At 46.3% G+C, this 72,089-nt stretch overlaps 2 protein-coding genes and 1 pseudogene across 2 annotated transcripts; all 3 read right to left on the bottom strand.

Moving 5' to 3' along the window:
• Positions 1–39,456: 39,456 nt before the first annotated feature.
• LOC119301689 (UBP1-associated proteins 1C-like) lies at positions 39,457–42,600 on the bottom strand. The gene is made up of 3 exons (XM_037578679.1): positions 42,168–42,600; positions 41,382–41,620; positions 39,457–40,852 (listed from the first exon to the last, which is right to left on the bottom strand). The coding sequence occupies exons 1-3, from the start codon at positions 42,223–42,225 to the stop codon at positions 39,737–39,739; spliced, it is 1,413 nt and encodes a 470-aa protein (XP_037434576.1). The 5' UTR covers positions 42,226–42,600; the 3' UTR covers positions 39,457–39,736.
• A 489-nt stretch (positions 42,601–43,089) lies between these two features.
• LOC119301688 lies at positions 43,090–46,948 on the bottom strand. Its single transcript, XM_037578678.1, has 3 exons — positions 46,855–46,948; positions 44,390–45,900; positions 43,090–43,813 (listed from the first exon to the last, which is right to left on the bottom strand). The coding sequence occupies exons 1-3, from the start codon at positions 46,946–46,948 to the stop codon at positions 43,286–43,288; spliced, it is 2,133 nt and encodes a 710-aa protein (XP_037434575.1). The 3' UTR covers positions 43,090–43,285.
• A 344-nt stretch (positions 46,949–47,292) lies between these two features.
• LOC119297390 lies at positions 47,293–49,022 on the bottom strand (annotated as a pseudogene).
• Between the last annotated feature and the right edge of the window lie 23,067 nt (positions 49,023–72,089).

Here is a 72,089-nt window from a genome sequence, read left to right as displayed (position 1 = left end):
CGCTCGATGATCCGCCAGGACGACATCGATGACCTGGTCGAGGGGGGACTGATCCCCCATGAATCGGTGCGACTCTCGGGGAACGAGACCGAGCCGCAGCCAAAGGAGGGTGAGCGCGTTCTCCTCGCTACTCACGTCGACCGCGGGTTTTCCTTGCCTCCCCACCCATTCTTTTGAGGTTTTTTGAACTTCTTTGGGGCACAACTCAACCACTTTACTCTGAATACCATCGTGTACCTCGCTGCTTTTGTGTCCATGTGTGAGAGCTTCCTGGGCTGTCGGCCACACTAGGGGCTCTTCAAGCACATATTCACATGCCGTTCTCAGTCAGTCAAGAAGGCCAACCCGAGTGATGAGAGGACGCAAGTGATTCAGATGTGCGGGGGTCTTGGGATTCAGATGAGGAGTAAAAGTACTTTCCCAGCCATGATCCTTCGTGAGTCGGTCCGAGGGTGGCAGTCGACCTGGTTCTACTGCAAGGACCAGCTGACTCCGGGTCAATCGACTGGACTTCCACCCTTTTCCATGGCCCGAGTGGAGAAGCCCTCTGCTTTGAAAGTGATCCCAAAGGAGAAGGTGCAAGTGAAAGTTCTGGTTGAGTGAGTAGTCCAGCTTGTCCGTGACGGGGTAGCCGGTATGGATCTGTTGGAGGTCTTCCTCAGGAGACGCATCCAACCCCTTCAAGCTTGTGACCATCCGATGTGGATGTATTCGGGCACCGATGACACCACTCGGATCCATCCAGAGGAAGTCGACGATGCTACATCGGAAAGGTGGCTGAAGAGCATCACTCGCAACAAGGACAACCCCAGGGGATCTCGGAGGATTCCTCGTACGAAACCGACAAGGTATGAATCCAAATGGTCGAGTGTATTCTTGATTTATCAATTAGTTGTTTGCTGCCAGCCGACTGTCTCCTATCTTGGTTGTTGTCTTCTAGGCCCTGACTTAGATGTACTCGATGCCCAACGGGGAGCAGGAGCAGGACCCAGAGGGAGAAGCGAGTGGAGGTGACAGCGGCGAGTGGCACCCTGACGACGAAGAGGAGGAGGACAGCGACGACCCGAGTGATGAAGAAGAGGTCGACTCTCCTCCTCGTAGGGACAAATGATCCAAGCTTTCTCATGACCCAGCAAGTGCCCACGGCAAAGCGGCCGTGCAAACTAGGCAGTCATCGAAGCGCCCTCGAACGTCTTCTCCAGCGCCGACTGAAAAGGCGTCGAAGCAACCGAAAGCTACGCCGTCCAAACCTCCAAAGGCCTTGCCGAAGATCAAAGTGGCCATCCCCATTGCTTCCGGGTATTAGTTGGACTTGATTTCTTGTTTTAGTATGAATCTGGATTTGAGTCGACTCATTTCGGCAAACATGACCGACTGAATTCTGAAATTTGTAGTGCTGCTACTTCTGGGACCTCCACCCGTCAGTATGAAGATGAGGACATGGAAGATGCGGTCACCTCCAACCCAGGTACAATCCTCGTGATCTTGCTCTCGATTGTTTGGTCGATTAAATTCTGGTGACTCATCTGGGGTCGACTGATTTCTTTGCAGCCCCTTCCAATGTCATTGAGCTTCCGGATGATGACGAGGACGTGCCGCTGAGGCCCAGGAAGAAGAAGGCAACAGCTAACAAGACATCCCAGTCGGAGCCGGCGGCGGAGCGAGTAGTTCAACTGCTCGAAGATGCGAGTAAGGTTTCTGTAACCTTTGCTGACCCAGTGTCGAGTGCACGTCCTGCATTGTCGACTGCTCCAGAGCTTGTTTCAACCATCCAACTTCATGCCTCGGATCTCCAAGCCGCTGCGTCTGGACTGTCCGTCCCCTTCTTTGACACTCATCATGTTCCAGAAAGCCAGTCGGACGCCGCTGCGGAGGCTATTCATCAGGCTGGCATAATGATGGAGCGGGTGAAGGCGGTGCATGAAAACAGTCAGGCTACTTATGACGCCAGCGCGGCTCTTCGAGCCAATGTCTAGGTAAGTCAATCTTCTGACTGAACTTGTTCCTTTTAGGATATGATACCCGAATATTTTCCTTTGCGCAATCTTTCATTGTCTTGCACTTCGAGATTGTACACCCATTGGGTGCAGTCGAGTGGAATCCGAACCAGTGGGGGCACGCCAAGTGCACCCACTGGCTGTAGTCCCCGAGACCGCAGTCGACTGGTGGCAGTCGGTTGGGGTCTGAGCACTTCCCCCTCTTTTTTTTACTCGGCCTGGGCGGACCGACTGAGTGGAATCCAAACCAGTGGGGGCACGCTAAGTGCACCCACTGGGTGTAGTCCCCGAGACCACAGTCGACTGTTGGAAGTCGGTTGAGGTCTGAGTAGTCTTGAAGTTTTATTCACTCGGAAGTAGATAATCTTTGATCTTGTCGATTGATATGTCCTTTACTCACTGTATAAATCTTGTTCACTTATCTCCAAGTTTGCCGAATTTGAGGAAAAGCAAAGGCAACTCAACCTTGACCTGGAGTTGGCTCAGCAGAATCTGAAGAAGGCTTAGGATGAAGTCGCTGGTACACAAGGTAACGGCATGTCGACTGCTTATCTTGACCATCCTTCAAGTTATCTCTTAATTCTTTTGTTTGATCTAAATGTGTATTTTGCAGAGAAAATGGGGCTGGCCCTGGAGAAGAAGGACTTGGACCTTGCATCTGCGTAGAAGGAAGCTCAGGAGAAGACTGCCCTTGTTGACCAGAAACTGGCTTCGGTCGGAGCGCTGGAGGAAGAAATCAACAAGCTGAAGTCGTCTCTCACTGAATCCAATTAGGAGGCGACTCGTCTGAAAAAATATAAAGTGGCTCTGAACGACCAGTTGGAAAGCATGACTCGCAGGAGGAACGATCCGGAGGCTTATCTGGAAGCTCTCGCCAAGAAACTCTTTCTTATGCTCGAAGGTACCCCTTTTTTATCCGACTGTTTTACTGTTTGCAAGTTTGACCTGACCAGTCGACTCATTAACTCCTTGACTCTGCAGAATTTTGCCAAAACTTTGAAGAGGAGACTGGACGGATCGAGACGGGCTTGGACCCTATCCTTTCTCCAGTCGGCGACAAGGCCGCCATGAATGTGCTTTGACTGGAATCCCGCATCGCCAGTGTTACAAGTTATCTTGCCCGTCTGAAGGTTGCAGTTTCACGCATCGACTCATCGCTCTGGCCAAGGGCAACGCTTCAGAATGATCTCGAGTCTCCGATGGCTCGACTCAATGTGGTCCCTGGTCGAGTGCAGGAATGGAAGAAGTCCTCTGCTCGATGCGGTGCTGACGTGGCTCTGTCACTGGTCAGGGTCCACTGCAGAGAAGCTCGAGAAGAGAAGCTGGCGGCGATCAAAGTCGCCAACACAAAAAGGCACGACTTCCAGTCCTTCATGGAGACTTATATTGTTGCTGCCACTCGGATTGCTGGCGGGATTGATTTGGACGAGTTCGTCAAGCCTGCAAGTCCTCCTCCTGCCGAGTGAACAAACTTGATACTTAAACTTGCTTTAAATTTTCCTCGGAATGCCGAGTGGTTTTTGTAACCGTTAAACTCCTTCGGGCCTGATGCCCGAGTATTTTTATCTTCGTCCCGAAACTCTTGAGACTTTATATGATCTTGGTTTATCCTCTGCATGTGCTTGCGTTTGCCTTTGAGTGGAATTTATTCTTCACTCGGAATATTTTTGAGATGCAACTCTGAGGGAAATATCTTAGTCGACCTGTGCCTTGTCGTCCTTGCGGATAGGGATGGAATGGACATTGTATTTGTGGCACAGCTCGGAGGAGAGGTTTGCAGTCGACCTGCACCTCGTCGTCCTTGCGGATAGGGATGGGGCGCACATTGCACTTGTGGCGAGCTCTGAGGAGAGGTTTGCAGTCGACCTGCACTTCGTCATCCTTGCGGATAGGGATGGAGCGCACATTGTACTTAGGGCGTAGCTCCGAGGAGAGGTTTGCAGTCGACCTGCACCTCGTCATCCTTGCGGATAGGGATGGAGCGGACATTATACTTGTGGCGCAACTCTGAGGAGAAGTTTGCAGTCGACCTGCACCTCGTCGTCCTTGTGGATAGGGATGGTTTTTCAACTTAGGCGAGTACTAGACTGCAGCTAAGCCTCCGAGTGTGAGGTTTGCTCATCGCTCGGTAGGATTTTTGAAACTTAGGTGAGCACTGGGCTGCAGCTAAGCCCCTGAGTGTGAGGTTTGCTCATCACTCTGTAGGATTTTTGAAACTTAGGCGTGCACTGGGCTGCTGCTAAGCCCCCGAGTGTGAGGTTTGCTCATCACTCGGTAGGATTTTTGAAACTTAGGCGAGCATTGGGCTGCAGCTAAGCCTCCGAGTGTGAGGTTTGCTCAACACTCGGTAGGATTTTTGAAACTTAGGCGAGCCTTGGGCTGCAGCTAAGCCCTCGAGTGTGAGGTTTGCTCAACACTCGGTAGGATTTTTGGAACTTTAGGTGAGTGCTAGACTGCAGTTAAGCCCCCGAGTGAGAGGTTTGTTCACCACTCGATAGGATTTCAACTTAGGGGAGTACCGGACTGCAGCTAAGCCCCCGAGTGAGAGTGTTGCTCATCACTCGGTAGGATTTTTTCAACTTAGGCGAGTACTGGACTGCAGCTAAGCCTCCGAGTGAGAGACTTGCTCACCACTCGGTGGGATTTTTTCAACTTAGGCGAGTACTGGACTACAGCTAAGCCTCCGAGTGAGAGACTTGTTCACCACTCGGTAGGATTTTTTCAACTTAGGCGAGTACTGGACTGCAGCTAAGCCTCCGAGTGAGAGACTTGCTCACCACTCGGTAGGATTTTTTCAACTTAGGCGAGTATTGGACAAGCCCCCGAGTGAGAGACTTGCTCACCACTCGGTAGGATTTTTTTTCAACTTAGGTGAGTATTGGACTGCAGCTAAGCCCCTGAGTGAGAGACTTGCTCACCACTTAGTAGGATTTTTTTCAACTTAGGCGAAACAGATTCGCAGCTAAGCCACCCATTGGGGGATTTCAGAAACAAACGTAAGCAATCGACAATCATTTTCAGAAGACTATAAAAACTCTTGTCTTTGATAAACAAACTACAAAGGTGTTTCTTATTACATCTCAACAGACTGAGTGCTTAAGTATAAAAGGGGCAGAGCAGCTCCGCATTCCTGGCACGCGGCTCATCTTTCTTGTGATCAATGTCATAGAGGTGGTACGCTCCATTGTGGAGCACTCTGGTGACAACGAAGGGGCTTTCCCAAGAGGGAGCAAGCTTGTGTGGCTTCTGCTGACCCACTCTGAGAACCAAGTCTCCCTCTTGAAATGCTCGACCCCTCACGTTTTTGGCATGGAATCGACGTAGGTCTTGCTGATAGATGGTTGATCGGGTCAAGGCCATCTCTCTTTCTTCTTCCAGGAGATCAACTACATCTTGCCGTTCTTGTTCTGCTTCTTCCTCTAAGAAAAGCTTGACTCAGGGCGCATTGTGGAGCAAGTCACTCGGAAGTACAGCTTGGCTCCATAAACCAAGAAAAATGGGGTTCTGCCAGTCGACCGATTGGGAGTTGTCCTCAATCCCCACAATACTGATGGTAGTTCATCGACCCAGGCTCCTACTACGTGTTTGAGGTCACGCATCAGTCGGGGTTTTAGTCCTTTGAGAATCAATCCATTTGCTCTTTCAGCTTTCCCATTCGACTGGGGGTGGGCGACTGAGGCATAGTCGACTCGAGTACCTTGTGAAGCACAGAAAGTTCTGAACTCATCAGAATCGAAGTTTGATCTGTTGTCAATGATGATGCTGTGTGGAACACCATATCTGAATGTTAACTCTCTGATGAAGCTGACAGCAGTACTGGCATCAAGGTTCTTGATAGACTTGGCCTTTGGTGAACTTGTCGGCTGCTACAAGCACATGAGTGAATCCACTCCTACCAGTCCTCAGAGGTCCAACCATGTCCAATCGCCAAACAGCAAAGGGCCAGACGAGTGGAATGGTCTTCAAGGCCGACGCAGGCTTGTGAGACATGTTGGAGTAAAACTGGCAACCTTCACACTTGTCGACTATTTCTTGTGCCATCTCATTTGCCCATGGCCAGTAAAATCCTGCTCGGTATGCTTTGGCTACAATGGTCCGAGAGAACGCATGGTGACCACAGGTCCTCGAGTGGATGTCATTGAGGATCACTCGACCTTCTTCAGGTGTTATGCATTTCTGGCAAACTCCAGTCAGACTTTCTCTGAACAATTGTCCTCTTATCACAGTAAAGGCTTTAGATCGACGGACGATCTGTCGAGCCTCTTCTTCATCTTCTGGGAGTTCCCTTCTAAGAATGTATGCGATATATGGTACTGTCCAATCGGGGGTGATGACCAAAACCTCCATAATCAAATCGACCACGGATGGAACATCGATTTTAGTCGGATCGGTGGCACTCTTCGGCTGCGGGGGCTCTTCGGTGAAGGGATCTTCTTGAACTGAAGGTGTATGAATGTGCTCCAAGAACACATTGCTGGGAATGGCTTCTCTCTTGGGGCCTATCTTTGCCAGATCATTGGCTGCTCGATTTTTTAGTCGGGGGATGTGATGGAGCTCTAATCCCTCGAATCTCTTTTCTAACTTTCTCTCACTGCATTGCAATAACCAGTCATAGCTGGGCTTTTGATGTCCCATTCCTTCATCACCTGATTGACCACTAAATCTGAGTCGCCATAGACCATGAGGCGACGGACGCCAAGTGAAATGGCCATACGCAACCCGTACAAAAGTGCCTCATATTCAGCTTCATTGTTGGAGGAGTCAAAGTGAATCTGGAGGACATAGCTGAGTTTGTCACCACGGGGGGATACCAACACCACCCTAGCACCGGAACCATTTAGCATCTTGGACCCATCGAAGAACATGGTCCAATGCTCCAAGTGAATTTGGGCCGGAAGTTGCTCTTCGATCCACTCAGCGAGGAAATCAGCTATTGCTTGGGACTTGATAGATTTCTTTGCCTCAAATTTGATGTCCAAGGGAAGGAGTTCAATCGCCCACTTTGCCACTCGACCAGTTGCATCTCTGTTGTTCAGAATCTCTGATAATGGAGCGTCGCTGACGACTGTAATGCAATGATCAGAGAAATAGTGTGCAACCTTCTTCGTGGTCATGTAAATCCCATAAACAAGCTTCTGATAGTGTGGGTATCTTTGCTTCGACGGAGTCAGAACTTCAGAAACATAATACACTGGGCGCTGAATTTTATAGGCTTTTCCTTCTTCCTCCCGCTCGACCGTGAGTACTGTACTGACAACTTGTCCAGTGGATGCAATATAAAGCAGTAAAGGCTCTTTGCTGATTGGTGCAGCAAGCACCGGCTGGGTGGAAAGCAGGGCTTTGAGCTCTGCAAACGCTGGATCAGCTTCGGGAGTCCACTCGAACTTATCAGACTTCTTCATCAGTCGGTAAAGAGGCAATGCCTTTTCACCGAGGCGAGAAATGAATCGACTCAAGGCGGCCAAACAACCAGTAAGCTTCTGAACATCGTGCACACGCACAGGGCGTTTCATCCAAAGTATAGCACCAACTTTCTCTGGGTTAGCGTCGATCCCTCGTTCGGAAACGAGGAAACCGAGCAACTTTCCGCCAGGAACTCCAAATGTGCACTTTGATGGATTAAGCTTGATATCATACCTTCTGAGATTAGCAAAGGTTTCGGCAAGGTCAGCCAGCAGGTCGGAACCTTTACGTGACTTGACCACAATGTCATCCATGTATGCTTCCACATTTCGACTAATTTGAGTGAGCAGACACTTCTGGATTATCCTCATGAATGTGGCTCCGGCGTTCTTCAAGCCGAATGGCATAGTGACATAATAGAAGCATCTGAATGGAGTGATGAAAGCCGTTTTTATCTCATCGGGTCCATACAGTCAGATCTGATGGTACCCGGAATAGGCGTCCAAAAAGGACAAACGCTCACATCGCGCAGTCGAGTCGACAATTTGGTCGATGCGGGCAAGAGGAAAATGATCTTTCGGGCATGCCCGATTGATATGCTTGAAGTCAATGCACATGCGAAGTGAATCATCCTTCTTGGGGACCATGACAACATTGGCAAGCCACTCGGAGTGGTAAATCTCAGATGAACTCAGCTGCCAAGAGCCGAGCCACTTCCTCGCCAATTGCTTTTCTCTTCTGAATGGCGGACCGTCGGAGATGTTCCTTGACTGGTTTTACTTTTGGGTCGACTCGCAAACGATGCTCAGCCAGTCCCCTGGGTACACCCGGCATGTCAGAAGGTTTCCATGCAAAGATGTCCCAATTCTCACAGAGGAACTGGATGAGCGCTTCTTCCTATTTGCTGTCGAGCGTTGTTGACATATGGGTCGGAGCGGCATTGGGGTCGACCGGGTGAATATTAATCGGCTTCGTTTCACCGGACGACTGAAATGCAGAATCTGTGGCAGGCTTCTTGGCTCGCAGCAAATCACTCGGATTTGCGTTCTTCTGATACTCTTGCAGTTCTACTACTGTCATCTGTGCATCGGCAATTTTTGAGCCCTTTTGGAAGCATTCTTCCACCTTCTGCCGATTGCCAGTGACAGTGATTACTCCTCTAGGACCAGACATCTTCAATTTGAGATACACGTACCTACCCAGAATAGCATGGTAAGCACTCTTGAAATCCACTACTTCAAATGTCAACTTTTCCTTGCGGTAATTCTTGGAATCACCCAAAACCACATCAAGGGCGATCTGGCTGAGTGACTGAGCTTTCTTGCCAGGTATAACGCCATGGAAACTCATGTTGCTTTCACTAAGCTTGGACATCGGAATGCCCATTCCCTTCAAAGTTTCAGCATAAAGGATATTCAGGCCACTGCCACCATCCATCAGCACATTAGTCAGTCGAGTGCCTTCAACTACTGGGTCGACCACCAGTGCTTGCCTCCCAGGGGTGGCTATATGAGCTGGATGGTCCGACTGGTCGAATGTGATGGTAGTCTGGGACCACTTCAGATAATTGGGTGTTGCAGGAGCAACCATGTTTACTTCTCTGTTAATAACTTTCAACCGACTTTCGCTTTCAACATCAGCAAAAATCATCAGAGTGGAATTGACATTGGGAAAACCATCATCATCTTCTTCTCTATCCTCACCTCCGTCCGACTCCTTTTCCTTTTCCTTGGGTTGTTTCTCTCAGAACTGCTGGATCAGGAAACGACACTGTCGAGTGGCGTGTTTAGGGTAAATGATGTTCCCATCTTCATCTTTTTTGGTATGAATATGGCATGGTAAATCCAACACATCATTCCCATCTTTATCCTTAACTTTCTTGGGAGTCCAGGGCCCTTTGGGCTTCCCTTTGAACTTTCCTTGGGCAACAGCTAAAGCTTCACCAGGAGCAGCTGGTTCGGCCTTTCGCTTCTGTTTCCGACTAGAATTCCCTCCTTCGGTTTCTTGGGCGATTGTTTTGTGTTCGCCGCTCCAGAGTCGGTCTTCCTCTTCACCATTGGCATATTTGGTGGCAATCTCCATCATCTGAGTCAAAGTCATATCTCCTGTCCGACCGAATTTCAGATTCAACTCCCGATACTTAATGCCTTCCTTGAAGGCACAAAGTGCTTGGTGATCTGACACATTCTTCATTGTGTGGTGCAACATGATCCGTCTCTGGATATAATCCCTCAAGGTTTCATTCAGTTTCTGGACACAACACTGCAATTCTGTCAACCCTGTCGGCCTTTTGCAAGTGCCTTCAAAGGTCCTAACAAACACTCGAGCAAGTTCCTCCCAACTGTATATGCTGCCAGGAGCCAACTGATTCAACCACGCTCTGGCTGAGCCCTCCAACATCAAGGGGAGGTGCTTCATAGCCACATCATCATTGCCGCCACCAATCTGCACAGCCACTCGGTAGTCCTCAAGCCAAGTGTCTAGCTTGGACTCGCCGGTGAACTTGCTGACACCAGTCGCCAACCTGAAGTTGGGAGGGATCACTGCTGCTCTGATGGTTCTGTTGAAACACTCGGGTCCTGAAACATGCACCCTGCTTCCAGTCGGATGATCTCTATCATGGCCTTCTCTGTGAGCCCTGTTCCTATCGACCAGACCTTGGACGAGGATAGATCTTGCATCAAAACCTGGCTCTCTGGGGTCGACCAGAATTCTTCGTTCGCCGCTGTGGGGGCGCCTGTCATCTTGCCACCAAGGCACGTATGACCCACTGCTCGGAGGAGGCGTGGGCACTCGACGACGGTCATCGTGGTCGAGTCGATGATCATACTGCTCGCCGTTCCTATACTGATCATGCCGGTGCCCACGTTCCTCAAGCCGCGGAGGCGATCTTGGGCTGTGAGCAGACTGGACATTATATGCCACCATAGATCTGCTATGAATCCTATTCCGCGACTGAGATACCACTCGGTTCTGCTCTCCCGCTGCCCGGAGTAAAGCCCGGATTTGCATCAAACCTCGGCCAGCTTCTGACTGGGAAGGTTGAATTGACTCTGCTATTCGAGCTGCAGCTGTAAGATTATGGATCGGAGTTTGGTATACCTGAGTCCGAGGCGGAAAAAGTTGTCGTCGACTGGACTCTGGAATCCGCTGCCGAGCACGCTCGTCGAGTGCGCGCTGGAGGTTCTCCAGACAAGTGCGCTCAGCCAAGTTGGCCAGGCGCTCCTCCTCCAAGGCATGCGCCTCGGGGGTTTCTCCAACGATAGGAGTGTGAAGGCCATCCATATTACGGCGGCAAAGATCTTCCCTCCGCTGCGAAGAGAGGGGTTCGGGGCGGTACTCCTCGTGGACATGTGATGGGTCGCCGACGCCATCGCCACCGTCTTCACGGGTGAAGCCAGGAGGCCTGCATGGTCCATTGACCATCAAGACTTCTGTCGCGGGGTCGCTGTTGTCGCACTCGGACGCAGTCTCAACGGAGTCGGTCGACAGATCGAATAGGCCGTAGAGAGTTTCATCGGGCTCGATTGCCGCGATTTGTGGGGTGGCCGATTGGCGGGCCACCACATGCCTCACCCACCGCTGAAGCCGCGATCGACCGGATCGCTGGCGCCGGCGAACAATGGAAAGCGAGGTTGCCGTAGGAGCCAACTGATACTGAGTCGACGGCTGCCGAAGAAGGACGCTGCGGACGCATGCACGGAAGTGCGTCGCCCCACGGACGGGGAGCTCCTCGACGTTGAGTGGAGCCTCATGGAGCCAAGCGGAGTCGTCAGCGGTGAAGACAAGTGCGCTGAGACGGATCTCGCGGCCTTCAGCCAATCCCCCGCCGGAAACCATGATGACGGAAATCAAAAAAATTGCAACTTCTCCAACAAACTGCTAATACACGTGCCCCAAGGTGGGCGCCAACTGTCGTGGATCTAAGACTGACAGTAGAATAGGGGGGTAGGTATGAGGAGGCAAGATCCTAGCTGTGGAGTAGTTGTACACACGAGTTTACGAGTTCAGGCCCTTCTCGGAGGAAGTAACAGCCCTACGTCTCGGTGCCTTGAGGCGGTCGACTAGATTATATGCGTGTGCGAGTTTACAAAAGATGCGAGCCCCCGTCCTGGAGGAGGGGTGGCTTATATAGAGTGTGCCAGGACCCCAGCTCCCCTTCGTTATGTGGGGTTCAATGTACATAAGAAGGAGTGTTACAGGAAACGTCCGTATTAAAGTGCTATAAATGATAGTTAAGTCTATGAGTAAACATCCGACCGTTGCTGTGCAGAGTGGCTTCAGATCTTCTATTTGTCGAGTGACTTCTGTGACAGTCGAGTGACATTGACTCTTCCGAGTGGAATGTCTCTGGTCGAGTGGATGATGGTACCCTTTGAATGCTGCTGGCTTTGGGGTGATGTCCTTGGGGGGCAGTCTAGGTCAGGCCTATGACCCTACCCTAGTTACATAGCTTCATCAGGCACCTCGTGTGTTCTCCGGACTCTGTTTTCTTGCACAATACTTCTTTTGGTCTATAAAAATTCATTATACAATCTCCCGAAGGTTTTGAGCACCGTATCACGCAAATATCCTCTGTCTTTGTTTGGAGTTGTTCCTGCTGCAGATTAGAAAAATATGTCGTCCCAGGATTCGGAAGGAGAAAGCTATGTGGCTGATTACCTTGCAGATCCTAAGGTCTATGGGGACGTGGAACATTGTGGTTGGACTACGGAAGAAGAAGAGGACTATGAACCCAAGGGAAAGGAGGAGACGAGCTCAGATGAAGATGAAGTCCCATTACCTTAACCTCGAGACATGCATGTGGAGTTCAAAAAGTCAAGCCTCCCTGATAGAGCAAAGAAACCTAAGATCGAGTTTATCCCTTTTCGCCTCTTACAGGAAAACAAACAGGAATTATGCAAGAAGATATTAAGCCTTAAGCAGGAGATCGATGATCTAAGGGATCAAAATTCTGTCCTCAAGCGCAAATTAAGGAAGAAGCCTACGCCATCAACAAAACCAACACCTTCTTCACCGACAAAGAAGAACTGAGCATCGGGTATGGGCACTCCCCTTGGCAACTGCCAAGCTTGGGGGAGTTCCCCGGTATCGTATCACCATCACAACTTTTATCTTTACCATTTTTCTTAGTTTGATCCTTTTGATAATATCTTGATCTAGTAGAATAAAGTTTTAGTATGATCTAGTTGTGAGTTTTGCTTTATGATCCTTCTATGTAATCGAGTCCGTGAGCTATATATAATAAAGATTAGTGTTGAGTCAAGGGATTTATTATTTTGCTATGATCTTGAGGTAATAAAATAAGAGAAGAAATAAAAAGAAACAAAGAGATCATATGGATCTTATGGAAAGTAATGAGCTCACATATAAAGAGTATGATGAATAAAAGTTGTTGAGAGTTGACAAACATAGTTTTGGTCATCGTTGCAATTAATAGGAAGTAATAAAGAAAGAGAGGTTTTCACAGATCCGAAGGCAAGCTATTCGTTGCTAGGAATCGATCCTTTCTAGAGAAGGAGTTTCTCTCGAAAGAAGTGAGTGGGAGGAAAGTAGAACTTGATAAGGTAATTGTACCTTCTCCCTTATTGGAAAGTAGTTCATCACAGAAATCTGTTCCTGTGACTACTACACCAATTAGTGAGGAAGCTAATGATAATAATCATGTAACTTTAGATCAAGTTACTACCAAATCTCGTAGGTTAACCAGAGTGAGATCCGCACCAGAGTGGTACGGTAATCTTGTTCTGGAGGTCATTCTACTTGACCATGACGAACCTACGAACTATGAGGAAGCGATGATGAGCCCAGATTCCGCAAAATGGCTTGAAGCCATGAAATCTGAGATAGGATCCATGTATAAGAACAAAGTATGGACTTTGGTTGACTTGCCCGATGGTCGGCAAGCAATTGAGAATAAATGGATCTTCAAGAGGAAGACGGACGCTGATAGTAGTGTTACTATCTACAAAGCTAGAATTGACGCAAAAGGTTTTCGACAAGTTCAAGGTGTTGACTATGATGAAAGTTACTCACTCATATCTATGCTTAAGTCTGTCTGAATCATGTTAGCAATTGCCGCATTTTATGAAATCTGGCAAATGGATAAACAAAACTACATTCCTTAATGGATTTATTAAAGAAGAGTTGTATATGATGCAACCAGAAGGTTTTGTCAATCCTAAAGGTGCTAACAAAATATGCAAGCTCCAGCGATCCATCTATGGACTGGTGCAAGCATCTCGGAGTTGGAATATACGCTTTGATAAGTTGATCAAAGCATATAGTTTTATACAGACTTGCGGTGAAGCCTGTATTTACAAGAAAGTGAGTGGGAGCACTACAACATTTCTGATAAGTATATGTGTATGACATATTGTTGATCGGAAATAATGTAGAATTATTCTGCAAAGCATAAAGGAGTGTTTGAAAGGATTTTTTCAACGAAAACCTCGGCGAAGCTGCTTACAAATTGAGCATCAAGATCTATAGAGCTAGATCAAGACGCTTGATAAGTTTTTTCAATGAGTACATACCTTGACAAGATTTTGAAGTAGTTCAAAATGGAACAGTCAAAGAAAGAATTCTTGCCTGTGTTACAAGGTGTGAAATTGAGTAAGACTCAAAGCCCGGCCACGGCAGAAAATAGAATGAGAATGAAAGTCATTCCCTATGCCTTGGCCATAGGTTCTATAAAGTATGCCATGCTGTGTACCAGAACTATTGTATACCCTACACTAATTTTGGCAAGGGAGTACAATAGTGGTCTAGGAGAAGATCACTGGACAGCGGTCAAAATTATCCTTAGTGGAATAAGGATATGTTTCTCGATTATGGAGGTGACAAAAGGTTCGTCGTAAAAGGGTTACGTCGATACAAGTTTTGGCACTGATCCGGATGACTCTTAGTCTTCATCTGGATACATATTGAAAGTGGGAGCAATTAGCTAAAATAGCTCCGTGCAGAGCATTGTAGACATAGAAAATTGCAAAATACTTACGGATCTGAATATGGCAGACCCGTTGACTAAACTTCTCTCACAGGCAAAACATGATCACACCTTAGTACTCTTTGGGTGTTAATCACATAGCAATGTGAACTAGATTACTGACTCTAGTAAACCCTTTGGGTGTTGGTCACATATCGATGTGAACTATGGGTGTTAACCACATAAAGATGTGAACTATTGATGTTAGATCACATGGCGATGTGAACTAGATTATTGACTCTAGTGCAAGTGGGAGACTAAAGGAAATATGCCCTAGAGGCAATAATAAAGTTATTATTTATTTCCTTATTTCATGATAAATTTTTATTATTCATGCTAGAATTGTATTAACCGGAAACATAATACATGTGTGAATACATAGACAAACAGAGGGTCACTAGTATGCATCCACTTGACTAGCTCATTAATCAAAGATGGTTATGTTTCCTAGCCATAGACAAAGAGTTGTTATTTGATTAACGGGATCACATCATTAGGAGAATGATGTGATTGACTTGACCCATTCCGTTAGCTTAGCACTCGATCGTTTAGTATGTTGCTACTGCTTTCTTCATGACTTATACATGTTCCTATGACTATGAGATTATGCAACTCCCATTTGCCGGAGGAACACTTTGTGTGCTACCAAACGTCACAACATAACTGGGTGATTATAAAGGAGCTCTACAGGTGTCTCCAAAGGTAAATGTTGGGTTGGTGTATTTCGAGATTAGGATTTGTCACTCCGATTGTCGGAGAGGTATCTCTGGGCCTTCTCGGTAATGCACATCACACAAGCCTTGCAAGCATTGCAACTAATGAGTTAGTTGCGAGATGATGTATTACGTAACGAGTAAAGAGACTTGCCGGTAACGAGATTGAACTAGGTATTGAGATACCGACGATCGAATCTCGGGCAAGTAACATACCGATGACAAAGGGAACAACGTATGTTGTTATGCGGTCTGACCGATAAAGATCTTCGTAGAATATGTGGGGGCCAATATGAGCATCCAGGTTCCGCTATTGGTTATTGACCGGAGACATGTCTCGGTCATGTCTACATTGGTCTCGAACCCGTAGGGTCCGCACGCTTAAGGTTTCGATGACAGTTATATGAGTTTATGAGTTTTTGATGTACCGAAGTTAGTTCGGAGTCCCGGATGTGATCACGGACATAACGAGGAGTCTCGAAATGGTTGAGACATAAAGATTGATATATTGGACGGCTATATTCGGACACCGGAAGTGTTCCGGGTGATTTTGGAGAAAACCAGAGTGCCGAAGGGTTACCGGAACCCCCCGGGAGAAGTAACGGGCCATATGGGCCTTACTGGAGAGAGAGAAGGGCAGCCAGGGTGGGCCGCGCGCCTCCTCCCCCCTGGTCTGAATTGGACTAGGAGAGGGGGGCGGCGCCCCCCTTTCCTTCTCCCTCCCCACTTCCTTTCCCCCTCCTAGTAGGAGTCGTACTCCTACTAGGAGGAGGACTCCTCCTTGGCGCGCCAATAGGGCCGGCCGGCCTCCTCCCCTTGCTCCTTTATATACGGGGGCAGGGGGAACCCCTAGACACACAAGTTGATCCTCGTGATCGTTTTCTTAGCCGTGTGCGGTGCCCCCTTCCACCATATACCTCGATAATATTGTAGTGGTGCTTAGGCGAAGCCCTGCGACAGTTGAACATCAAGATCGTCATCATGCCGTCATGCTGATGGAACTCTTCCCCGACACTTTGCTGGATCGAAGTCCGGGGATCGTCATCGAGCTGAACGTGTGCTAGAACTCGGAGGTGCCGTAGTTTCGGTGCTTGATCGATCGGGCCGTGAAGACGTACGACTACATCAACCGCGTTGTCATAACGCTTCCGCTGTCGGTCTACAAGGGTATGTAGATCACACTCTCCCCTCTCGTTGCTATGCATCACCATGATCTTGCGTGTGCGTAGGAATTTTTTTGAAATTGCTACGTCCCCAACAGTGGCATCCGAGCCTAGGTTTTATGTGTTGATGTTATATGCACGAGTAGAACACAAGTGAGTTGTGGGCGATATAAGTCATACTGCTTACCAGCATGTCATACTTTGGTTCGGCGGTATTGTTGGACGAAGTGGCCCGGACCGACATTACGCGTACGCTTACGCGAGACCGGTTCTCCCGACGTGCTTTGCACAAAGGTGGCTAGCGGGTGTCAGTTTCTCCAACTTTAGTTGAACCGAGTGTGGCTACACCCGGTCCTTGCGAAGGTTAAAACAGCACCAACTTGACAAACTATCGTTGTGGTTTTTATGCGTAGGTAAGATTGGTTCTTGCTTAAGCCCGTAGCAGCCATGTAAAACTTGCAACAACAAAATAGAGGACGTCTAACTTGTTTTTGCAGGGCATGTTATGATGTGATATGGTCAAGACATGATGCTAAATTTTATTGTATGAGATGATCATGTTTTGTAACCAAGTTATCGGCAACTGGCAGGAGCCATATGGTTGTCGCTTTATTGTATGCAATGCAATTGCGTTGTAATGCTTTACTTTATCACTAAGCGGTAGCGATAGTCGTGGAAGCATAAGATTGGCGAGACGACAACGATGCTACGATGGTGATCAAGGTGTCGCGCCGGTGACGATGGTGATCATGACGGTGCTCCGAAGATGGAGATCACAAGCACAAGATGATGATGGCCATATCATATCACTTATATTGATTGCATGTGATGTTTATCTTTTATGCATCTTATCTTGCTTTGTTTGACGGTAGCATTTTAAGATGATCTCTCACTAATTATCAAGAAGTGTTCTCCCTGAGTATGCACCGTTGCGAAAGTTCTTTGTGCTGAGACACCACGTCATGATCGGGTGTGATAGGCTCTACGTTCAAATACAACGGGTGCAAAACAGTTGCACACGCGGAATACTCAGGTTATACTTGACGAGCCAAGCATATATAGATATGGCCTCGGAACACGGAGACCCAAAGGTCGAGCATGAATCATATAGTAGATATGATCAACATAGTGATGTTCACCAATGAAACTACTCCATCTCACGTGATGATCGAACATGGTTTAGTTGATTTCGATCACGTGATCACTTAGAGGATTAGAGGGATGTCTATCTAAGTGGGAGTTCTTAAGTAATATGATTAATTGAACTTAAATTTATCATGAACTTAGTCCTGGTAGTATTTTGCAAATCATGTTGTAGATCAATAGCTCGCATTGTTGCTTCCCTGTGTTTATTTTGATATGTTCCTAGAGAAAATTGTGTTGAAAGATGTTAGTAGCAATGATGCGGATTGGATCCGCGATCTGAGGTTTATCCTCATTGCTGCACAGAAGAATTATGTCCTTGATGCACCGCTAGGTGACAGACCTATTGCAGGAGCAGATGCAGACGTTATGAACGTTTGGCTAGCTCAATATGATGACTACTTAATAGTTTAGTGCACCATGCTTAACGACTTAGAATCGGGACTTCAAAGACGTTTTGAACGTCATGGAACATATGAGATGTTCCAGGAGTTGAAGTTAATATTTTAAGCAAATACCCGAGTTGAGAGATATGTAGTTTCCAACAAGTTCTATAGCTAAAAGATGGAGGAGAATCGCTCAACTAGTGAGCACGTGCTCAGATTGTCTGGGTACTACAATCGCTTGAATCAAGTGGGCGTTAATCTTCCAGATAAAATAGTGATTAACAGAATTCTCTAGTCACCATCACCAAGTTAGTAGAACTTCATGATGAACTATAATATGCAAGGGATAATGGAAACAATTCCCAAGATTTTCATGATGATGAAATCGATGAAGGTAGAAATCAAGAAAGAGCATCAAGTGTTGATGGTTGACAAGATCACTAGTTTCAAGAAAAGGGCAAAGGAAAAAAAGGGGAACTTCAAGAAAAATAGCAAGCAAGTTGCTGCTCAAGTGAAGAAGCCCAAGTCTGGTCCTAAGCCTGAGACTAAGTGCTTCTACTGCAAAGGGACTGGTCACTGGAAGCGGAACTACCCCAAGTGATTGGCAGATAAGAAGGATGGCAAAGTGAACATAAGTATATTTGATATACATGTTATTGATGTGTACTTTACTAGTGTTTATAGCAACCCCTCAGTATTAGATACTAGTTCAGTTGCTAAGATTAGTAACTCGAAACGGGAGTTGCAGAATAAACAGAGACTAGTTAAGGGTGAAGTGACGATGTGTGCTGGAAGTGGTTCCAAGATTGATATGATCATCATCGCACACTCCCTATACTTTCGGGATTAGTGTTGAACCTAAATAAGTGTTATTTGGTGTTTGCATTGAGCATGAATATGATTTGATCATGTTTGTTGTAATACGGTTATTCATTTAAGTAAGAGAATAAATTGTTGTTCTGTTTACATGAATAAAACCTTATATGGTTACACACCCAATGAAAATGGTTCACTGGATCTCGATCGTAGTGATACACATATTCATAATATTGAAACCAAAAGATGCAAAGTTAATAATGATAGTGCAACTTATTTGTGGCACTGCCGTTTAGGTCATATTGGTGTAAAGCGCATGAAGAAACTCCATGCTGATGGGATTTTGGAATCACTTGATTATGAATCACTTGGTGCTTGCGAACCATGCCTTATGGGCAAGATGACTAAAGACTCCGTTCTCCGGAACAATGGAGCGAGCAATAGATTTGTTGGAAATCATACATACTGATGTATGTGGTCCGATGAATATTAAAGCTCGCCACAAGTATCATTATTTTTTGACCTTCACAGATGATTTAAGCAGATATGAGTATATCTACTTGATGAAACATAAGTCTGAAAAGTTCAAAGAATTTCAGAATGAAGTGGAAAATCATCGTAACAAGAAAAATAAGGTTTCTACGATCTGATCACGGAGACAAATATTTCAGTTATGAGTTTGGTCTTCAATTAAAATTATGTGGAATAGTTTCACAAATTCATGCCACCTGGAACACCACAGCATAATAGTGTGTTTGAACGTCATAACCGTACTTTATTGGATACAGTGCAATCTATGATGTTTCTTACCGATTTACCACTATAGTTTTGTGGTTATGCATTAGAGACAGCTGCATTCACGAAAAAAAGGGCACCATCTAAATCCGTTGAGATGACACTGTATGAACTGTGGTTTGGCAAGAAACCAAAGTTGTCATTTCTTAAAGTTTGGGGTTGCTATGCTTATAAGAAAAAGTTTCATCCTGATAAGCTCAAACCCAAATCGGAGAAATGTGTCTTCATAGGATACCCAAAGAAGATAGTTGGGTACACCTTCTATCACAGATCCGAAGGCAAGCTATTCGTTGCTGGGAATGGATCCTTTCTAGAGAAGGAGTTTCTCTCGAAAGAAGTGAGTGGGAGGAAAGTAGAACTTGATAAAGTAATTGTACCTTCTCCCTTATTGGAAAGTAGTTCATCACAGAAATCTGTTCCTGTGACTACTACACCAATTAGTGAGGAAGCTAATGATAATGATCATGTAACTTCAGATCAAGTTACTACCGAATCTCGTAGGTTAACCAAAGTGAGATCCGCACCAGAGTGGTACGGTAATCTTGTTCTGGAGGTCATTCTACTTGACCATGACGAACCTACGAACTATGAGGAAGCGATGATGAGCCCAGATTCCGCAAAATGGCTTGAAGCCATGAAATCTGAGATAGGATCCATGTATAAGAACAAAGTATGGACTTTGGTTGACTTGCCCGATGGTCGGCAAGCAATTGAGAATAAATGGATCTTCAAGAGGAAGACGGACGCTGATAGTAGTGTTACTATCTACAAAGCTAGAATTGTCGCAAAAGGTTTTCGACAAGTTCAAGGTGTTGACTATGATGAAAGTTACTCACTCATATTTATGCTTAAGTCTGTCTGAATCATGTTAGCAATTGCCGCATTTTATGAAATCTGGCAAATGGATAAACAAAACTACATTCCTTAATGGATTTATTAAAGAAGAGTTGTATATGATGCAACCAGAAGGTTTTGTCAATCCTAAAGGTGCTAACAAAATATGCAAGCTCCAGCGATCCATCTATGGACTGGTGCAAGCATCTCGGAGTTGGAATATACGCTTTGATAAGTTGATCAAAGCATGTAGTTTTATACAGAGTTGCGGTGAAGCCTGTATTTACAAGAAAGTGAGTGGAAGCACTACAACATTTCTGATAAGTATATGTGTATGACATATTGTTGATCGGAAATAATGTAGAATTATTCTACAAAGCATAAAGGAGTATTTGAAAGGATTTTTTTCAACGAAAACCTCGGTGAAGCTGCTTACATATTGAGCATCAAGATCTATAGAGCTAGATCAAGACGCTTGATAAGTTTTTTCAATGAGTACATACCTTGACAAGATTTTGAAGTAGTTCAAAATGGAACAGTCAAAGAAAGAATTCTTGCCTGTGTTACAAGGTGTGAAATTGAGTAAGACTCAAAGCCCGACCACGGCAGAAAATAGAATGAGAATGAAAGTCATTCCCTATGCCTTGGCCATAGGTTCTATAAAGTATGCCATGCTGTGTACCAGACCTATTGTATACCCTACACTAATTTTGGCAAGGGAGTACAATAGTGGTCTAGGAGAAGATCACTGGACAGCGGTCAAAATTATCCTTAGTGGAATAAGGATATGTTTCTCGATTATGGAGGTGACAAAAGGTTCGTCGTAAAAGGGTTACGTCGATACAAGTTTTGGCACTGATCCGAATGACTCTTAGTCTTCATCTGGATACATATTGAAAGTGGGAGCAATTAGCTAAAATAGCTCCGTGCAGAGCATTGTAGACATAGAAAATTGCAAAATACTTACGGATCTGAATATGGCAGACCCGTTGACTAAACTTCTCTCACAGGCAAAACATGATCACACCTTAGTACTCTTTGGGTGTTAATCACATAGCAATGTGAACTAGATTACTGACTCTAGTAAACCCTTTGGGTGTTGGTCACATATCGATGTGAACTATGGGTGTTAACCACATAAAGATGTGAACTATTATTGTTAGATCACATGGCGATGTGAACTAGATTATTGACTCTAGTGCAAGTGGGAGACTGAAGGAAATATGCCCTAGAGGCAATAATAAAGTTATTATTTATTTCCTTATTTCATGATAAATGTTTATTATTCATGCTAGAATTGTATTAACCGGAAACATAATACATGTGTGAATACATAGACAAACAGAGGGTCACTAGTATGCATGTACTTGACTAGCTCATTAATCAAAGATGGTTATGTTTCTAACCATAGACAAAGAGTTGTTATTTGATTAACGGGATCACATCATTAGGAGAATGATGTGATTGACTTGACCCATTCCGTTAGCTTAGCACTCGATCGTTTAGTATGTTGCTATTGCTTTCTTCATGACTTATACATGTTCCTATGACTATGAGATTATGCTACTCCCGTTTGCCGGTGGAACACTTTGTGTGCTACCAAACGTCACAATGTAACTGGGTGATTATAAAGGAGCTCTACAGGTGTCTCCAAAGGTAAATGTTGGGTTGGCGTATTTCGAGATTAGGATTTGTCACTCCGATTGTCGGAGAGGTATCTCTGGGCCCTCTCGGTAATGCACATCACACAAGCCTTGCAAGCATTGCAACTAATGAGTTAGTTGCGAGATGATGTATTACGTAACGAGTAAAGAGACTTGCCGGTAACGAGATTGAACTAGGTATTGAGATACCGACGATCGAATCTCGGGCAAGTAACATACCGATGACAAAGGGAACAACGTATGTTGTTATGCGGTCTGACCGATAAAGATCTTCGTAGAATATGTGGGAGCCAATATGAGCATCCAGGTTCCGCTATTGGTTATTGACCGGAGACATGTCTCGGTCATGTCTACATTGGTCTCGAACCCGTAGGGTCCGCAAGCTTAAGGTTTCGATGACAGTTATATGAGTTTATGAGTTTTTGATGTACCAAAGTTAGTTCGGAGTCCCGGATGTGATCACGGACATAACGAGGAGTCTCGGAATGGTCGAGACATAAAGATTGATATATTGGACGGCTATATTCGGACACCGGAAGTGTTCCGGGTGATTTCGGAGAAAACCAGAGTGCCGGAGGGTTACCGGAACCCCCCCGGGAGAAGTAATGGGCCATATGGGCCTTACTGGAGAGAGAGAAGGGCAGCCAGGGTGGGCCACGCGCCTCCTCCCCCTGGTCTGAATTGGACTAGGAGAGGGGGGCGGCGCCCCCCTTTCCTTCTCCCTCCCCACTTCCTTTCCCCCTCCTAGTAGGAGTCCTACTCCTACTAGGAGGAGGACTCCTCCTTGGCACGCCAATAGGGCCGGCCGGCCTCCTCCCCTTGCTCCTTTATATACGGGGGCAGGGGGCACCCCTAGACACACAAGTTGATCCTCGTGATCGTTTTCTTAGCCGTGTGCGGTGCCCCCTTCCACCATATACCTCGATAATATTGTAGTGGTGCTTAGGCGAAGCCCTGCGACAGTTGAACATCAAGATCGTCACCACACCGTCGTGCTGATGGAACTCTTCCCCGACACTTTGCTGGATCGGAGTCCGGGGATCGTCATCGAGCTGAACGTGTGCTAGAACTCGGAGGTGCCGTAGTTTCGGTGCTTGATCGATCGGGCCGTGAAGACGTACGACTACATCAACCGCGCTGTCATAACGCTTCCACTGTCGGTCTACAAGGGTACGTAGATCACACTGTCCCCTCTCGTTGCTATGCATCACCATGATCTTGCGTGTGCGTAGGAATTTTTTTGAAATTGCTATGTCCCCAACAAGTCCACCATACCTACCTATGGATTGAATAAGATCCTTCAAATAAATTGTCATCGGTGCATGCAATAAAAATTGCCCTTCCAAATATGTATGACTTATTAATGTGGATAAAATAAGCTTTATACGATATTGTGATATGGAAGAAATAAAAGCGACGGACTGTATAATAAAGGTCCATATCACAAGTGGCTATATAAAGTGACGTTCTTTTGCATTAAGATTTTGTGCATCCAACCATAAAAGCGCATGACAACCTCTGCTTCCCTCTGCGAAGGGCCTATCTTTTACTTTTATCTTCTACCTTACATAAGAGTCATGGTGATCTTCATGAAACTTGGCATGCTTAGGTCCCATGCAAGAAATGGGAATGAATTTCAAACACGAGGGCACCGTTGATTGCCGGCAAAATGTTGATATACCTGGTTTTTAAATTCTAGTAAATACAAAACTCATCTGAAATTCATGAAACTTGGCATGGTATCATAGAGCGGCATCAACATGTTGTGATAAAATTTTTGTCCAATTTGGAGCAAGTTTCGATATAAGTTTCTCACAAACAAGAGCTTCTCACAACAAGCATGATGGTTTCGATAGGGAACGTCCCACCTTTGGGGACGAAATGATATCCATTACCTCTTATTGCTTTCAAAATTTTCTCGTGTCAACATAGAACAACAGGAGTGTTGTGTCAATTTTTGTGATTTTTGGGGTTCGTTTGGACATTTTTATGCATTAAGTGAGTTTTCAATGCATTTTTGTGCATAATTCAAATTTGAACTACATGCACATGCTCTAATGCATATAAATTGGTTGAAAAATCAAATCTGTGTCCTTGGGTGCATGCTTAGGTCTCATGCAAGAAATGAGAATGAATTTCAAACACCCGGGCACTGTTGATTGCCGGCAAAATGTTGAGATACTTTGTCTCTAAATTCTAGTAAATCTAAAACTCGTGTGAAATTCATGAAACTTGGCATGCTATCATGGAATGGCACCCGACATGTTGTGGTACTTTTCGTGTACATTTTGAGAGAAGGCGAACTCGAATAATGACAGCCAACAAAGGCATTTTGAAAAAATAGCTACCACTTTAATATCTCAAACGTTTGTATAATTCAAACCGTGTGCGTTCTGTTAACCATTCACGTGACGCCACGTGTCTTGGTTTTTAATGGCTATAGGAGGTGCCGTGTGGACAGCTGCTTGATAGAACTGGAGGCGTGCGAGCGCAGTCCGGTACGCATGCTCACCGGGAAGCGTACAAGCTGTTCAACGTAGGATCTGTGCACCTCTTCAACGCAAACGGTTCAGATTACGGTATGCAAATTAAAGCCATACTTGGCGCTAAGCCAAGAGACGCTGCGATTTGTCAAAATATGCAGCTAAAAATCAATAGCACTATCTATTTTTTGCAACTAAAATTCAGTAATTAAGCATAGATTTCATTCATAGAGATTAAGCAGTCGTTCTCACCGGGAAGCGAGACATCCTTGGACCGTCGCCCGCCTCGCTCCCACTGGTCTATATTAGCCGCCGAGGGACCGCACCCCCCATCCTCACCACACACACAATCCTCTCTCTTCGCCCGCATCCTCGACGCCGCTCTCAGTCCTCAAAGCCGTCAGTGTACGAGGATGTCGCCAAAGCGCCCCATCGGAAGGAGTGGTAACGTCGGGGCTGCTGAAGCACCGGAGCACGATGTGAATATGGAGACATAGACTTCCGTCGCTGCCGGCGAGGTGGAGAACGAGGCCGCCAACAAGCGGAGGCGGGTCGAGAAAGAACCGCAAGCGACTCTGTCGGTGTACAAAAGTAGGGGCGCTCCTTTTTATCCCTTTACTTGTGCATGGGCAGTCAGAGCCATGCGCCGCGGCCACACTTAGCAGGGCAGAGGAGGGAAGCCGGAGAGAAGCCGAAGCACAAGACAACCAAGGCGACGCCAAGACCAGAAGCGCAGGAGGGCAAGAGGGCGAGGTGGACTCCCTCGGCAAGATCCTTGCCGAGGCGACCCCCCGCAGCCCCGGCAAGAGCTTTGCCGGGGCAACTTGCCCAACGCCAACAGAGCGAGCCACCCTTGAGCCCAAAGGTCCAGAACATCGTCAACAACTACGTTGGGACCAGGGCTTGGGAGGCACCTCCGTGGTGGCATGCAGATCTTTGTCAAGACCATAGATATGAGATCAGATGAGGATCAGGAGACGACGACCCTTGGTGGGGTCCTCGCCAAGAAAATCCACAAGACCCTCGACAAGCATCTTGCCGGGGACGACTACAACACCACGACAAGACCCTTGCCGGGCCCCCGGCAAGGCCCTTGCCGAGGACGCCAGCAGGGCCACTACCAAGCCCGCACCAGCCAAGACTCCGCCGCCGTTCGCATGCAGCTGCCAGCCCAACCAGCAGGGTAGGCACCTGTGTGGCAACATGCAGCTTCCAGGCCAAATCAGCAAGCACCCGCATGACGGCATGCTGATCTTCATGAAGGCCCTACCACCGCGCCACCTCAGTTGCTTGCCTGCCTACATGGCACTGCATGCATCGCTAGCCTGGGCGCGTGTCGAAGTGAGGCGGAGCGGCGATGGATGGGACGGGCCTTGTTCTCGTCCCTCATAAAGCTAATGGACACCTACATAGCGCATTTAATGCACTTTGTCATGTAATGTCGTGTGATAAGTCCGCGCACTGTAGGCCTTTCCACCTCCTGTGTGCTACTGTGTCCCCTTTTTCATATAAAAGGAGGCCCGAGACAACCAGGAGAGGGATTCGGATTTTTGGTATGGCACAGCCACCGTAGCTAGTTCAAAAAGCTTAAGAACACTCAATACATCCACTAAAGCAGGACTAGGGTCTTATGCATCCTCGCGGCCCGAACCTAGGTAAACGATCCGTGTGCTAGCTCCTAAACCTGCTCTTCCCATGACCCCGCGCCCGCCGACCGTAGAAGGGATCCCAATGATCCCATAGGTGTCGTTCCCACCGACATCTTTGACGCGTCAGTTATGATGAACTACTTTGCAAGTTCAGCACGGTCATCTGATTACATGTTTTGTGTTTTATTTGTAGTACTGCCATATGTTTAACATAACGCCTTTCTAGATGCACAGATCGGCAGACATTTTTTTATTTCTTTTCGTCGAGCTTTTCCCGGTGCTTCTTCCCAGCATGATGATGTGCTAGCATTGTACCACTATTACACTGCAAATTGCACTGCTCACAGAAATATACTATCTGCCGTTTCTCCAACTTTTCTGAGTTCGCGTTTTTCTTGTTAGAGCATCTCCAGCCGCGCCCTCAACAAACCTTCCCAAGGTCGTTTTTTAGCGTCGGCGCCGAAAAATCGACCCAGTCGCGCCCCCATGAGCCTGTTTTTCGTCGGATTGGGCCAAAATTGGCGCCGGCGCACCTAACCCGAACCCGGCACGCTGGGGGGCGCCCGGGGACGCCGGCGCGAACGTTTTGGCGTGAAAGAGTGGCGGGACCGGCGCGTCAGCGAGACGAAGGTTGGTCGTCCTCATCGTCTCGGTTTTCCCGTGGGGAATCAATGCCAAGGTTGCCGCCGGTCAGCCTGCCATTCATTCACGGGCGGCGAAGTGCGGCGACGCCGCCCCGCCTTCTGCCACGCGTTCGCACGCGGCCGCCCCCGAGCCGCTATTAATGGCGCCCCTGGCCGCGCCGGTGAGGCACCCATCCATCGGCATCGGCAGTCCTCCCCCTCCTCGCCGCCACACTTCCTCCCCGCTCTTCGCCGTTCGAGCCCCTCTCCTCCCTCCCCCGGCGACCATGAGCGCGAGGTACCCCGGCAACGCGGCGGCAGCCAACGGTTTCGGCCGCCGCTCGCTGCATGAGAGGGAGGCCTGCCTCCTCCACGAGGCCAACTACCCTGCACCGCCCGACGTACGCGCTCCATCGCGGTGGAAGCTCAGCGCCGGCAGGGTCCCTGTCCCCCCTCTGCCCGTTCCCGAGACGCCCGCCTATTTCCACGTCGAGATCGAGCGTGCGCGGGCGCTCCCGAAGTACGCCACCAGCAACCACACGGCGTGGGCGACGTACTTCAAACGCCGGCAGGAGGAGCGGCTCGCCTCCACCAACAATGCGCCGACGCCGCGCGGCCGCAACAACAGCGAGGGCCGCCGCCTGTGGTGGGGCATCCCGGGCCGCATGCTCAGCGGCATCCTCGCGCACCTCAAGGGCGGCAACGACCCGCCGTTCGAGTACCCGACCGCTCGAAGCGGCGGCGCGTGGCTGCCGAGGAGGATGATGGGATGGTCATCCTCCTCTTCCTCCTCCTCCTCCCGATCCTTCCCTCACTCCTCCGGCGCGCCGGCGTTGGTCAGCGTCAAGTCAGAGCAGTCCGAGGCGCCGCTCGGTAGGCGCACCCGCGGCGCCGGCCTCGTCATGAACGACGACGGTCGTGGCTCCTCCTGTTGGGGAACGTAGCAGAAATTCAAAATTTTCCTACGCGTCTCCAAGATCTATCTATGGAGAAACCAGCAACGAGTAGAAAGGAGAGTGCATCTACATACCCTTGTAGATCGCTAAGCGGAAGCGTTCAAGTGAACGGGGTTGATGGAGTCGTACTCGTCGTGATTCAGATCACCGATGATCCTAGTGCCGAACGGACGGCACCTCCGTGTTCAACACACGTACAGCTCGACGATGTCTCCCACGCCTTGATCCAGCAAGGAGAGAGGGAGAGGTTGAGGAAGACTCCATCCAGCAGTAGCACAACGGCGTGGTGGTGATGGAGGAGCGTGGCAATCCTGCAGGGCTTCGCCAAGCACCTACGGGAGAGGAGGAGGTGTCACGGGAGGGAGGGAGGCGCCAAGGGCTCAGGTATCGATGCCCTCCCTCCCCTCCACTATATATAGGGGCAGGGGAGAGGGGGGAGGCACAGCCTTGCCCCTTCCTCCAAGGAAGGGGTGCGGCTAAGAAGGGGGGAGGAGTCCATCCTCCCCAAGGCACCTCGGAGGTGCCTTCCCCTTTTAGGACTCTCCCCTTTTTCCTATATCTTGGCGCATGGGCCTCTAGGGGCTGGTGCCCTTGGCCCATGTAGGCCAAGGCGCACCCCCTACAGCCCATGTGGCCCCCCGGGGCAGGTGGCCCCACCCGGTGGGCCCCCGGGACCCTTCCGGTGGTCCCGGTACAATACCGATGACCCCGAAACTTGTCCCGATGGCCGAAACAGGACTTCCTATATATAAATCTTTACCTCCGGACCATTCCGGAACTCCTCGTGACGTCCGGGATCTCATCCGGGACTCCGAACAACATTCGGTTACCACATACAAACTTCCTTTATAACCCTAGCGTCATCGAACCTTAAGTGTGTAGACCCTACGGGTTCGGGAGACATGTAGTCATGACCGAGATGTTCTCCGGTCAATAACCAACAGCGGGATCTGGATACCCATGTTGGCTCCCACATGTTCCACGATGATCTCATCGGATGAACCACGATGTCAAGGACTCAATCAATCCCGTATACAATTCCCTTTGTCTAGCGGTATGGTACTTGCCCGAGATTCGATCGTCGGTATACCGATACCTTGTTCAATCTCGTTACCGGCAAGTCTCTTTACTCGTTTCGTAACACATCATCCCGTGATCAACCCCTTGGTCACATTGTGCACATTATGATGATGTCCTACCGAGTGGGCCCAGAGATACCTCTCCGTTTACACGGAGTGACAAAATCCCAATCTCGATTCGTGCCAACCCAACAGACACTTTCAGAGATACCCGTAGTGTACCTTTATAGCCACCTAGTTACGTTGTGACGTTTGGCACACCCAAAGCACTCCTACGGTATCCGGGAGTTGCACAATCTCATGGTCTAAGGAAATGATACTTGACATTAGAAAAGCTTTAGCATACGAACTACATGATCTTGTGCTAGGCTTAGGATTGGGTCTTGTCCATCACATCATTCTCCTAATGATGTGATCCCGTTATCAACGACATCCAATGTCCATGGTCAGGAAACCGTAACCATCTATTGATTAACGAGCTAGTCAACTAGAGGCTTACTAGGGACATGGTGTTGTCTATGTATCCACACATGTATCTGAGTTTCCTATCAATACAATTCTAGCATGGATAATAAACGATTATCATGAACGAGGAAATATAATAATAATCAATTTATTATTGCCTCTAGGGCATATTTCCAACAGTCTCCCACTTGCACTAGAGTCAATAATCTAGTTCACATCGATATGTGATTAACACTCAAGGTCACATCCCCATGTGACTAACACCCAAAGAGTTTACTAGAGTCAATAATCTAGTTCACATTTACCATGTGATTAACACTCGATGAGTTCTGGGTTTGATCATGTTATGCTTGTGAGAGAGGTTATAGTCAACGGGTCTGAACCTTTCAGATCCGTGTGTGCTTTACAAATCTCTATGTCATCTCCTAGATGCAGCTACCACGTTCTATTTGGAGCTATTCCAAATAACTGTTCTACTTGGAGCTATTCTAAATTGTTGCTCCATTATACGTATCCGGTATCTCTACTCAGAGCTATCCGGATAGGTGTTAATCTTGCATCGACGTAACCCTTTACGATGAACTCTTTTACCACCTCCATAATTGAGAAAATTCCTTAGTCCACTAGTTACTAAGGATAACTTTGACCGCTGTCCTGTGATCCATTCTTGAATCACTCTTGTACCCCTTGACTGACTCATGGTAAAGCACACTTCAGGTGCGGTACACAGCATAGCATACTGTAGAGCCTATGTCTTAAGCATAGGGGACGACCTTCGTTCCTTTTTCTCTATTCTGCCATGGTCGAGCTTTAAGTCTTAACTTCATACCTTACAACTCAGGCAAGAACTCCTTCTTTGACTGATCCATCTTGAACACCTTCAAGATCACGTCAAGGCATGTGCTCATTTGAAAGTACCATTAAGCGTTTTGATCTATCCTTATAGATCTTGATGCTCAATGCTCAAGCAGCTTAATCCAGGCTTTCCATTGAAAAACACTTTCAAATAACCCTTTATGCTTTCCAGAAATTCTACGTCATTTCTGATCATTAATATGTCAACAACATATACTCATCAGAAATTCTATAGTGCTCCCACTCACTTCTTTGGAAATACAAGTTTCTCATAAACTTTGTATAAACCCAAAATCTTTGATCATCTCATCAAAGCATACATTCCAACTCTGAGATGCTTACTCCAGTTCTCAGAAGGATTGCTGGAGCTTTGCATACTTATTAGCATATTTCAGGATAGACAAAACCTTCCGGTTGTATCACATACAACCTTTCCTCAAGAATCATCGAGGAAACAATGTTTTGACATCCTATCTGCAAGATTTCATAAATAATGCAGTAATTGCTAATATAATTCCAACAGACTCTTAGCATCGCTACGAGTGAGAAAATCTCATCGTAATCAACTCCTTCAACTTGTCGGAAAACATCTTAACGACAAGTCGAGCTTTCTTAATGGTGACATTTACCATCATTGTCCGTCTTCCTTTTGAAATCCATCTGTACTCATTAGCCTTACGACCATCGAGCCGTTCTGCCAAAGTCTACACTTTGTTTTCATACATGGATCCTCTCTCGGATTTTATGGCCTCAAGCCATTTATCGGAATCCGGGCCCACCATCGCTTCTCCATAGCTCGTAGGTTCATTGTTGTCTAGCAACATGACTTCCAAGACAGGATTACGTACCACTCTGAAGTAGTACGCATCCTTGTCATCCCACGAGGTTTGGTAGTGACTCGATCCGAAGTTTCATGATCACTATCATAAGCTTCCACTTCAGTTGGTGTACGTGCCACAGGAACAACTTCCTGTGCCCTGCTACACACTTGTTGAAGTGACGGTTCAATAACCTCATCAAGTCTCCACCATCCTCCCACTCAACTTTTCGAGAGAAACCTTTCCTCGAAAAAGGACCCGATTCAAGAAACAATCCCTATTGCTTTCGGATCTGAATTAGGAGGTATACCCAACTGTTTTGGGTGTCCTATGAAGATGCATTTTATCTGCTTTGGGTTCGAGCTTATCAACCTGAAACCTTTTCACATAAGCGTCGCAGCCCCAAACTTTCAAGAAACGGCAACTTAGGTTTCTCCAAACCATAGTTCATACGGTGTCGTCTCAACGAAATTATGTGGTGCCCTATTTAAAGTGAATGTGGTTGTCTCTAATGCCTAACCCATGAACGATAGTGGTAACTCGACAAGAGACATCATGGTATGCACCATATCCAATAGGGTGCAACTATGACGTTTGGACACATCACACTATGGTGTTCCAGGCTGTATTAGTTGTGAAACAATTTCCACAATGTCTTAATTCTGTGCCAAACTCGTGATTCAGATATTCATCTCTATGATCATATCATAGATCTTTTATCCTCTTGTCACGACGATCTTTCAACTTCACACTGAAATTACTTGAACCTTTCAATAATTCAGACTCGTGATTCATCAAGTAAATATACTCAACATCTACTCGAATCATCTGTGAAGTAAGAACATAACAATATCCACTACATGCCTCAGCACTCATTGGGCTGCACACATCAAAATGTGTTACTTCCAACAAGTTGCTATCTTGTTCCATCTTACTGAAAACGAGGCTTTTCAGTCATCTTGCCCATGTGGTATGATTTGCATGTCCCAAGTGATTCAAAATCAAGTGAGTCAAAACGGTCCATTTGCATGGAGTTTCTTCATGCATATACACCAATAGACATGGTTCGCATGTCTCAAACTTTTCAAAAACGAGTGAGCCCAAAGATCCATCAATATGGAGCTTCTTCATGCGTTTTATACCGATATGACTTACGTGGAAGTGCCACAAGTAGGTGGTACTATCATTACTATCTTTTGGCATGAACATGTGTATCACTACGATCGAGATTTAATAAACCATTCATTTTAGGTGTAATACCATTGAAGGTATTATTCAAATAAACAGAGTAACCATTATTCTCCTTAAATGAATAACCGTATTGCGATAGACGTAATCCAATCATGTCTATGCTCAACGCAAACACCAAATAACAATTATTTTAGGTTTAACACCAATCTCTTTGGTAGAGGGAGCGTGCGATGCTTGATCATATCAAGCTTGGAAAAACTTCCAACACATATCGTCAGCTCACCTTTAGCTAGTCTCCGTTTATTCCGTAGCCTTTTGTTTCAAGTTACTAACACTTAGCAACCGAACCGGTATCTAATACCCTGGTGCTACTAGGAGTACTAGCAAAGTACACATTAACACAATGTATATCCAATATACTTCTATCGACCTTGCCAGCCTTCTTATCTACCAAGTATCTAGGGTAATTCTGCTCTAGTGGTTGTTCCCCTTATTACAGAAGCACTTAGTCTCGGGTTTGGGTTTTACCTTGGGTTTCTTCACTAGAGCAGCAGCTGATTTGCCATTTCATGAAGTATCCCTTCTTGCCCTTGCCCTTCTTGAAACTAGTGGTTTCACCAACCATCAACAATTGATGCTCCTTCTTGATTTCTACTTTCGCGGTGTCAAACATCGCGAGTATCTCAAGGATCATCATATATGTCCCTGATATATTATAGTTCATCGCGAAGCTCTAGCAGCTTGGTGGTAATGACTTCGGAGAACCATCACTGTCTTATCTGGAAGATCAACTCCCACTCGATTCAAATGATTGTTGTACTCAGACAATCTGAGCACAAGCTCAACAATTGAGCTTTTCTCCTTAGTTTGCAGGTTAAGAAAGTCATCGGAGGTCTTATACCTCTTGACATGGGCACGAGCCTGAAATCCCAATTTCAGCCCTCAAAACATCTCATATGTTTCGTGACGTTTCAAAAACGTCTTTGGTGCCTCAACTCTAAACCGTTTAACTTAACTATCACGTAGTTATCAAAACGTGTATGTCAGATGTTCGCAACAACCACAGACAACGTTCGAGGTTTAGCACACTGAGCGGTGCATTAAGGACATAAGCCTTCTATGAAGCAATGAGGACAATCCTCAGTTTACGGACCTAGTCCGCATAATTGCTACTATCAACTTTCAACTAATTTTTCTCTAGGAACATATCTAAACAGTAGAACTATAGCGTGAGCTACGACATAATTTGCAAAAACCTTTTGACTATGTTCAGGATAATTAAGTTCATCTTATGAACTCCCACTCAGATAGACATCCCTCTAGTCATCTAAGTGATTACATGATCCGAGTCAAACTAGGCCGTGTCCGATCATCACGTGAGACGGACTAGTCATCATCGGTGAACATCTTCATGTTGATCGTATCTTCTATACGACTCATGTTCGACCTTTCGGTCTCCGTGTTCCGAGGCCATGTCTGTACATGCTAGGCTCGTCAAGTTAACCCTAAGTGTTTCGCGTGTGTAAATCTGTCTTACACCTGTTGTATGTGAACGTTAGAATCTAACACCCGATCATCACGTGGTGCTTCGAAACACGAACTGTCGCAACGGTGCACAGTTAGGGGAGAACACTTCTTGAAATTGTTGTAAGGGATCATCTTATTTACTACCGTCCTTCTAAGCAAATAAGATGTATAAACATGATAAACATCACATGCAATCAAATAGTGACATGATATGGCCATCATCACTTTGCTCCTTTTGATCTCCATCTTCGGGGCTCCATGATCATCATCGTCACCGGCATGACACCATGATCTCCATCATCATGATCTCCATCATCGTGTCTTCATGAAGTTGCCTCGCCAACTATTACTTCTACTACTATGGCTAACGGTTAGCAATAAAGTAAAGTAATTACATGACGTTTAAGTTGACACACAGGTCACAAATAAATTAAGACAACTCCTATGGCTCCTGCCGGTTGTCATACTCATTGACATGCAAGTCGTGATTCCTATTACAAGAACATGATCAATCTCATACATCACATATATCATTCATCACATCCTTTGTCCATATCACATCACATAGCATACCCTGCAAAAACAAGTTAGACGTCCTCTAATTGTTGTTTGCATGTTTTACGTGGCTGCTATGGGTTTCTAGCAAGAACGTTTCTTACCTACGCATGAACCACAACGTGATATGCCAATTGCTATTTACCCTTCATAAGGACCCTTTTCATCGAATCCGATCCGACTAAAGTGGGAGAGACAGACACCCGCCAGCCACCTTATGCAACTAGTGCATGTTTGTCGGTGGAACCGGTCTCACGTAAGCGTACGTGTAAGGTTGGTCCGGGCCGCTTCATCCCACGATGCCGCCAAATCAAGATAAGACTAGTAACGGCAAGCATATTGAACAATATCGACGCCCACAACTACTTTGTGTTCTACTCGTGCAAAGAATCTACGCAATAGACCTAGCTCATGATGCCACTGTTGGGGAACGTAGCAGAAATTCAAAATTTTCCTACGCGTCTCCAAGATCTATCTATGGAGAAACCAGCAACGAGTAGAAAGGAGAGTGCATCTACATACCCTTGTAGATCGCTAAGCGGAAGCGTTCAAGTGAACGGGGTTGATGGAGTCGTACTCGTCGTGATTCAGATCACCGATGATCCTAGTGCCGAACGGACGGCACCTCCGCGTTCAACACACGTACAGCTCGACGATGTCTCCCACGCCTTGATCCAGCAAGGAGAGAGGGAGAGGTTGAGGAAGACTCCATCCAGCAGCAGCACAACGGCGTGGTGGTGAGGGAGGAGCGTGGCAATCCTACAGGGCTTCGCCAAGCACCTACGGGAGAGGAGGAGGTGTCACGGGAGGGAGGGAGGTGCCAAGGGCTCAGGTATCGATGCCCTCCCTCCCCTCGACTATATATAGGGGCAGGGGAGAGGGGGGAGGCGCAGCCTTGCCCCTTCCTCCAAGGAAGGGGTGCGGCTAAGAAGGGGGGAGGAGTCCATCCTCCCCAAGGCACCTCGGAGGTGCCTTCCCCTTTTAGGACTCTCCCCTTTTTCCTATATCTTGGCGCATGGGCCTCTAGGGGCTGGTGCCCTTGGCCCATGTAGGCCAAGGCGCACCCCCTACAGCCCATGTGGCCCCCCGGGGCAGGTGGCCCCACCCGATGGGCCCCCGGGACCCTTCCGGTGGTCCCGGTACAATACCGATGACCCCGAAACTTGTCCCGATGGCCGAAACAGGACTTCCTATATATAAATCTTTACCTCCGGACCATTCCGGAACTCCTCATGACGTCCGGGATCTCATCCGGGACTCCTAACAAAATTCGGTAACCACATACAAACTTCCTTTATAACCCTAGCGTCATCGAACCTTAAGTGTGTAGACCCTACGGGTTCGGGAGACATGTAGTCATGACCGAGATGTTCTTCGGTCAATAACCAACAGCGGGATCTGGATACCCATGTTGGCTCCCACATGTTCCACGATAATCTCATCGGATGAACCACGATGTCAAGGACTCAATCAATCCCGTATACAATTCCCTTTGTCTAGCGGTATGGTACTTGCCCGAGATTCGATCGTCGGTATACCGATACCTTGTTCAATCTCGTTACCGGCAAGTCTCTTTACTCGTTCCGTAACACATCATCCCGTGATCAACCCCTTGGTCACATTGTGCACATTATGATGATGTCCTACCGAGTGGGCCCAGAGATACCTCTCCGTTTACACGGAGTGACAAAATCCCAATCTCGATTCGTGCCAACCCAACAGACACTTTCAGAGATACCCGTAGTGTACCGTTATAGCCACCCAGTTACGTTGTGACGGTTGGCACACCCAAAGCACTCCTACGGTATCCGGGAGTTGCACAATCTCATGGTCTAAGGAAATGATACTTGACATTAGAAAAGCTTTAGCATACGAACTACATGATCTTGTGCTAGGCTTAGGATTGGGTCTTGTCCATCACATCATTCTCCTAATGATGTGATCCCGTTATCAACGACATCCAATGTCCATGGTCAGGAAACCGTAACCATCTATTGATTAACGAGCTAGTCAACTAGAGGCTTACTAGGGACATGGTGTTGTCTATGTATCCACACATGTATCTGAGTTTCCTATCAATACAATTCTAGCATGGATAATAAACGATTATCATGAACAAGGAAATATAATAATAATCAATTTATTATTGCCTCTAGGGCATATTTCCAACACCTCCTCCTCGGCCCCTCCTCGCCTGGTCAAGCCGAAGAGGGAGCCAGGGCTGGCGACGATGAAGCCGGAGCCGGGGCTCGCCGAGGAGGCCGACGAAGAAGAGGCCGCCTTAAAGTGGGCGCACGAGGACTACGCGCGCATGGAGCTAGACCGCCAGCGCCGCGTCCTGGAGGAGATCGCCGAACGCCGCCGGCGTGAATCAGCGCGTCGGGACGAGGGGTCGAGCAGCGGCGCCGGCCGTGTCAAGGAGGAGAAGCAGGAGGACGACGCCGGCGACGGCTACGCCCTGCTCAGCGCCTACTTCGGCCCGTAGTTTAGGGTTTTTTTCGTCCATTTTATTCGTGTAAAAAACGCCTAAATTTCGCCAAAATAAGTCGTGTTTGTTGAAATTTGGCCGTGTTTGCTGAAATTTGGCCGAATTATGGAGACGTCTACGGCCCGACCTGGGGGCGACGGCTGGGGACGTGCTCGCCCCCACGCCAAAAAAAATGTCGGCTCGCCTCCAAGCGGCGATTTTCGGCGCATCTTGGGGGCGCAACGGCTGGAGATGCTCTTAGAGCAATCTGAAAGTAGTTCATTTGCAGCCTTACGACTGCTCGCTTTCACGGTCTTGCCTTTTCTCAATACCTCCTCTATCTTCTGTTGGTGCCTGCTGCTTCTGCAATGATCCTCAAATTGAGATTTAGAATTACATTCGGCCTCGCACATTGTGCAATGCCATTCCGAGGGTGGTTCCTGGCTCATGGCCACCCGTGGTGCATTGTTTTTCTCTTGCCTGCAAGATGGTGAATTCCGAGGGTGAATGTTTAGTTGGTGTCTCTTGCCTGCAAGATGGTTCTCCAAGCCAGCAGCACAACATTACAAACTCGGGAGCTGAGCGGACGACCAAGCACGCCGCAGCCGCCAACCGGTTCAGGCATCCGACGTCAGCTTCCGCGGTAGCAACTCCAACCTTTCGTCAGAAGGCAGCCGCAAACGAACAGGAGAGGATCAGATGGTCAGCGGTCTCCATCTCGTTTGCGCAGACGGGGCAACCAGCCCCATTCGCCTCCACAATGTGTTTCTTGAGCAGGACATCCCTCGTGTGGATGCGCCGCTGTGTCAGCAGCCAGCAGAAGAACTTGACCCTCGATGGCGCGTGGGCATTCCAAACGAACCCAGCATACGTGGCGACAGCACCACCGAACCGCATCAGGCTATACAGGGAGGCCGCAGACAGGCCTCCTCTCGGAGCGACAATGTGAAGGAGGGTCTGATCGTCCCCGACCACCCGCCGAGGCGTGGAAGCAATCATCGCTGATACACAGGCCAGATCGCGCGCCCCAGCACTTCTGAGGCGCGGGGCAAGGTGGCGACGCAGCCCGTCGCTCCTCACTTGCCAGACTGTGACCTCGACGTCAGTTGCGTGCGAGAAGAGGACGGGAAAGGCTGTAGACAGAGCCCCACATGGCAACCAACTATCAAACCAAAAGGAGACCGTGCATCCATCCCCCACATCAACCGTTGAGAGAGCACGGTATAAAGGGAGCATTTTCGCCAGGACCTTATCTTGCTCACCCAGGACGCGGCCACCATGCGCCAGTAGCGATTTTCCGTCCGCATTTCCCCAGACCCACTCGGCCCATCTCGATCGGGGGGTGGTGTGCAGACGGTGGATCATCTTCATCAGCAGACATTCATTTTGCGTAGCCAGGTTTCGCACCCCCAGCCCGCCCTCAGATTTGGCGCGGCAGACATGCTCCCGGGCAACCAAGCACTGCGCGCCCGACGCGCGTTCAGCCACATTCCACAAGAAGGCCCGCCGCAAGGCGTCGAGCTCGCGAATTAGAGCAAGGGGAAGGATCAAAGCAGCCATGGCATAAGTTGGCAGGGCATCCAGAACCGCGTTGATCAGGACGAGACGCGCCGCGGGTGACAAGAGCCGAGCCGCCCAGCCGGCCAGATATTTATCAACCTTTGCAAGCATTGGCGGGAAGCCTGAAAACTTCAACTTCTCCCAGGACAGAGGGAGCCCCAGGTAGATTTGGGGGAAAGAGCCCACTGCGCAGCCCAGCGCCCGCACAACCAGCTCCTGAGTCGCCTGCTCGACATGAACCGGCACCAGCATACTCTTGGAGAAATTAATCCGTAGTCCAGTAGCTTCCGCGAACATATCCAAGATCTGGCGAAGACGAGCTGCCCCGGCTTCACAGGCACGCATGACGATCAGCGTATCGTCTGCATACTGGAGCACCACAGCAGGGGCATGTGGCACCAGCGGGTGCCGCATCACGCCGTCTTGGCGAATCAGCCGCTGCAGCACATCGGCCACGATCAAGAAGAGGTACGGCGAGATCGGATCACCCTGGCGAAGCCCACACTTCAGCTTAAGCCACTTCCCTGGCACCCTGTTGAGCAGCACCGCAGAATGAGAAGAGCGCAGGATGGCGTCGATCCAATCACACCACACCACCGGAAATCCTCGAACTTCCATGACGGCTCTGAGACTCTCCCAGTTGATTGAATCGAATGCCTTGGAGAAATCAAGCTTCAGAACAACCGTGGGGGCAGCTCTTTTGTGGCAGCATTGTACGAACTCGGTTGCATATACGAAATTTTCAGAGATACTTCTGCCTCTCATAAAACCAGACTGGTCTTCATCGATCAGCACTGTTATCTGCTTCTGCAACCTCGTGGTCAGCCCTCTGCATATGATCTTGACGTCGCCGTTCTGCAGCGAAACAGGCCGGAAGTCCGCGGGGGTACGCGCAAGTGATCATTGTCTGTACATGATGGATTGATTGACGGTGGATGACAATAGAGATTTCCTGAAAACCTGTATCATAAGTTTTTTAATGGACAAAAGATTTAACTTTTAGCAATTGAGGGGAGTTAGATTTTGGTTCAAATTATAGATTAGTGGCGGTCTCAATTGTAACTTGTGAAACACCAAGATTTAATGGACAATAATCATCTTGGTTTTGGTTCACATTTTTCAAAGTAAAAAGGGCAGCCCCAGTGCATGTAGCTCCCGCTTGCGCAGGGTCTGGGGAAGGGTCCGACCACTTTGGGTCTATTGTACGCAGCCTTTCCCTACATTTCTGCAAGAGGCTGTTTCCAGGACTTGAACCCGTGGCCTCATGGTCACAAGGCAGCAGCTTTACCACTGCGCCAAGGCTCCCCTTCACATTTTTCAAAGTAATTCATCATAATATATTCTATCGACGCAAAAAAAAATTATGATTATTTACACTATCTTTTGAGGCTTGTATCAGGGTGTCATTTTTTCAAAGAAAATTTGTAAGGGAAGCCCCTAGAGTATAAGTAGGAACTCAAATCCATGAGGACTTAACCCAGATGGTGGGATTGTATGGCAACTCCCCTCAACCAAATGCATTGGGATCACTTCCTCACGGTGTCATACTGTCATCTATAGGCTGGTATCACTATTATGTTGTCCGGGCTTTGCAACCTCTCGTCCTCTACAACTGCCATAGATGCCCAGATCGACATTTTTTTTTCTTTTCGTCGAGCTTTTCCCGGTGCTTCTTCCCAGCATGATGATGTGCCAGCATTTTACCACTATTACACTGCAAATTGCACTGCTCACAGAAATATACTATCTGCCGTTTCTCCAACTTTTCTGAGTTCGCATTCTTCCTGTTAGAGCAATCTGAAAGTAGTTCATTTGCAGCCTTACGACTGCTCGCTTTCACGGTCTTGCCTTTTCCGAGTACCTCCTCTATATTCTGTTGGTGCCTGCTGCTTCTGCAATGATCCTCAAATTGAGATTTAGAGTTACATTCGGCCTCGCACATTGTGCAATGCCATTCCGAGGGTGGTTCTTGGCTCATGGCCACTCGTGGTGCATTGTTTTTCTCTTGCTTGGTTTTCGCGCTTAAAACCTGAATGTTTAGTTGGTGTCTCTTGCCTGCAAGATGGTTTTCCAAGTCTGATTCACAAGTACAGTGAGCTTGGCAAATTCTGCAGGCCCATCTTGAATCTGGATTCAGTTTTTCTTTCCTTGCCATGTTCTTGCCTTCAAGCAAGGACTGAACCTTTGCGTGGTGTCTTATGCCCCTCAGGTGGCTGTTCAAGTCCGATTCGCTGGTACATATAGCTTGGCAAATGCTACAACTCCAGGGTGATGGTGGCTTCTCTGAACGCTTTGGCACATTGATGGCATGCGATTTTGCTTCCCCCGCCGCGACGTTCTTCGGCGTGGATGTGGCTGAGATGTTCTGCTGGTGTCTTTTGCCTTTGAGGTGCGCTTCCAACCCCGATTGGCCCGAGCCAGTTGCCTGGCAGGTATTGCAACTCCATTTTATTGAGGAGGTTTTCTTGTGCTCTGTACCAAGGGAAGGTTCTGCTGCCGTTGTCGCCTTCTGACCACTTGCCGTAGCTCTTTGGTCCAGTGTTGCTACATTTAACAAGTGCTTCTGCCCAGCATAATGCTGCTGCAAGTTCTGCTCACTGGTTGCTTGCACCTCACAGACGGTGCAATTCCATCTCATGGGTGTTTTGGGCTTCTTAACTGGTATGGTTATTCCTGTTAGTTCCCACTTCTCCGCGACCGACGTCTTAGTCTCTGGAACAGCCTGTTTGATATTTTGACTAGACCATCAGTAAGTGAACTGAACCTATGAAAACAAGGAGAACAGACTTGCTACTGAGCTACATGCAGTTCTAATAGGCCATTGGCAAGTTGACTTGTAAGAGCAGTTTTTTTGAGAATCAACTTGCAAGAGCAGTTAAGCTATTATACCAAGTTACATGAAGTTTGGTCAGGCCAGTAGTAAGTGATCTTGAAAACTTTTTTTTTCTTTAAAAAACGTGCACCAGCCTTACAGCAACAACCAGAAAAACCAAAGAGAAAACTAAGCAAAACAGAAAGAACAGCATAAACTAAAATCAAGTACTTGGGCAGTAAACTTGCCATGTTCCATATTTAAATACTACCAAATCTTAGGTATGCACAGTTAAAGAAATTCTCAGGTATTGTGAATTATGATCACAAGATAACCAGTTGGAGTTTGAGGGGATTCATGACTGTAAACAGCACCCTATAATATATCGAGACAAAACAGAGGACATATGTAAAGAGTACAAAATGGACAATGCCCTCACCCCACTGGAGTCCGGCAGCCTCTGCTCATCGGACGCTGCATTTTGTCGAGCCGCCTTACCCTCACATGTCGTCAAGCATTCGCCGGCTGGTGTCGGCGTGGCCTGCTGGCCGCCAGTGGCGGCGCGCAGGGCCATGGCACGCTCTATCTTGGCCAGCTCGGCCACGATGATCTCCTGGCGAAGGCGGTCCTTCTGGAGCTGCGACAGCAGCGCGTCCCTCATCACCAGCATCGGGTCTCCTGCATCAACAGCATTGTGTCAGCGTGACAAGAATTCTACACCAGCGCGTCCCTTAGAACAAGAGTTCTACCACATCTGATCTGCTGATTGAAGAGGAACAGTTTTGCAAGTGTGTTTTTTCTTCTTTTGGCGGTATGATTGAAAAAATTTATGGCTGATTCTTCTATCTTGTGCCTCACAAACAGATCCGAAGAAGAAGGGAAGAACAAATCCGAATCACACCTGATCTACTTTTCTACGCCTGATGCTACAACAGTTCTAGAAGGTGGAGATTATGACGCAGGCTGGAACCTGCTTCCTTGCTGAAAATTGAGGTTTGAGTTTCCCCTTATTTATTTCTCATTCCCCCTTGTAAAGACCCCACGTAAATATAGTTCTCTAGTATAAATTGTAAGGTATCCCAGCGGTGTAGGTTGCTGAGTTCTTGGCACGGAATCGAAACAGTCGCCTGCATCTGAACCCAGGAAAACTGAAACAAACAAAAGAGCGGCCAGCGATCGGGAGGCAGCGAGGAGAAGGTAAGAGTGACAGTGACTCGACGGTTACCGTGCGGCGGAGGGCGTTGGCCGTCGTCGGTGGCTCGGCCGCGGCGGGAGAACTCCATCGGTCTGGTCCCAGTGGCAGCAGAGCAGCGACGGCGAGAAGAACCTGAGGCCGGGCCGCCGGAGTTGGTGGCTCTGCTCGGGGGACGAGAAGAGCAGGGGGCGGGCGTTCCAGGAAAAGGAGCGTGAAAAAGCAAATTGGTCCCGATCACAACGAATGGTTGATCGATCGCGGCGGCTTAAAGATGTTTTGCTTAGTCGCAAAGGAAACCGGAGACGAAATGCCGAAGCGAGTTTGAACGGTGTGGATGCATGCGTCGGAAACAAACATGGAATAAATGAGATCTTGTTTACACGGCATCATCCTATTTCCTGCAGGTTTCTACCATCTCCTCCAGTCAAAGATATCTCCTGCAGGCTGCAGTACTAATAAATAAGCATCCCTCTCCTACTCGTCTTTATCAAGCAACAATGGCTCTTTTCCGACCAAGGAGTACTGCCTGTTCACTATACACATGTATCTGTACAGACCAAATTGTCGAATAAAATCACGGGCACTTTGATTGCTGCCGACATTTCAAACGAAATCGAAATCAAATTCTCAAAGCAAACCTGCCACAGATGTGATCTGATAATCAACCAAAAGTTGGCGATTCTTCTGAAAAAGAAGCAAATGGTGTGGCGATTGTTCAAAGGGCTGGGGCTCACTCAAATCACAGAGCAGGTGAGATTGTAATAGAATTCATCTTCAGAGCCTGGTACTTAGCAAAGCTCTTCTTCAATTACAATGACTATCGTAGAACCCTCAGTCGATCAGCACTGGAAATCGGAGAAATCCGCTCTCTTTCGAAAAGGAGGAAAAGGGAACCACTCCTTTCTAGTTTAACTAAAAAGAATCTAGAAAAACTAATATGCACACCTGGATGGAACATGTTGACACCTAGGGACATAAACACTTAGATTCTTCACAAAATGAACTCCAGTGCAGCCACCGACATGAGAAGTTGCAGCTGCACCGTGCTAATGACATTTGCAGATTGACATGTTAATCAGACACTAACCCGTAGTACAAGAAACACGCAACTTCGCAACGAACCGCTGCTGCTCTGCAACTGCTGCCTCTCAATGGCGTGCCTGAAGGTTCTCCCTGTGTTTCTTCCCGGCGAGATGCGACTCCTTCACCTTCTCGCTGGAGTACTGCACTTTGCAGAGCTTGCAGAAGGGAAATTTGCTTACAAACTCCTTCCTCGGACCTTCAGTAGCCCTGCGGTCAGCGAAACGCTTGCCCTCCTCGTTGCCTCCTCCTGCCTGCCGGGTCTGTGCGCTCTCCTGATGACTCCTCCCTTTGGGATGGTGGCTCCCGGCTTCCGTGTGCAGGGCCTGCGTGCTCTCCTGCTGGCTGCTGCCCTTCAGATGGTTGCGCAAGTCAAATCCAAAGGCTTTCTGCCTGGACCGCAACGCCGCAAGGTTCAACCGGTGTAGATCGCCTGCTTTGTGTTGCATCAAGTCTTCTTCACAGGTCAGATTCACTTGACAGAGGGTGCAATTCCATTCTTCAAGTGGCTTCTGCCTCTTTGGTGATGGAGTTGTCACAACCGGTCCAGATACCGGTCTCCTTTTCACCCCACTAGGCGTGGTTTGGGTATTAGGCTGAAAGTTTGTTTAGATTACAGAGCATTAGTATAGTAAAAGACTAGTGAACAAGGAAGGTAAACTCTGGTAACTCTGGTACATATACTACCACTACTACAATCAAGTTCTACAATTAATTTTGACGATAAGATGTAAAAATATATATTAAGTTGCATATTTGAAGAACTTGCCTAGCTAAAGTAGTTGCATATCTGAAGAACTTGCCTAACTAAAAGTTTGCATATCCGAAGAACTTGCCTAACTAAAGTAAGTTGCATATCCAAAGAATTTGCCTAACTAAAGTAGTAACTCAACACTTCTATGAAACGGGATCAGTAAGCTATTTGGTATCCTTTCTGTTTCACATTTTCTATATAGCACATACATGATGATTAACACGTTACATCCGAAGTGGCTACCAGGATTGTGTGTCAGTTTCATTAAGACCAAGAGAAAAGTATTTGCCATGTTGGTCACTGAAGATATTACTGAAGGGAGCAATTGCCATCAGGCACAACTTAAATATTGGCAACACCACAATAGCAAATGGAAGCAGAAACAAACAAGAACAAATTGAAAGATCAAGCCACTCACCTCGTTGAACGCTGGTCTCTTCTGCTCATTAAATGGGGACTTCTTGCCAGCCAGCGCATGTTGGTGAGGCGATTGCCTCCGCTCATCGATGCAATCTTTCATGGTAGGCTTAGCAGGCTTTGGCTGTTCACTTCCCTGGATTCCACTCTCCTCCATCAACTTTACAGCATGTCTATCCTTTTCTTCTGCTTCGTGCTGCTGACCAGAGACATCACGCTTTGGCTGTTCACTTCTCTGGATTCTATTCACCGTCAGCTTCACGGCATTGCCATCCTTCACTACTGCTTCACGTTCCTGACCAAAATTTTCACGCTTCGGCTTTTCACTTCTCTGTATTTTATTCTCCATCAGCTGCGCGACATGGCTGTCCTTCGCTTCTGCTTTGCGTTCCTGGCCGACGGCTGCACGTTTTAGCTCTTCGTTTATCTGAATTCCACTAGCCAGCAGCTGGACGGCATGGCCATCCTTCAATCCTGCTTCCTGTTCCTTGCCAACAGCTGCAAGATTTGGCTGTTCAGTTCTCTGAAGTTCACTCTCCATCAGCTGCAAGGCATGGTTGTCCTTCACTTCTGCTTTGATTTCTCGGCCAACGGCTGCACGCTTTAGCTGTTTGCTTCTCTCAGTTCCACTCTCCATCAGCTGCATTGCATGGTTGTCCTTCGCTTCTGCTTTGCTTCCTTGACCAATGGATGCACGCTTCAGCTGTTCAGTTATCCGAATTCCGCTCTCCATCAGCTGCACAGGATGGCTGTCCTTCGCTTCTGCTTTGCTTCCTTGACCAACGGCTACATGATTTAGCTGTTGACTTATCTGAATTCCACTCTCCATCAGCTGCACGGCATGGCTGTCCTTCGATCCTGCTTTGCTTTCCTGACCAATGGCTGCACGCTTTAACTGTTCACTTATCTGAATTCCATTCTCCATCAGCTGCACGGCATGTCTGTGCTTCAATCCTGCTTCGTGTTCATGATCAACAGCGGCACGGCTCTCTATTGCCACCTCCTTGCGCAGCAATGCTGGCTCTGCTGGTTTGGCAACGACATTGGTCACAGCAGGTACCAAAGCTTCCACTGCAGGGTCCTTGCTCAGTGACCGGAATAGTTCCACTTCAGGAAACGCTGAAGGAGTTGCTACAGCTGGCCTAGATGAGCTGCCGCGTTCTTGCTGCTCAGCATCATCGACTGGCCTTCGCTGCGGCACTGGTGACGGCGACCGTTCAACGTGTGGGTAAACAGGAGGTATCACTTGCCCCGAGGGACTCCTGTACCACCAAGAAGCTTCCTCACTGGACCGCGGCGTGCGGTACATCACCTCTTCCCGTGGAGTCATCAACGACAACCCACGTAAAGCGCCAAGCCCTGCTAAGCACGCGGTCATGGCGCGCTCTGTTTGGGCAAGCTCGCACAAGATCATATCGTGGCGGATGCGCTCCTTGTGGAGCTCGTGCAGCAGCTGCTCCCTCCTCAACACCAGCGCCACCATGTCTGCCTGTGGTGAGTCAGCATCATTGCCTTCTCGTTGCCAATGGACAGAACGATCAGTACTATAATAGGCCAAAGTATTGTACTAACCGTGCATCATATGATATTCTTTTTCATGGCATCACATGTTGTAACATCAAAATAATCAGAAAGTATTTATGATCATCACATCATAATATAATCATTATAAAATAGGGAAGTTTCGGATTTCTGGAGATATCTTTTGAAGGATCTGCCACTCTTAAATATGGTATGCGGTGATTTGCTACTTTTAATCCCAAAAATGAACACGACCCAGGCGCAGGCAGGATTGCGAGGCAGAGCATTGTGGATGACAGGGCTTAAGGTATCACTACCGACAGAGCATAGTATTTAGGCACATGGCGTGCACCGTTGCAGTGGTAAATAATAGCCTATTCATAGACTTGTGAATAATGTCTTCAAAGATTTATATGTTTAGACACAAACTTTTAGCGGTTTCTCTACCAAAAAAGTACAGTTTCGCTAATTCTCATTCGTCGGAGAATTTCTTAGTTCACAGTCGACCCCGAAAACCGCCGATCCGGCATTGCGCTATGTGCAAGATTTCATAATTTTCTGTAACTCTGAGAACAAACACTACATTCCTCTTTTGCCCAGGATGAACCAATTAGTACATCACAGTGAATATTTTTACAACTGTATGAAACTTTTTATGAAATCAACTGAGAATTAGGGTGAACAAAAACTGAATCGGAGAATGATCATCTGTCTCTCTTAGATTTGTACACTCTGCCGAAACAATCTCACGCTAATCCCCGAACCTCTCTCGCGATTCGCCAAAGAAAAAAAGAACTAGCAATGTGCAGTCAGGGACGAATTTCAACACAAGAAAAATTCACTTTCTTCCCACAAACCGCAAAGCATAGACATTGGAGCAACCGCACGAAAAGAGAGGAGATTTGGCAGTCCCGGGCGAGAGAGGGCCCGGCGGAGCCTCATTACCGTGCGGCGGCGGAGGATCGGGGAGGCGGCGGCCATCGCCGACGCCAACGCCGTCGGCCGCGGCGGTTTCTCGGCCTCGCGCGGCGAACTCCATTGCAATGCCAGAACCGGGGCGGAGGTTTGGTTAGGGTTTGGTTTGAAGTGGAGGGAAGTTTTGGTTTTGGGACGGAGGCGCCGCGAGGGGAAGGCGGAGTCGCCCCTCCGATAGCGCGTTGGTTCGCGAGATTGGTTGCGAACTCGCAGCGCAACTGCCCCTCCGTTGATTGGGCCCGCCCAGCGCGCTGCGTCTGTGGGGCCCAGCCCCCGGGCCGTTGCTTACTCAAATTCGGATCACGTTTTCTCTAAAAAAAAAAAGGATCACATGGTGTGGCAGTTCTTTTGCATGTCATTTTGATCCTTTTTCGCATGAAATTCTGATTATACACGAGTAGTGAGTATTTGTGTATGAAGTTCGCCTAAGAAAGACATAATTTTGCTTCAATTCAAGGGTACAAGCACAATTCTGCCAGTTATTACTACATACTCTCACCTGCACAATACACATTACACGTTCACGTGGACGTAGCACGATCATCGCTACGGCGAGTCTCACTCCATGGCGGCCATCTCCTCGAAGAAGAGCTCCCTGAACCTCGCCAAGGGATCCGGCTCCAGCGAAACGGCCACCGCCACGTCGCCGCCCTTGCCCGGGCAGCTCATCAGGTACACGAACCCCGGGTAGAACATGAGGGCCGGCGCCAGGAGCGCCGGCTCGCCCCACCCGAAGTCGGCGTCGTGCGACGGCATCCCCATCCAGCTGATCACCCGCAGGTCCGTCCCCGGCAACCCGCTACTCGGCAGCGCCCCCATGTCCGCCGTCTCGAGGTAGTCCACCACCGACCGCGCGTACTCGTCGCCCTGCCCCGTCGCCGCGCGGAGCCGCCGCGCCGCGAACCCGAGCGGGCCGGACAGCAGGTCGCCCACCCTGGCGGACACCGACGTGCGCACCACCGCGTTGCCGAAGTAGGCGTCCGGGAGCGGCGGGGACAGGCGGGCGCGCATGTCGATGATGGTGTAGAGGCGGGACTCGGCGTCGGGGGCGAGGGACCGCGCCGCGCACGCGCAGCGCCAGACGTGGGCCACCAGCGCGCGGAACGTGGACACGCGGGGCGCGCCCGCGCGCGCACGGAGCGCCGCGGCCTGTGCGCCGGTCACGCGGAGGATGGCGCTGGCGTACTCCGACGACGGCTTGACGCCGCCAGCGGCAGGAGGATCGGTTGATGCGGGGGCGGTGAGGCGGTACTCGCGGCTGTGGTCGAAGTGGACGGCCGGCGGGGAGCGCGCGCACAGTGGGGTGCGGTCGAGGGACGGGGCCACGGTGGCGCTGGCGTCCCCGCGGGCGATGCTGGCCCACGTCTGGATGAAGTGGAAGGCGCTGCGGCCGTCGATGACGAAGTGGTGCATGGCCGTGCCGAGCGCCACGCCGCCGCAGCGGAAGAAGGTGACCTGCATGCCGGTTGCCGACACGTCGTCTGTTAATCAGTCTATGTGCACTTGACCTTGACCATCTTTCTCATCTCAAAGAATCTAGTCAGTCTTCTAATCTTCATCTTTCTCGTTTCATTCCTCACAAATCGGAAAGATAAAAGTCTTCCTTTCATTTTTTTTAGTTTAGCCATGTTGCATATATAGGATTAGTTGGACTAACACAATATGCCATGCACGTAAGCAAAATGATCCATTAATTAGAAGATGATCCATGCAGCAAACCTGAAGCATGAGCAAGGGAGCGCCCGCGCCGGCGTTGTCATACGGCGGCACGAACATGTCGCGCATCGCCTTGGACGGCGCGAAGCCCTGGAAGTCGTCGAGCGCGGCCTCGGACCGCGCGACGACGAAGAGCGCGCCCTCGTCGTTGCAGTCGATCTCCGCCCGGCCGCCGCGGCCCGCGCGCCGGCGAAGGGGTGGAACGGGACCAGCGCCCTGGCCAGCGCCGCCCTGAGGACGCCGGCCGAGAAGAAGGACCCGGCCTTGCCGTCGCCGCGATCGGGCGCTCGGAAGAAGTAGACGGTCGGGGAGTAGCCGTTCCTGGCGCCGAGGTCGAGGTTGGACAGCCAGAGCGCGCGCCGCGGGGTGGCCTCGCTCGGCGCGACCAGCTCGGACGTCACGACTTGGACGGCCATCGATCTCTGTGGTTAGTGCAGTGCGCGGCCGGTGCAAGTGCAGCGACTCCATGGAGGGGGCCTGGGTTTTATAGGCGTCTCGAGGTGAGTTTGGTGAGGGGGTTTCCAACTTTCCATGATTAAACTCTTGCGGAAAAGGAGCTTCTCATCATCCATTGTTGGATCACGGTGTGGACGGAAGTAAAATCGTGGCGCATGCAGAGAAGGTGATTTTACCAATGGGTCGTCCCTGCGTGACGTGATCTGACGTCTGGGAAAACACGTCATTATATATTGCAATTGCACTAGCCATTCGCGTGTTGGGTTCGCTTTGTGTCTACGAGAGCTGCGAGTGACAATAGCTCACACAATTTAGGGACAGTTCTATCTCGGTCTATCTATCCGTTATACTATAGTGCTAAAAATACTACTCCCTCCGTTCTAAAATAGATGACCCAAATTTATACTAACTTTATACTAAAGTTAGTACAAAGTTGAGTCATTTATTTTAGAACAGAGGGAGTACTTTGCTCACTAGTGTAGACATTTTGGCACTTTTCTACATTAGTGAATAGAGGGTGTATATGATATAAAAATTAAAGAGGTGTGCTACAAATCCCGGCAAGAAACAAAACATTCTAGTAGGCCTCTTTTGAAGTAGATCACAACCGTTAGAGCATCTCCAGCCGCGCCCCCAACCAGCTCTCTTTGGGGATCGTAACAGAAATTTAAAATTTTCTACGCATCACCAAGATCAATCTATGGAGTCATGTAGCAACGAGGGGAGAGGAGTGCATCTACATACCCTTGTAGATCGCGAGCAGAAGCGTTCAAGAGAACAGGGTCGATGGAGTCGTACTCGTCGTGATCCAAATCACCGAAGATCCTAGCGCCGAACGGACGGCACCTCCGCGTTCAACACACGTACGGAGCGAGGACGTCTCCCGCGCCTTGATCCAGCAAGGAGGAGGGAGAGGTTGAGGAAGAGGGCTCCAACAGCAGCACGACGGCGTGGTGGTGGTGGAGCTGCAGTACTCCGGCAGGGCTTCGCCAAGCTCTTGCGGAGGAGGAGAGATGTTGGGGAGGGGAGGGGCTGCGCCTTGGATGGTGTGTGCAGCCCTCCCCTTGCCCCTCTATATATAGGGGAAGGAGGAAGGGGGCCGGCTCCCTCTAGATGAGATCTAGAGGGGGGCGGCGGCCAAGGGGAGGGGGCTTGCCCCCCAAGCAAGGGGGGCGCCCCCCTTAGGGCCCCCCCCCCCAACCCTAGGCGCATGGGCCCAAGGGGGGGTTGTGCCCAACCCATGTAGGGCTGGTTCCCTTTCCTCTACAGCCCATTAGGCCCTTCGAGAGAGGTGGCCCCTCTCGGTGGACCCCCGAAACCCCTCCGGTGGCCCCGGTACAATACCGATATGCCCCCGAACCTTTTCGGTGATCGTATGACAACTTCCTACATATAAATCTTCACCTCCGGACCATTTCGGAACTCCTCGTGACGTCCGGGATCTCATCCGGGACTCCGAACAACATTCGGTAATCACATACAAGTCTTCCTAATAACCCTAGCGTCATCGAACCTTAAGTGTGTAGACCCTACGGGTTCGGGAACCATGCAGACATGACCGAGACAACTCTCCGGCCAATAACCAACAGCGGGATCTGGATACCCATGTTGACTCCCACATGTTACACGATGATCTCATCGGATGAACCACGATGTCGAGGATTCAAGCAATCCCGTATATAATTCCCTTTGTCAATCGGTACGTTACTTGCCCGAGATTCGATCGTCGATATCCCAATACCTCGTTCAATCTCGTTACCGGCAAGTCACTTTACTCGTGCCGTAATGCATGATCCCGTGACCAACTACTTAGTCACACTGAGCTCATTATGATGATGCATTACCGAGTGGGCCCAGAGATACCTCTCCGTCATATGGAGTGACAAATCTCAGTCTCGATTCATGCCAACCCAACAGACACTTTTGGAAATACTTGTAGTGCACCTTTATAATCACCCAGTTGCGTTGTGACGTTTGGTACACCCAAAGCACTCCTACGGTATCCCGGATTTGCACAATCTCATGGTCTAAGGAAATGATACTTGACATTCGGAAAAGCTCTAGCAGACGAACTACACGATCTTGTGCTATGCTTAGGATTGGGTCATGTCCATCACATCATTCTCCTGGTGATGTGATCCCGTTATCAATGACATCCAATGTCCATGGTTAGGAACCCGTAATCATCTATTGATCAACGAGCTAGTCAACTAGAGGCTCACTAGGGACATGTTGTGGTCTATGTATTCACACATGTATTACAATTTCTGGATAACACAATTATAGCATGACCAATAGACAATTATCATGAACAAGGAAATATAATAATAACCATTTTATTATTGCCTCTAGGGCATATTTCCAACAGTCTCCCACTTGCACTAGAGTCAGTAATCTAGTTACATTGTGATGAATCGAACACCCATAGAGTTCTGGTGTTGATCATGTTTTGCTCGAGGAAGAGGTTTAGTCAACGGATCTGCGACATTCAGGTCCATATGCACTTTACAAATATCTATGTCTCCATTTTGAACATTTTCACGAATGGAGTTGAAGCGGCTTGATATGCCTGGTCTTCCTGTGAAACCTCTTCATTTGCTCGAGGAAGAGGCTTGATATGCCTGGCCTTCCTGTGAAACCTGAGCTCCTTGGCAAGGGCAATAGCTCCAATGTTGTCACAGAAGAGAGTCATCGGGCCCGACGCATTGGGAATAACTCCTAGGTCGGTAATAAACTCCTTCACCCAGATTGCTTCTTGTGCTGCCTCCGAGGCTGCCATGTACTCTGCTTCACATGTAGATCCCGTCATGACGCTTTACTTGCAACTGCACCAGCTGACTGCCCCACCATTCAAAATATACACGTATCCGGTTTGTGACTTGGAGTCATCCAGATCTGTGTCGAAGCTAGCATCGACGTAACCCTTTACGACGAGCTCTTCGTCACCTCCATAAACGAGAAACATATCCTTAGTCCTTTTCAGGTACTTCGGGATATTCTTGACTGCTGTCCAGTGTTCCATGCCGGGATTACATTGGTACCTTCCTACCAAACTTACGGCAAGGTTTACATCAGGTCTGGTACACAGCATGGCATATATAATAGACCCTATGGCCGAGGCATAGGGGACGACATTCATCTTTTCTCTATCTTCTGTCGGGCATTGAGCCGTGCTCAATCTCATACCTTGCAACACAGGCAAGAACCCCTTCTTTGACTGATCCATATTGAACTTCTTCAATATCTTGTCAAGGTACGTACTCTGTGAAAGACCAATGAGGCGTCTCGATCTATCTCTATAGATCTTGATGCCTAATATATAAGCAGCTTCTCCAAGATACTTCATTGAAAAACACTTGTTCAAGTAGGCCTTTATGCTTTCCAAGAATTCTATATCATTTCCCATCAATAGTATGTCATCCACATATAATATGAGAAATGCTACAGAGCTCCCACTCACTTTCTTGTAAACACAGACTTGTCCATAAGTCTGCGTAAACCCAAACGCTTTGATCATCTCATCAAATCGAATGTTCCAACTCCGAGATGCTTGCACCAACCCATAGATTGAGCGTTGGAGCTTGCACACCTTGTCAGCATTCTTAGGATCGACAAAACCTTCCGGATGCATCATATACAATTCTTCCTTAAGGAAACCATTAAGGAATGCCGTTTTGACGTCCATTTGCCATATCTCATAATCATAGAATGCGGCAATTGCTAACATGATTCGGACGGACTTCAGCTTCGCTACGGTGAGAAAGTCTCATCGCAGTCAACCCCTTGAACTTGTGGCAAAGGAATCCAGATTTCACAAGAGAACCAAGCACATCAAGAGACGCTTCAATTCCATTCGGGATTTAGTCCAAGTGGGAGACATAGAAATTTGCAAGATACATACGGATCTGAATGTTGCAGACCCGCTGACTAAGCCTCTTCCACGAGCAAAACATGATCAGCACCAAGGCTCCATGGGTGTTAGAATCATTACTGTGTAATCTAGATTATTGACTCTAGTGCAAGTGAGAGACTGAAGGAAATATGCCCTAGAGGCAATAATAAAAGCTATTATTTATTTCCTTATATCATGATAAATGTTTATTATTCATGCTAGAATTGTATTAACTGGAAACATAATACATGTGTGAATACGTAGACAAACAGAGTGTCACTAGTATGCCTCTACTTGACTAGCTCGTTGATCAAAGATGGTTATGTTTCCTAGCCATAGACATGAGTTGTCATTTGATTAACGGGATCACATCATTAGGAGAATGATGTGATTGACTTGAACCATTCCGTTAGCTTAGCACTTGATCGTTTAGTTTGTTGCTATTGCTTTCTTCATAACTTATACATGTTCCTATGACTATGAGATTATGCAACGCCCGTTTACCGGAGGAACACTTTGTGTGCTACCAAACGTCACAACGTAACTGGGTGATTATAAAGGTGCTCTACAGGTGTCTCCAAAGGTACTTGTTGGGTTGGCGTATCTCGAGATTAGGATTTGTCACTCCGATTGTCGGAGAGGTATCTCTGGGACCTCTCGGTAATACACATCACTCAAGCCTTGCAAGCATTGCAACTAATAAGTTAGTTGCGGGATGATGTATTATGGAACGAGTAAAGAGACTTGCTGGTAACAAGATTGAACTAGGTATTGATATACCGACGATCGAATCTCGGGCAAGTAACATACCGATAAAAAAGGGAACAACGTATGTTGTTATGCGGTCTGACCGATAAAGATCTTCGTAGAATATGTAGGAGCCAGTATGAGCATCCAGGTTCCGCTATTGGTTATTGACCGGAGACGTGTCTCGGTCATGTCTACATAGTTCTCGAACCCATAGGGTCCGCACGCTTAAAGTTTGGTGACGATCGTAATTAGGGTTTTTGTGTTTTGATGTACTGAAGGTTGTTCGGAGTCCTGGATGTGATCACGGACATGACGAGGAGTCTCGAAATGGTCAAGACATAAAGATTGATATATTGGAAGCCTATATTTGGATATCAGAAACGTTCCGGGTGAAATCGGGATTTTACCGGAGTACTGGGGGTTACCGGAACCCCCCCCCCGAGGGGGGGTGGTTAATGGGCCTACATGGGCCCTAAGGGAGAAGAGGAGGGCCGGCCAGGGAAGGCCGCACGCCCCCTCCCCCCCTAGTCCGAATAGGACAAGGAAAGAGGGGGCGGCGCCCCCCTTTCCTCTTTCCCCCTTCCCCTTTCCTTCTCCAACAAGGCAAGAGGGGGGAGTCCTACTCCCGGTGGGAGTAGGACTCCTCCAGGCACACCCCTAGGGCCGGCCGCACCTCCCCCTCTCCCTCCTTTATATATGGGAGCAAGGGGCACCCCATGACACACAAGTTGATCTTCATGATCGTTCCTTAGCCGTGTGTGGTGCCCCCTTCCACCATATTCCACCTTGGTCATATCGTAGCGGTGCTTAGGCGAAGCCCTACGTTGGTAGAACATCATCACCGTCATCACGCCGTCGTGTTGACGAAACTCTCCCTCAACACTCAGCTGGATCGGAGCTCGAGGGACGTCACCGAGTTGAACGTGTGCAAAACTCGAAGGTGCCGTATGTTCGGTACTTGGATCGGTCGGATCGGGAAGACGTACGACTACTTCCTCTACGTCGTGTCAACGCTTCCGTTGCCGGTCTATGAGGGTACGTAGACAACACTCTCCCCTCTCGTTGCTATGCATCACCATGATCTTGCGTGTGCGTAGGAATTTTTTTGAAATTACTACGTTCCCCAACATTCCAAGAATTCTATATCATTTCCCATCAATAGTATGTTATCCACATATAATATGGGAAATGCTACAGAGCTCCCACTCACTTTCTTGTAAACACAGGCTTCTCCATAAGTCTGCGTAAACCCAAACGCTTTGATCATCTCATCAAATCGAATGTTCCAACTCCGAGATGCTTGCACCAGCCCATAGATTGAGCGTTGGAGCTTGCACACCTTGTCAGCATTCTTAGGATCGACAAAACCTTCCGGCTGCATCATATACAATTCTTCCTTAAGGAAACCATTAAGGAATGCGGTTTTGACGTCCATTTGCCATATCTCATAATCATAGAATGCGGCAATTGCTAACATGATTCGGACGGACTTCAGCTTCACTATGGGTGAGAAAGTCTCATCGTAGTCAACCCCTTGAACTTGTCGATAACCCTTAGCGACAAGACGAGCCTTATAGATGGTCATATTACCATCCGCGTCTGTCTTCTTCTTAAAGATCCATTTATTTTCTATGGCTCGCTGATCAACGGGCAGGTCAGTCAAAGTCCATACTTCGTTTTCATACATGGATCCTATCTCGGATTTCATGGCTTCCAGCCATTTGTCAGAATCTAGGCCCACCATCGCTTCTTCATAGTTCGAAGGTTCACCATTGTCCAACAACATGATTTCCAGGACAGGGTTGTCGTACCACTCTGGTGCAGAACGTGTCCTTGTGGACCTATGAAGTTCAGTAGCAACTTGATCTGAAGTTTCATGATCATCATCATTAACTTCCTCTCTAGTCGGTGCAGGCACCTCAGGAACATTTTCTTGAGCTGCGCTACTCTCTGGTTCAAGAGGCAATACTTCATCAAGTTCTACTTTCCTCCCACTTACTTCTTTTGAGAGAAACTCTTTCTCTAGAAAGGATCCATTCTTGGCAACAAAGATCTTGCCTTCGGATCTGAGGTAGAAGGTATACCCAATAGTTTCTTTAGGGTATCCTATGAAGACGCATTTTTCTGATTTGGGCTCGAGCTTTTCAGGTTGAAGTTTCTTCACATAAGCATCACATCCCCAAACTTTTAGAAACGACAGCTTTGGTTTCTTCCCAAACCATAATTCATACGGTGTCGTCTCAACGGGTTTCGACGGAGCCCTATTTAAAGTGAATGTGGCAGTCTCTAAAGCATAGCCCCAAAATGACAGCGGTAGATCGGTAAGAGACATCATAGATCGCACCATATCCAATAGAGTGCGATTACGACGTTCGGACACACCATTACGCTGAGGTGTTCCAGGCGGCGTGAGTTGTGAAACTATTCCACATTTCCGTAAGTGCGTGCCAAATTCGTGACTCAAATATTCTCCCTCACGATCTGATCGTAAGAACTTGATTTTCCTGTCACGTTGATTCTCAACCTCACTCTGAAATTCCTTGAACTTTTCAAAGGTCTCAGACTTGTGTTTCATTAAGTAGACATACCCATATCTACTCAAGTCATCAGTGAGGGTGAGAACATAACGATAGCCACCGAAAGCCTCAACACTCATTAGACCGCACACATCAGTATGTATGATTTCCAGTAAGTTGGTTGCTCGCTCTATTGTTCCAGAGAACGGAGTCTTGGTCATTTTGCCCATGAGGCATGGTTCGCACGTGTCAAATGATTCATAATCAAGAGACTCCAAAAGTCCATCTGCATGGAGTTTCTTCATGCGTTTGACACCAATGTGACCAAGGCGGCAGTGCCACAAGTATGTGGGACTATCATTATCAACCTTACATCTTTTGGTATTCACACTATGAATATGTGTAACATCACGTTCGAGATTAAATAAGAATACACCATTGACCAGCGGGGCATGACCATAAAACATATCTCTCATATAAATAGAACAACCATTATTCTCGGATTTAAATGAGTAGCCATCTCGTATTAAACAAGATCCTGATACAATGTTCAAGCTCAAAGCTGGCACTAAATAACAATTATTGAGGTTTAAAACTAATCCCGTAGGTAAATGTAGAGGTAGCGTGCCGACGGCGATCACATCGACCTTGGAACCATTCCCGACGTGCATCGTCACCTCGTCCTTCGCCAGTCTCCGCTTATTCCACAGCTCCTGTTTTGAGTTACAAATGTGAGCAACTGCACCAGTATCAAATACCTAGGAGCTACTACGAGTACTGGTAAGGTACACATCAATAACATGTATATCACATATACCTTTGGTGTTGCCGGCCTTCTTGTCCACTAAGTACTTGGGGAAGTTCCGCTTCCAGTGACCACTTCCCTTGCAATAAAAACACTCAGTCTCGGGCTTGGGTCCATTCTTTGGCTTCTTCCCGGCAGCTTGCTTACCGGGCGCGGCAACTCCCTTGCCGTCATTCTTGAAGTTCTTTTTACCCTTGCCCTTCTTGAACTTAGTGGTTTTATTCACCATCAACACTTGATGTTCCTTTTTGATTTCCACCTCCGCTGATTTCAGCATTGAATATACCTCAGGAATGGTCTTTTTCATCCCCTGCATATTGAAGTTCATCACAAAGCTCTTGTAGCTAGCTGGGAGCGACTGAAGGATTCTGTCAACGACCGCATCATCCGGGAGATTAACTCCTAGCTGAGACAAGCGGTTGTGTAACCCAGACATTTTGAGTATGTGCTCGCTGACGGAACTATTCTCCTCCATCTTACAACTGTAGAACTTGTCAGAGACTTCATATCTCTCGACCCGGGCATGAGCTTGGAAAACCATTTTCAGCTCTTGGAACTTCTCATATGCTCCGTGTTGCTCAAAACGCTTCTGGAGCCCCGGTTCTAAGCTCTACAGCATGCCGCACTGAACCAGGAAATAATCATCAGCACGGGACTGCCAAGCGTTCATAATGTCTTGGTTTGCTGGGGGTGGTGCTTCACCTAGCGGTGCTTGCTACGTCTTGAGCTTGCGTTGGTTTTCCCCGAAGAGGAAGGGATGATGCAGCAGAGTAGCGTAAGTATTTCCCTCAGTTTTTTAGAACCAAGGTATCAATCCAGTAGGAGGCCACGCTCAAGTCCCTCATACCTGCACAAAATGATAGCTACTCGCAACCAATGCGATTAGGGGTTGTCAATCCCTTCACAGTCACTTACGAGAGTGAGATCTGATTGATATAATATTTTAGGTATTTTAGGTATAAAGATGCAAAGTAAAAAGTAAAGGCAAAGTAAAAAAGCAAAGCAAGATTTAAGTGATGGAGATTGATATGATGAGAATAGACCCGGGGGCCATAGGTTTCACTAGTGGCTTCTCTCAAGAGCATAAGTATTCTACGGTGGGTGAACAAATTACTGTTGAGCAATTGACAAAATTGTATAGTTATGAGAATACCTAGGCATGATCATGTATATAGGCATCACGTCCGTGACAAGTAGATCGAAATGATTCTGCATCTACTACTATTACTCCACTCATCGACCGCTATCCAGCATGCATCTAGAGTATTAAGTTAAAAACATAGTAACGTCTTAAGCAAGATGACATGATGTAGAGAGATAAATTCATGCAATATGAAATAAACCCCATCTTGTTATCCTCGATGGCAACGATGCAATACGTGCCTTGCTGCCCCTTCTGTCACTGGGTAAGGACACCGCAAGATCGAACCCAAAGGTAAGCACTTCTCCCATGGCAAGAACTACCAATCTAGTTAGCCAAACCAAACGGATAATTCGAAGAGACTTGAAAAGATAACCAATCATACATAAAAGAATTCAGAGAAGATTCAAATATTATTCATAGATAGACTTGATCATAAACCCACAATTCATCGGTCTCAACAAACACACCGCAAAAAGAAGATTACATCGAATAGATCTCCACAAGAGAGGGGGAGAACTTTGTATTGAGATTCAGAGAGAGAGAAGAAGCCATCTAGCTACTAACTATGGACCCGAAGGTCTAAGGTAAACTACTCACACTTCATCGGAGAGGCTATGATGATGTAGAAGCCCTCCGTGATGACGGCCCTCTTCCGGCGGAGCTCCAGAACAGGCCCCAAGATGGGATCTCGTGGATACAGAAAGTTGCGGCGGTGGAATTAGGTTTTTGGCTCCTGTTCTGATCGTTTGGGGGTACGTGTGTATATATAGGAGGAAGAAGTACGCCGGAGGAGCACCGAGGGGCCCACAAGGCAGGGGGGCGCGCCCAAGGGGGGGCGCGCCCCCACCCTCGTGACCACCTCTTTTGTTCCTTGGAGCAGGGTCCAAGTTTCCTGGATCACATTCGGTGAGAAAATCACGTTCCCGAAGGTTTTATTCCGTTTGGACTCCGTTTGATATTCCGTTTCTTCGAAACACTGAAATAGGCAAAAAACAGCAATTCTGGGCTGGGCCTCCGGTTAATAGGTTAGTCCCAAAATAATATAAAAGTGGAAAATAAAGCCCAATATAGTCCAAAACAGTAGATAATATAGCATGGAGCAATCAAAAATTATAGATACGTTGAAGACGTATCAGACATCCCCAAGCTTAATTCCTGCTCGTCCTCGAGTAGGTAAATGATAAAAAGAGAATTTTTGATGCGGAGTGCTACTTGGCATAATTTCAATGCAAATCTTCTTAATTGTGGTATGAATATTCAGATTAGAAAGATTCAAGACAAAAGTTTATATTGACATAGAAAAATAATAATACTTCAAGCATACTAACAAAGCAATTATGTCTTCTCAAAATAACATGGCCAAAGAAAGTTATCCCTACAAAATCATATAGTCTGGCTATGCTCTATCTTCACCACACAAAGTATTTAAATCATGCACAACCCCGATGACAAGCCAAGCAATTGTTTCATACTCTAACTTTTTCAATCTTCACGCAATACATGAGCGTGAGCCATGGATATAGCACTATAGGTGGAATAGAATGGTGGTTGTGGAGAAGACAAAAAGGAGAAGATAGTCTCACATCAACTAGGCGTATCAATGGGCTATGGATATGCCCATCAATAGATATCAATGTGAGTGAGTAGGGATTGCCATGCAACGGATGCACTAGAGCTATAAGTATATGAAAGCTCAAAAAGAAACTAAGTGGGTGTGCATCCAACTTGCTTGCTCATGAAGACCTAGGGCAATTTGAGGAAACCCATCATTGGAATATACAAGCCAAGTTCTATAATGAAAAATTCCCACTAGTATATGAAAGTGATAACATGAGAGACTCTCTACTATGAAGATCATGGTGCTACTTTGAAGCACAAGTGTCGTAAAAGGATAGTAACATTGTCCCTTCTCTCTTTTTCTCTCATTTTTTTATTATTTATATTTTTTTGTTTGGGCCTTTTATCTTTTTTTATGGCCTCTCTTTTTTCGTCCGGAGTCTCATCCCGACTTATGGGGGAATCATAGTCTCCATCATTCTTTCCTCACTGGGACAATGCTCTAATAATGATGATCATCACACTTTTATTTTTCTTACAACTCAATACTTAGAACAAAATATGACTCTATATGAATGCCTCCGGTGGTGTAACGGGATATGCAATATGACAATGATGGAGTGTGTCATGATAAGCGGAACGGTGGAAAGTTGCATGGCAATATATCTCAGAATGGCTATGGAGATGCCATAATAGGTAGGTATGGTGGCTGTTTTGAGAAAGGTATATATGGTAGGTGTATGATACCGGCGAAAAGTGTGCGGTATTAGAGAGGCTAGCAAAGGTGGAAGGGTGAGAGTGTGTATGATCCATGGACTCAACATTAGTCATAAAGAATTCATATACTTATTGCAAAAATCTAGAAGTTATCAAAGCAAAGTATTACGCGCATGCTCTTAGGGGGATAGATTGGTAGGAAAAGACCATCGCTCATCCCCGACCGCCACTCATAAGGAAGACAATCAATAAATAAATCATGCTCCGACTTCATCACATAACGGTTCACCATACGTGCATGCTACGGGAATCACAAACTTTTAACACAAGTATTCTTTAAATTCACAACTACTCAACTAGCATGACTTTAATATTATCACCTCCATATCTCAAAACAATTATCAAGCTTCAATCTTTTCTTAGTATTCAACACACTCAAAAGAAAGTTTAACAAATCTTGAATACCATGCATATTATTATTAAGCAAATTGCCATGCTATTAAGAGACTCTCAAAATAATTTAAGTGAAGCATGAGAGATCAATAGTTTCTTTAAAACAAATCCACCACCGTGCTCTAAAAGATCTAAGTGAAGCACATAGAGCAAAATTATAATGCTCAAAAGATATAAGTGAAGCACATAGAGCAAAATTAACTAGCTCAAAATATATAAGTGAAGCACATAGAGCAAAACCACTTAGCTCAAAAGATATAAGTGAAGCACATAGAGCAAAATTACTTAGCTCAAAAGATATAAGTGAAGCACATAGAGTATTCTATCAAATTTTAATTCATGTATGACTCTCTCAAAAGGTGTGTACAGCAAGGATGATTGTGTCATACTAAGACACAAAGACACAAATAATGCAAGATGCTCCAAGCAAAACACATATCATGTTGGTGAATAAAAATATAGCTCCAAGTAAATTACCGATGGAAGTGGACGAAAGAGGGGATGCCTTCCAGGGCATCCCCAAGCTTTGACTTTTTGGTGTCCTTTGATTATCTTGGGGGTGCCATGGGCATACCCAAGCTTAGGCTCTTGCCACTCCTTGTTCCATGATCCATCAAAGGAATTCACCCAAAACTTGAAAACTTCACAACACAAAACTCAAAATAGAAAACTCGTGAGCTCCGTTAGCGAAAGAAAACAAAAGACCACTTCAAGATACTATAGTTAACTCATTATTTATTTATATTGGTGTTAAACCTACTGTATTACAACTTCTCTATGGATTATAAACTTTTTTACTAGCCATAGATTCATCAAAATAAGCAAACAACGCACGAAAGACAGAATCTGTCAAAAACAGAACAGTCTGTAGTAATCTGTAGCTAGCGCAAAATCTGGAACCCCAAAAATTCTAAAATAAATTTATGGACGTGAGGAATTTATCTATTAATCATCTGCAAAAATAATTAACTAAATAGAACTCTCCAAATAAAAATTACAGCAGTTCTCGTGAGCGCTAAAGTTTCTGTTTTTTATAGCAAGTTCAACAAGACTTTCCCCAAGTCTTCCCAACGGTTCTACTTGGCACAAACACTAATTAAACACAAAAAACACAACCAAAACAGAGGCTAAATAATTTATTTATTACTAAACAGGAGAAAAAATCAAGGAATAAAAATAAAATTGGGTTGCCTCCCAACAAGCGCTATCGTTTAACGCCCCTAGCTAGGCATAAAAGCGAGGATAGATCTAGGTATTGCCATCTTTGGTAGGCAATCCATAAGTGGCTCTCATGATAGTTTCATATGGTAATTTTGTTTTATTTCTTGAAAAGTGTTCCATGCCCTTTTTTAATGTAAATTGAAATCTAATATTCCCTTCCTTCATATCAATAATCGCACCAACCGTTCTAAGGAAAGGTCTGTCAAGAATAATAGGGCAAGAAGGATTGCAATCTATATCAACAAGAATGAAATCTACGGGCACATAATTCCTATTTGCAACAATAAGAACATCATTAATCCTTCCCATAGGTTTCTTAATAGTGGAATCCGCAAGATGCAAGTTTAGAGAGCAATCATCAAAATTACGGAAATCTAGCAAATCACACAAAGTCTTGGGAATAGTAGAGACACTAGCTCCCAAATCACACAAAGCATAAAACTCATGATCTTTAATTTTAATTTTAATAGTTGGTTCCCACTCATCATAGAGTTTTATAGGGATAGAAACTTTCAACTCAAGTTTTTATTCATAAGATTGCATCAAGGCATCAACAATATGTTCGGTGAAGGCTTTATTTTGACTATAAGCATGTGGAGAATTTAGCACGGATTGCAACAAGGAAATACAACCAATTAAAGAGCAACTTTCATAATTAAATTCCTTGAAATCCAATATAGTGGGTTTAGCAACATCTAGATTTTTATTTCTTTCAATTTCACTTTCATCAATTTCATCATTAAGATCTAAATACTCCGAATTTTTAGAACGCCTGCTAGGTAAAGGAAGATCATATTCAGTTTCGTCAAGATTCATATTGCAAAACAAAGATTTAATGGGACACATCAATAACTTTTAGATCTTCTTCTTGATTTTCATAGGAATTGGAGGAACACGCTTTAATAAAGGCATCTTTGGAAGCACGCATCCTAGCGGTTCTTTCCTGGCACTCATCAATGGAAATTCTCATGGCTTTGAGAGACTCATTGATATCATGCTTAGGAGGAATAGATCTAAGCTTTAAAGAATCAACCTCAAGAGAAATTCTATCAACGTTTCTAGCCAAATCATCAACTTTAAGCAATTTTTCTTCAAGCAAAGCATTAAAATTCTTTTGTGAACTCATAAACTCTTTAACTCTATTCTCAAATTCAGAGGGCATCTTATTATAATTTCCATAAGAGTTGTTGTAGGAATTCCCATAATTATTAGAAGGATTACTAGGATATGGCCTAGGATTAAAATTCCCTCTATAAGCGTTGTTACCAAAATTATTCCTACCAACAAAATTCACATCCATAGATTCATTGTTATTCTCAATCAAAGTAGACAAAGGCATATCATTAGGATCAGAAGAAACACTCTTAGTAGCAAATAATTTCATAAGTTCATCCATCTTTCCACTCAACACATTGATTTCTTCTATCACATGCACCTTTTTATTAGAAGATCTTTCAGTATGCCATTGAGAATAATTAACCATAATATTATCTAGGAGTTTAGTAGCATCTCCTAAAGTGATTTCCATAAAAGTGCCTCCCGCGGCCGAATCTAAAAGATTTCTAGAAGCAAAATTCAATCCGGCATAATAATTTTGTATGCTCATCCACAAATTCAAACCATGAGTAGGGCAATTACGTATCATTAATTTCATTCTCTCCCAAGCTTGTGCAACATGTTCATGGTCAAGTTGTTTAATGTTCATAATATCGTTTCTAAGAGAGATGATCTTAGCGGGAGGAAAATACTTAGAGATAAAAGCATATTTGCACTTGTTCCATGAATCAATACTATTCTTAGGCAAAGACGAAAACCAAGCTTTAGCACGATCTCTAAGAGAAAAAGGAAATAGCTTCAATTTAATGACATCATTATTGACATCTTTTTTCTTTTGCATATCACATAAATCAACGAAGCTATTCAGATGAGTAGTGGCATCTTCACTAGGAAGGCCGACGAATTGATCTTTCATAACAAGATTCAACAAAGCAGTATTAATTTCACAAGATTCAACATCGGTAATAGGAGCAATCAGAGTGCTAAGGAAATCATTATTATTGGCATTGGTGAAGTCACACAATTTAGTAGTATCTTGAGCCATCGCAACAAACAAGCAATCTAACACACGGGCACACAAAAAGCAAGCGGGCAAAAGAGGCAAATAGAGAGGGAGGATAGAGAGAGAGAGAGAGGGCGAATAAAACGACAAGGGTGAATTGGGGGGAGAGGAAAACGAGAGGCAAATGGCAAATAATGTAATGCGAGAGATAGGGATTGTGATGGGTACTTGGTATGTTGACTTTTTGCGTAGACTCTCCGGCAACGGCGCGAGAAATCCTTCTTGCTACGTCTTGAGCTTGCGTTGGTTTTCCCCGAATAGGAAGGGATGATGCAGCAGAGTAGCGTAAGTATTTCCCTCAGTTTTTGAGAACCAAGGTATCAATCCAGTAGGAGGCCTCGCTCAAGTCCCTCGTACCTGCACAAAACGATAGCTACTCGCAACCAACGCGATTAGGGGTTGTCAATCCCTTCACGGTCACTTACGAGAGTGAGATCTGATAGATATAATATTTTTGGTATTTTAGGTATAAAGATGCAAAGTAAAAAGTAAAGTTAAAGTAAAAAAGCAAAGCAAGATTAAAGTGATGGAGATTGATATGATGAGAATAGACCCGAGGGGCATAGGTTTCACTAGTGGCTTCTCTCAAGAGCATAAGTATTCTACGGTGGGTGAACAAATTACTGTTGAGCAATTGACAGAATTGAGCATAGTTATGAGAATATCTAGGCATGATCATGTATATAGGCATCACGTCCGTGACAAGTAGATCGAAACGATTCTGCATCTACTACTATTACTCCACTCATCGACCGCTATCCAGCATGCATCTAGAGTATTAAGTTAAAAACAGAGTAACGCCTTAAGCAAGATGACATGATGTAGAGAGATAAATTCATGCAATATGAAATAAACCCCATCTTGTTATCCTCGATGGCAACGATGCAATACGTGCCTTGCTGCCCCTTCTGTCACTGGGTAAGGACACCGCAAGATCGAACCCAAAGCTAAGCACTTCTCCCATGGCAAGAACTACCAATCTAGTTGGCCAAACCAAATGGATAATTCAAAAAGACTTGCAAAGATAACCAATCTTACATAAAAGAAGTCAGAGAATATTCAAATATTATTCATAGATAGACTTGATCATAAACCCACAATTCATCGGTCTCAACAAACACACCGCAAAAAGAAGATTACATTGAATAGATCTCCACAAGAGAGGGGGAGAACTTTGTATTGAGATTCAAAGAGAGAGAAGAAGCCATCTAGCTACTAACTATGGACCCGAAGGTCTGAGGTAAACTACTCACACTTCATCGGAGAGGCTATGATGATGTAGAAGCCCTCCGTGATGACGGCCCTCTTCCGGCGGAGCTCCGGAACAGGCCCCAAGATGGGATCTCGTGGATACAGAAAGTTGCGGCGGTGGAATTAGGTTTTTGGCTCCTGTTCTGATCGTTTGGGGGTACGTGTGTATATATAGGAGGAAGAAGTACGCCGGAGGAGCACCGAGGGGCCCACGAGGCAGGGAGGTGCGCCCCCACCCTCGTGTTGGGGAACGTAGTAATTTCAAAAATTTCCTACGCACACGCAAGATCATGGTGATGCATAGCAACGAGAGGGGAGAGTGTTGTCTACGTACGCTCGTAGACCGACAGCGGAAGCGTTATGACAACGCGGTTGATGTAGTCGTATGTCTTCACGGCCCGACCGATCAAGCACCGAAACTACGGCACCTACGAGTTCTAGCACACGTTCAGCTCGATGACGATCCCCGGACTCCAATCCAGCAAAGTATCGGGGAAGAGTTCCGCCAGCACGACGGCGTGGTGACGATCTTGATGTTCTACTGTCGCAGGGCTTCGCCTAAGCACCGCTACAATATTATCGAGGATTATGGTGGAGGGGGGCACCGCACACGGCTAAGAGAACGATCATGAAGATTAACTTGTGTGTCTAGAGGTGCCCCCCTGCCTTCGTATATAAAGGAGCAAGGGGGGAGGAGGCCGGCCCTAGGAGAGGCGCGCCAGGGGAGCAGGATTCCTACTCCTAGTTGGAGTAGGTTTCCTCCTTTCCTAGTCCAACTAGGAGAAGGGGGAAAGGGGGAAGAGGGGAAGGAAGGGAGAGAGGGGCCGCGCCCCAAACCCCTTGTCCAATTCGGACTGGGCTTGGGAGGGGCGCGGCCACCTCCTGGTCCTTCCCACTAAGGCCCATTAAGGCCCATTGCTTCTTCCTCGTATTCCCGTAACTCTCCGGTACCTCCGAAAATATCCGAATCACTCGCAACCTTTCCGAGGTCCGAATATAGTCGTCCAATATATCGATCTTTACGTCTTGACCATTTCGAGACTCCTCGTCATGTCCCCGATCTCATCCGGGACTCCGAACTCCTTCGGTACATCAAAACTTATAAACTCATAATATAACTATCATCAAAACCTTAAGCGTGCGGACCCTACGGGTTCGAGAACAATGTAGACATGACCGAGACATGTCTCCGGTCAATAACCAATAGCGGAACCTGGATGCTCATATTGGCTCCCACATATTCTATGAAGATCTTTATCGGTCAGACCGCATAACAACATACGGTGTTCCCTTTGTCATCGTATGTTACTTGCCTGAGATTCGATCATCGGTATCTTAATACCTAGTTCAATCTCGTTACCAGCAAGTCTCTTTACTCGTTCCGTAATACATCATCTCACAACTAACTCATTAGTTGCAATGCTTTCAAGGCTTATGTGATGTGCATTACCGAGAGGGCCCAGAGATACCTCTCCGACAATCGGAGTGACAAATCCTAATCTCAAAATACGCCAACCCAACATGTACCTTTGGAGACACATGTAGAGCTCCTTTATAATCACCCAGTTACGTTGTGACGTTTGGTAGCACACAAAGTGTTTCTCTGGCAAACGGGAGTTGCATAATCTCATAGTCATAGGAACATGTATAAGTTATGAAGAAAGCAATAGCAACATACTAAAGGATCGGGTGCTAAGCTAATGGAATGGGTCATGTCAATCACATCATTCTTCTAATGATGTGATCCTGTTAATCAAATAACAACTCTTTTGTTCATGGTTAGGAAACATAACCATCTTCGATTAACGAGCTAGTCAAGTAGAGGCATACTAGTGATACTCTGTTTGTCTATGTATTCGCACATGTATCATGTTTCTGGTTAATACAATTCTAGCATGAATAATAAACATTTATCATGATATAAGGAAATAAATAATAACTTTATTATTGCCTCTAGGGCATATTTCCTTCAGTCTCCCACTTGCACTAGAGTCAATAATCTAGTTCACATCGCCATGTGATTCAACACTAATAGTTCACATCACCATGTGATTAACACCCATAGTTCACATCGTTATGTGACCTATACCCAAAGGGTTTACTAGAGTCAGTAATCTAGTTCACATCGTTTATGTGATTAACACCCAAAGAGTACTAAGGTGTGATCATGTTTTGCTTGTGAGATTATTTTAGTCAATGGGTCTGTCACATACAGATCTGCAAGTATTTTGCGAATTCTATGTCTACAATGCTCTGCACGGAGCTACTCTAGCTAATTGCTCCCACTTTCAATGTGTATCTAGATCGAGACTTAGAGTCATCTAGATCTGTGTCAAAACTTGCATCGATGTAACTTTTTACGACGAACCTTTTTTCACCTCCATAATTGAGAAATATTTCCTTATTCCACTAAGGATAATTTTGACCGCTGTCCAGTGGTCTACTCTTAGATCACTATTGTATTCCCTTGCTTAACACAGTGTAGGGTATACAATAGATCTGGTACACAGCATGGCATACTTTATAGAACCTATGGCTGAGGCATAGGGAATGACTTTCATTCTCTTTCTATCTTCTGCCGTGGTCAGGCTTTGAGTCTTACTCAATTTCACACCTTGTAACACAGCCAAGAACTCTTACTTTGATTGTTCCATTTTTGAACTACTTCAAAATATTGTCAAGGTATGTACTCATTGAAAAAACTTATCAAGCATCTTGATCTATCTCTATAGATCTTGATGCTTAATATGTAAGCAGCTTCACCGAGGTCTTTCTTTGAAAAACTTCTTTCAAAACACTCCTTTATGCTTTGCAGAATAATTCTACATTATTTCCGATCAACAATATGTCATTCACATATACTTATCAGAAATGCTGTAGTGCTCCCACTCACTTTCTTATAAATACAGGCTTCACCGCAAGTCTATATAAAACTACATGCTTTGATCATACTATCAAAGCGTCTATTCCAACTCCGAGAGGCTTGCACCAGTCCATAAATGGATCGCTGGAGCTTGCACACTTTGTTACCTCCTTTTGGATCGACAAAACCTTCCGGCTACATCATATACAACTCTTCTTCCAGAAATCCATTCAGGAATGCAGTTTTGACATCCATTTGTCGGATTTCATAAAATGCGGCAATTGCTAACATGATTCGGACAGACTTAAGCATAGATACGAGTGAGAAACTGTCATCATAGTCAACACCTTGAACTTGTCGAAAACCTTTTTGCGACAATTCTAGCTTTGTAGATAGTAACACTACTATCAGCGTCTGTCTTCCTCTTGAAGATCCATTTAATCTCAATGGCTCGCCGATCATTGGGCAAGTCAATCAAAATTCATACTTTGTTCTCATACATGGATCTCATCTCAGATTTCATGGCCTCAAGCCATTTCACGAAATCTGGGCTCATCATCGCTTCCTCATAGTTCGTAGGCTCGTCATGGTCAAGTAACATGACCTCCAGAACTGGATTACCGTACCACTCTGGTGCGGATCTCACTCTGGTTTACCTATGAGGTTCGGTAGTAACTTGATCTGAAGTTACATGATCATCATCATTAGCTTCCTCACTAATCGGTCTAGTAGTCACAGGAACAAATTTCTGTGATGAACTACTTTCCAATAAGGGAGCAGGTACAGTTACCTCATCAAGTTCTACTTTCCTCCCACTCACTTCTTTCGAGAGAAACTCCTTCTCTATAAAGGATCCATTCTCAGCAATGAATAACTTGCCTTTGGATCTGTGATAGAAGGTGTACCCAACAGTCTCCTTTGGGTATCCTATGAAGACATATTTCTCCGATTTGGGTTTGAGCTTATTAGGATGAAACTTTTTCATATAAGCATCACAACCCCAAACTTTAATAAATGACAACTTTGGTTTCTTGCCAAACCACAGTTCAGATTGTGTCGTCTCAACGGACTTAAATGGTGACTTAGATGGTGCCCTTTTAAATGTGAATGCAGCTGTCTTTGATGCATAACCCCAAAATGATGTTGGTTAATCTGTAAGAAACATCATAGATTGCACTATATCCAATAAAGTACGGTTATGACGTTTGGACACACCATTATGCTGTGGTGTTCCAGGTGGCACGAATTTGTGAAACTATTCCACATAGTTTTAATTGAAGACCAAACTCGTAACTCAAATATTTGTCTCTGCGATCAGATCGTAGAAACCATATTTTTCTTTTTACGATGATTTTCCACTTCACTCTGAAATTCTTTGAACTTTTCAAATGTTTCAGACTTATGTTTCATCAAGTAGATATACCCATATATGCTCAAATCATATGTGAAGGTCAGAAAATAACGATACCCGCCGCGAGCTTCAACACTCATCGGATCGCATACATCAGTATGTATTATTTCCAATAAGTTAGTTGCTCGCTCCATTGTTCCGGAGAATGGAGTCTTTAGTCATCTTGCCCATAAGGCATGGTTCGCAAGCACCAAGTGATTCCAAAATCCCATTAGCATGGAGTTTCTTCATGTGCTTTACACCAATATGACCTAAACGGTAGTGCCACAAATAAGTTGCACTATCATTATTAACTTTGCATCTTTTGGTTTCAATATTATGAATATGTGTATCACTACGATCGAGATCCAATGAACTATTTTCATTGGGTGTGTAACCATATAAGGTTTTATTCATGTAAACAGAACAACAATTTATTCTCTTACTTAAATGAATAACCGTATTACAATAAACATGATCAAATCATATTCATGCTCAAAACAAACACCAAATACCACTTATTTAGGTTCAACACTAATCCCGAAAGTATAGGGAGTGTGCGATGATGATCATATCAATCTTGGAACCACTTCCAACACACATCATCACTTCACCCTTAACTAGTCTCTGTTTATTCTGCAACTCCCGTTTCGAGTTACTAATCTTAGCAACTGAACTAGTATCAAATACTGAGGGGTTGCTATAAACACTAGTAAAGTACACATCAATAACATGTATATCAAATATACTTATGTTCACTTTGCCATCCTTCTTATCCGCCAATCACTTGGGGTAGTTCCGCTTCCAGTGACCAGTCCCTTTGCAGTAGAAGCACTTAGTCTTAGGCTTAGGACCAGACTTGGGCTTCTTCACTTGAGCAGCAACTTGCTTGCTGTTTTTCTTCAAGTTCCCCTTTTTCCCTTTGCCCTTTTCTTGAAACTAGTGATCTTGTCAACCATCAACACTTGATGTTTTTCTCGATTTCTACCTTCATCGATTTCATCATCACGAAAAGCTCGGGAGTCATTTTCATCATCCCTTGCATACTATAGTTCATCACGAAGTTCTACTAACTTGGTGATGGTGACTAGAGAATTCTGTCAGTCACTATTTTATCTGGAAGATTAACTCCCACTTGATTCAAGCGATTGTAGTACCCAGACAATCTGAGCACATGCTCACTAGTTGAGCGATTCTCCTCCATCTTTTAGCTATAGAACTTGTTGGAGACTTCATATCTCTCAACTCGGGTATTTGCTTGAAATATTAACTTCAACTCCTGGAACATCTCATATGGTCCATGACGTTCAAAACGTCTTTGAAGTCCCGATTCTAAGCCATTAAGCATGATGCACTAAACTATCAAGTAGTCATCATATTGAGCTAGCCAAACGTTCATAACGTCTGCATCTGCTTCTGCAATAGGTCTGTCACCTAGCGGTGCATTAAGGACATAATTCTTCTATGTAGCAATGAGGATAAACCTCAGATCACGGATCCAATCCGCATCATTGCTACTAACATCTTTCAACACAATTTTCTCTAGGAACATATCAAAATAAACACAGGGAAGCAACAACGCGAGCTATTGATCTACAAAATGATTTGCAAAATACTACCAGGACTAAGTTCATGATAAATTTAAGTTTAATTAATCATATTACTTAAGAACTCCCACTTAGACAGACATCTCTCTAGTCATCTAAGTGATCACGTGATCCAAATCAACTAAACCATGTCTGATCATCACGTGAGATGGAGTAGTTTTCAATGGTGAACATCAGTATGTTGATCATATCTGCTATATGATTCATGTTCGACCTTTCGGTCTCCGTGTTCCGGGGCCATATCTGTATATGCTAGGCTCGTCAAGTTTAACCTGAGTATTCCGCGTGTGCAACTGTTTTGCACTCGTTGTATTTGAACGTAGAGCCTATCACACCCGATCATCACGTGGTGTCTCATCACGAAGAACTTTCGCAACGGTGCATAGTCAGGGAGAACACTTCTTGATAATTAGTGAGAGATCATCTTAAAATGCTACCGTCAAACTAAGCAAAATAAGATGTATAAAAGATAAACATCATATGCCATCAAAATATGTGACATGATATGGCCATCATCATCTTGTGCCTTTGATCTCCATCTCCAAAGTACTGTCATGATCTCTATCGTCACCGGCATGATACCATGATCTCCATCATCTTGATCTATATCAATGTGTCGTCACGTGGTCGTCTCGCCAACAATTTCTCTTGCAACTACTGCTATTGCATAGCGATAAAGTAAAGCAATTATTGGGCGCTTGCATCTTATGCAATAGAGAGACAACCATAAGGATTTTGCCAGTTGCCG

The sequence above is a fragment of the Triticum dicoccoides genome, chromosome 5A (assembly GCF_002162155.2).
Source record: "Triticum dicoccoides isolate Atlit2015 ecotype Zavitan chromosome 5A, WEW_v2.0, whole genome shotgun sequence".
Classification (NCBI taxonomy): domain Eukaryota; kingdom Viridiplantae; phylum Streptophyta; class Magnoliopsida; order Poales; family Poaceae; genus Triticum; species Triticum dicoccoides.
This window is presented reverse-complemented; position numbering and strand designations above follow the sequence as displayed.

Bases quoted from the DNA above. Each gene is read 5' to 3' on its own strand.
- LOC119301689 (XM_037578679.1), bottom strand. From the start codon at position 42,225: ATGGAGTTCTCCCGCCGCGGCCGAGCCACCGACGACGGCCAACGCCCT. The intron at 41,621-42,167 runs GTAACCGTCGAG...CTGTTGATGCAG, and splicing joins CCAACGCCCTCCGCCGCACG to GAGACCCGATGCTGGTGATG. The intron at 40,853-41,381 runs GTGAGGGCATTG...AATATCAAACAG, and splicing joins GGCTGCCGGACTCCAGTGGG to GCTGTTCCAGAGACTAAGAC.
- LOC119301688 (XM_037578678.1), bottom strand. From the start codon at position 46,948: ATGGAGTTCGCCGCGCGAGGCCGAGAAACCGCCGCGGCCGACGGCGTT. The intron at 45,901-46,854 runs GTAATGAGGCTC...GGCAACGAGAAG, and splicing joins CGATCCTCCGCCGCCGCACG to GCAATGATGCTGACTCACCA. The intron at 43,814-44,389 runs GTGAGTGGCTTG...ACAAACTTTCAG, and splicing joins AGAGACCAGCGTTCAACGAG to CCTAATACCCAAACCACGCC.